The 72,089-nt window shown below is 34.2% G+C and overlaps 1 protein-coding gene across 2 annotated transcripts; it reads right to left on the bottom strand.

Annotated features, from left to right (window-relative positions):
• Nucleotides 1-19,576: 19,576 nt before the first annotated feature.
• MED30 (mediator complex subunit 30) lies at nt 19,577-50,750 on the bottom strand. Of its 2 annotated transcripts, XM_003760339.4 has the most exons (4): nt 50,294-50,744; nt 41,583-41,741; nt 34,134-34,244; nt 19,577-19,998 (listed from the first exon to the last, which is right to left on the bottom strand). In XM_003760339.4, the coding sequence occupies exons 1-4, from the start codon at nt 50,465-50,467 to the stop codon at nt 19,903-19,905; spliced, it is 540 nt and encodes a 179-aa protein (XP_003760387.1). In that variant the 5' UTR covers nt 50,468-50,744; the 3' UTR covers nt 19,577-19,902. The 2 variants fall into 2 exon arrangements, with proteins under 2 accessions (XP_003760387.1, XP_031802996.1); XM_031947136.1 differs by lacking the exon at nt 41,583-41,741 and having other exon boundaries at nt 50,294-50,750.
• Between the last annotated feature and the right edge of the window lie 21,339 nt (nt 50,751-72,089).

Genomic DNA, 72,089 nt, shown 5'->3' with positions numbered 1-72,089 from the left:
AAATTTCTGTTTTGAGATTAAGTGGTAAGGAAAAAGAACTCCAATCTAATTAAGCATAAATGACACAAAACAAATCCAAAAACTTAAAACATGAATCCAAGACACAGTGTAGCCAAACAGTTGGAAACCCACAATCTCCTTTAAACTGCCAGGAAAAACAGAAGATTAAGAGGAAGGCTGTAGCTCAGGAATCAGCTGGAAATCTTGATGCCTTCCTAGGCCATTTGCCATAAAGAAAGCTATGTAGCTATAGTTCTCCATAGGTTGGTAAAACAAAAAACAAAACAAACAAAAAAAAACTAGCCATATGTAGGAATCTATCAAGGTAAGCATCTTTGGAGAAAAGCTTGTTACCATTTAATTCAAACTCTACCATTAAGATTCTGTTTTCTGCTTTAGTAATTTCTCACCTGGACTATTGTTAGAGCTTGGCAAACCCTTTCAGTTAATCTATCATGCTTTTACAGTCTATTCAAAACACTGAAGCACATTTATTTTTCCCCCACCTGCTGTAATTCTCTTACTCCTCTCTTTTCATGCAATTAGATCAGTTTTCTGTTCATCAGAGAATTCAATTTAAAATTTTAGTGTCAGCTCTTAAGATACTTGCTCCATACATAACTTCGAACTTGTATGGGTTTAATTCACATTTATGTTTCTGTTCACACTTGGCATTCTTTAATTGATTTATTTGTTGGCTTGCCATCTGTAGATATGCAATATTGAGTGATCACAAATGGCTTCTTTCCTCTAAAGCTGTTTCAAAAACTATTTTCCTACCTTATTACAGTTAAAGCTGGGCTGCAATCACATCTCTCCTCACTAAACACTTAAAACTTGTCTTATAGCTCTATCACAAGTCAAGTTTTTTTTTTATTTTCCTTTTTTTAATTTTATTTTTTTACTAGACACAAGTAGTGACTTATTCTATTGGGAATTCATTGCTGTAGTGCTCCCTAAAGATTCAACAAAAGCTATGATCTGCCCTACAGCAAACTTCACGTATATGCGTCATTTGAATCAGTACATTTGAGTGTTAGTTTTTGGGACCTTTTCTATGGAGCTATTTCAGGAACCAGATGTTGGATGGCACAGTGGGTTGAGCACCAGGCCTGAAATGAGGAAAACATCTTCCTGAGTTCAAATCTGACTTCTGACACTTAATAGCTATGTTACTCTGGGCAAGTCACTTAACCCTGTTTACTTCAATTTCCTTATCTATTAAATGACCTGGAGAAGGAAATGACGAACCACTCCAATATCTTTGCCAAGAAAACTCCAAATGAGGTCACAAAGAGTCAGATATGATTGAAAAATGACTCAGAAACCACCATACTGTCTAATCTCCATCAGTCCTTCTTTCCTAACATTTTTGTTCCTTTAAATTCACCAGGAGCTGTTCATAAAACTACAATCCAAGATTTTTTGTGATTTTCTGGTAAACTTTCATTTGGGGCAATCTTTAAGATTTTTATCAATTTTATCAATTTAGATGGAATGTCTGTTTTGTTATTAATCCTGGTGAGGTGCACATAACCTTTCCATCTTTCTTTTCTTGCTTTGGCCATGGTAATCTAATCAATATACTTTTGTTCCTGAAAAAGGTATCTCAAAGAGATCTTCCTTTGGCTGTTTTCTGGTTCAAAACCCACTTCCTTGGCCAACAGTCCCCAAATGTGTTGTTTCCCCTTATCACAATGGAAACTCTTTGAGGGCAGAGAATTTCACATTTTGTATTTATATAGCCAACATTTAGTACAGTCCTTGGTATATAAGTGCTTAATCAATACCTATTCACTTATTAAAATTTTTTTAAGGATTTATTTGAATATATCAAACTGGAGTTCCTATATAGTTGATATTTATCTTTACCTTAACTAGTAAGTCCACTGATTATCTATAATAGACTTAGAAATTATTCACAGCTCAGCAGCATTTATTTGCATAGATATTCATAAGAGAAAGCATGCTGAAGTGAGAAAATATTGAATCTGAAGGTAGGGAAGCTGGATTTGAATTTTGAATGAATGAATTAACAAGTACTCATTAAACACTGATTATGGACCAAGCATGGTGCTAAAATACTGCACATACAAGTTTTTACATCAAGGTAATGCTGTTCTCAAGGAGTCCCAAACAGGGAAAATAATACATGAATGAATAAATGAACACTTATTAAAGTGCTTGTTATATATCAAGTACTGAGGATATAAGTATGAAAAAAAAAAAAAAAGACAATCCAGACTTTCATGGAGCAGCACACTCTAACTGGGGAAAGCAATACATAAAAGTAAGCTCAGTCTGGGCTGTTAAGGTTAACAAGTTAACAAGAATGCACTAAGTGCCTACTGTGTATTAGATGCTATACTCTGGGAATAAAACAAACAAAGAAACAAACAAACAAAAGCAAAAAACAAACAAGAAACAAAAATCCCTGCTCTCAAGGATCTCATAGTCTAATGGAAGAGAAAACACAAACAGCTATGTGCACATAAATACTGGACAAATAGGAAAAATCACAGAGGGAAGGCTATCGCATTAAAGATCTGAAAAGTCTTCCTTAGATGCATTTCTTATAAGGTTACTATGGGCCATGCACCATGCTAAGCTCTGGGGAGACTGTGAAGTCCTAAGGAACCAGTGACAAGGTAGATGGTAAAGCCCCAAAGACCATTAGGTTACACTACATTAGATGACAATTTCCCAGGAATCTGGAAGACAGAGGCAAAGCAGAGACGAAGGCAAGGAGGGCTTTAGGATGCCAAACTTGGTGATCTCCTATCTCACTGAAAGCAATAGAGGAGGTGAACTCCATCTCATCCACGGGGTAGGAGTGGTCAGATATAAGCAGTCAGAGCAAGGGAAGGGGCAAAGATAAGGATTACCCTGGTGCTGCCAGGTCTATCCACTGGCCAGATGAAAATTGGGCAATCTAGGGCCATGGCTTAGAGGAAGGGATAGGAAGAAGGTGTCACTGAAGTTGATGCCAGGTGCTCCCAAAGAGAAAATTCATAATTTCAAAGCCTAGTTTCCTCATCTGCAAAATGGGAATGGTATTTTACATTATCTACTTTATAGAGTTGCTATAAGGGAAACCTTATAAGATTGTTATTCTGTGTGTATACCTATGTGTTTGTGTGTAAGAGAGAGAGGGGAGGGAGAAAGAGAGAGAGAGAGAAAGAGAGAAAGAGAGAGAGAGAGAAAGAGAGAGAGAGAGAGAGAGAGAGAGAGAGAGAGAGAGAGAGAGAGAGAGAGAGAGAGAGAGAGAGAGAGAGAGAGAGAGAGAGATGGAGAGAGACAGAGACAGAGAGAGACAGAGAGAGAGAGAAAGAGAGGGAGAGACACGAGAGACACGAGAGAGACAGACAGAAAGAGACAGACAAAGACAGACAGAAAGACAGAGAGAGAGAGAGAGACACACACACATCGAGAGAGAGAGAGAGAGAGACAGAGAGAGACAGAGACAGAGACAGAGAGACAGAGAGAGACAGAAACAGAGAGAGAAGGAGGGAGAAAGAGAGAGACAGAGAGATACTGTATCTAGTGCCTTCCAACTCTCTTCTTGACAAAAAGAATCTCACATAAAGGCACCAGGTGTCTGAGTAGCCTATGAAATGTTGGACTTGTTAATTTTTTAATCCCTAACCATTTTCCCCAATATTCTTTTCACTATTGTTCCTTTGTACTAAAGTTCCCAAGTATCAAAGTTCAGGTTGACTTGGTGTGGGGGGAACCTAATCCAAATCTTCATAGATTTTCTTTCATACCTTTGTAACAAATGTTAGCATGTAAGCTACAATTAGTATGGTAGTCTTCTTACATATGTAAAAACAGGCTTGATGATTTATATTTTAACAAGACAAAGCCTCATAACAATAGTCCCTTAAAATGTGCCTTTCTATATTTCTTCTTTTTACTTTCTCCATCCTCAAAAAGCAGGGATGTTTTAAATAGGGGTTTTTAGCCCTGAGATAGTTTAATTAAAACAAGAGTTCTTAGACCTGAACTCCTCATATATAAACAGATTTCAAGGAGTACATAAATTTAGATAGAAAAAATACACTTTTATTCCAATATAATTGGTTTCATTTATAATCCTATGTGTTTATGCATTTAAAAACATTTCCCCCCTGAGGAGTCATAGATTTTACTGTACTACCAAAGAGATCTACTCCACAAACAAGGTTAAGAACCCCTATTTTAAAGATATGCTGGATAGAGAATTTAAAAAGGAAATAGGGATAGACAAGATGGTAAGAAGGGAGAGGCGCAAAAATCTCACTTGGCTTGTTTTCTCTATCCAGGAAAATGATTTTTAGCCTGGGAAGGATAAAATAAATGTGGTTAGCAAGAAATAGAAACTCAAAATATGTGAAGAGATGCTGAAGTAGCATTTAGCTGCTTTCAGCTGTTTCAATAATAATTCTTTAGCTCAAATTTCTAGTCTGCTTTAATGTTTATATGTCCTCCCCAAAACACATGTAAAAATATTATTGGTATTATCTCCATTCTAAAGACAGAGCCATTAGGGGTCAAAGCAGTTAAATCACTTGTCCATGGGCACACAACAAGTGCCAGGAGAAAGATACAAAACTAGGTCTTTTCTTGATTAGAATTGGTTCCAATGCTCTTTCCACTATACTGTACTTCTTCCCAGGCTACCAGCCCTAGAAAAATGAGTATCTATAGCATGAAAAGAATCTATAGATGTTAGTCAATAAGCATTTATTGAGTACCTGCTGTATGCCAGGCACTGTGCTGTGTGGTAGATGTGATTCATGTTCACTAGTAGAGCTCTGAAAAGTTCCATAAAATGAGAATTACTACAAGACTAGAGGTGAATAATTGTTGAGAAATTTTAAAATGAGAAGATAGATTCTTCTTACAATAGACAATCTACAATTTGTGGCAAATTTCAATAATATATTCATTACAGGTATGAATTGTAACAACAGTTATTTTAGGGTGTTTGATGACACAGAGTGTTGGGCTTGAAGTGAGGAAGACTCATCTTTAGAAGTTCAAAGTGGTCTCAGATGCTAGCTTGTATGGCACTAAGCAAGGTTGGTTCAGTTTTCTCATCTGTAAAATGAGCTGAAGAAATGACAAACCACTCGAGTAGTTTTGCTAACATAACTCTCAAATGAAGTCAGGAAGAATCAGAAATAACTGAACAAAAACAATAAGGGAGATGGTGATCATTGAGGATCCATGTTGGTTATTAATAATAGATCTGTCACATAAATAAACATTTCCATACATACATATATGTACATTTATATGCATATATGTGTATTATATATGAGAATAATATATATGTGTATGTATTAATATATGTGTATATACACTGTTATTTTACAGGTAAATAAGAAGAATGCTACAAGCACAGTGTATCTGGATTTCACAAAGGTATTTTTGAGAATGTTTCTCATGTTATATCTTTGTGGACTAGAAGAAAAAAAAATGTGGGTTGGATAACAGTGGATGCAGGACTAATTGAATGAGTAACCATACCCCGCCACCTTTGAATTTTAAAAAGACATGTACAAAAAATAGAAGGGTATGAATATAAAAGGATGGTAAAGTCCTACAAAAATAGTGTCAGAAGTGCTAAAGCTCAGAATGACTGGTGTAGAAAGTTAAGGAAAACACAACTGGAGTTTTTTTTAAGCTATATTTATAGGGTGAAAGAAGAAAGAAAAGACCACAGAATAGGCAGTGACATTCAGGAAGGATAAGAATAGTGACACTGAACAGTGCAAAGAGATATAACTGCTATTCAGTCCATGAAACGACAATGGAGATAGGGCAGAACCCCTCCATTTTTGTTTAGGCTCCTTTTTTTTCCTATTAAGTAGAATGATTGGCTGGAAAACAGAACAAAAATATCTAATAATTGAAGATAGAAACTTAAAACAAATAAAGAGATAGGAAGAAAGCATTTACTGTTCATGATTCAGTTCAATTAAATTATGAAGTAGCTAGTATGTGCTAGGAACTGATAATAAAGGGAAAAACAAATTTTCTTGTTAAATATCAATAAAATAGTCCCTACCCTGAAAGGGTTTACATTCTTGGAGGGGGATTGAGGCAGGATGGGGAAAAGAGAGGTGGGAATTTTTCTATTTTTGTGTTGTTGGTCCTTTGTATACATTATTTTCTTTGTTCTTTAAAATGCCTTTGTATTAACAAAATGAATGCAGACAAGATTAGAAGGAAAGCAATAAACTGGGAAAATATTTTTACAGTCAAAGGTTCTGATAAAGGCCTCATTTCCAAAATATACAGAGAATTAACTCTAATTTATTAAAAATCAAGCCATTCTCCAATTGAAAAATGGTCAAAGGATATGAACAGACAATTCTCAGATGAAGAAATTGAAACTATTTCTAGTCATATGAAAAGATGCTCCAAGTCATTATTAATCAGAGAAATGCAAATTAAGATAACTCTAAGATACCACCACACACCTGTCAGATTGGCTAAGATGACAGGAAAAAATAATGATGATTGTTGGAGGGGATGCGGGAAAACTGGGACATTGATGCATTGTTGGTGGAGTTGTGAACAAACCCAACCATTCTGGAGAGTAGTTTGGAACTATGCTCAAAAAGTTATCAAACTGTGCATACCCTTTGATCCAGCAGTGTTACTACTGGGCTTATATCCCAAAGAGATCATAAAGAAGGGAAAGGGACCTGTATGTGCACGAATGTTTGTGGCAGCCCTTTTTGTAGTGGCTAGAAACTGGAAACTGAATGGATGTCCATCAGTTGGAGAATGGCTGAATAAATTGTGGTATATGAAAATTATGGAATATTACTGTTCTGTAAGAAATGACCAACAGGATGATTTCAGAAAGGCCTGGAGAGACTTACACGAACTGATGCTGAGTGAAATGAGCAGGACCAGGAGATCATTATATACTTCAACAACAATACTATATGATGACCAGTTCTGATGGACCTGGCCATCCTCAGCAACGAGATCAACCAAATCATTTCTAATGGAGCAGTAATGAACTGAACTAGCTATACCCAGAAAAAGAACTCTGGGTGATGACTAAAAACCATTACATTGAACTCCCAATCCCTATATTTATGCCCACCTGCATTTTTGATTTCCTTCAAAGCTAATTGTACAATATTTCAGAGTCTGATTCTTTTTGTATAGCAAAATAACGGTTTGGTCATATATACTTACTGTATATCTAATTTATATTTTAATATGTTTAACATCTACTGGTCATCCTGCCATCCGGGGGAAGGGGGTGGGGGGTAAGAGGTGAAAAATTGGAACAAGAGGTTTGGCAATTGTTAATGCTGTAAAGTTACCCATGCATATAACCTGTAAATAAAAGGCTATTAAATTAAAAAAAAAATGCCTTTGTATTAAAATGGCCCTACCTCAACATTCAGCCTAAACTGATCTTTCTAAAGTTGATACTGGCCTCTTAATTGCCAAACTAAATGGCTTCTTCTTCTCTTCTCACCCTTTTTGATCTCTGTGCAGGTTTTTTTTTTTATTGTATTGATCACCCTCTTTTTGGTACACTCTTCTCCCTAGGTTTTTGTAACCTCTGTTCTCTTATCTGACTACTTCTTTCCAGTCTCCTTTGTTTAATCTTCATCCACATCAGCCTTCTCAGTTTTATCTTTATAGCACCTTTAGTATATGTTTCCATTCTCTCTGACACCAGAATCATCTTAGGACAGGTCCTTATCACCTCATGTCTGGATTATTGCAATAGAGTGCTGGTTAAGTTCTCTGACTCACATTTCTTCCTATTCCAATCTAACTTCTACTCACTCTGAATCACCTCAAGTTCAAATATAAATTCTTCTGGCACTCTAAGCCCTTCACAACTAGGCTCCTCTTATCTTTCCAGTCTTTTTTATAAAGTATATTAACCTACATTGTTGATGGAGTTGTGAAATGCTCCAGTCATTCTGGAGAGCAATTTGGAACTATGCTCAAAGGGCTATCAAAATGTGCATACTCTTTGATCCAGCTAATTATCTATTAGGAAAGGGTTTTTTTTAAAAATAATATTATTTTTTAATTTTTAATTTTTATTATTTTTTAATAATAGCTTTTTATTTTAAAAACTTCAAGCTCCTCTGCTTTCTAGGATATCATATTCCAGGCCTTTTGATCCTTCACTGTAGAAGTTGCTACATCTTGTGTAATCATGCTGTGGCTCCTTGATATTGAATCGTTTCTTCCTGGCTTCTTGCAGTATTTTCTCCTTGATAAGTTCTGGAATTTGGCTACAACATTCCTTGGAGTTTTCAGTTTGAGATCTCTTTGAGGAGGACGATCAGTAGATTCTTTCAATGATTATTTTACCCTTTGGTTCTGGTATATCAGAGCAGTTTTCCTTCATAATTTCTTGAAAGATGCTGTCCAGGCACTTTTTTCACCATGGATTTCAAGTGATCTAATAATTTTTAAAGTAATTCTCCTGAATCTATTGTCCATGTCAGTTTTTTTTTCCAATGAAAATTTTACATTTTCTGTTTTCTCATTTTAATTTTGTTTGACTAATTCTTGATGTCTAATAGGATTATTAGTTTCTACTTGCCCAATTCTAATTTTAAAGGAATTATTTTCTTCAGCTAGCTTTATCTCTTTTTCCACTTGGTCAATTCTGCTTTCTTCAGTGAATTTTTTCCCATTTGGCCAATTCTAATTTTTTAGGTTGTTTTCTTCAATTAATATTTGTGCTTTGTTTTCCAAATTATTGAATCTTTTTTTCATAATTCTCTCACATAACTCATTTATTTTTCAAAATTTTCTTCTACTTTTCTTGATTTTCTTTACTTTTCTTCCTTTTTGAGCTCTTCCAAGAGGACTTTTTGGACTTGAAACCAATTTGTTTTTCCCTTTGAGACTTTTCATGTAGGTATTTGACTGTAGATGGTCAGAGACAGTGGGGAACCCTGGGCAAGGTATAAAATCCTTTAGTCCAGTAAAAGGAACCCTTCTGAGATGTCTGGTTTGGCTCTCCATCTCCTTAGGGGCATCTAGACCTTCCTGAGAAGTCAGGGGACTTGACAGCCGGTGTGTAACATAACAATGTTAGCACATGCACAGTGAGCTATAGTTATATAAATGTATTAGGGTAAATAAGGCTGAAAAATTTTTGAATAAACAGACTCCTGTTTGACCATCTTTGTGAGTTCTGCCTCTTCACTACTCACTCATGATCAGGATTCGGGCTGGTACCGAAATCTTCCAATGAACAGGTCCAGATATCCTTGTCTTAATTTATGTTCGCATTTTCTCTGTCACCATATCTTTCTTTGGTCAAGCTCTTTTTTGTTTTTGGCTTATTTTTCAAAGCTGAATTCTGCTCATGGGGAACAATGGATATTGTCCCAAGTTTCTTGCACTGGAGTCAGGGGCTTGGTCACTGGCTTTCTATTCTGGGGCTTCTGAAGCTGATGGCTTTCCCACTGTGCTGTAGTGGCCAGGATTCTAAGTTGTTGCCTAGTTGTTCCTGTTGTGCCTTGGATTCTAAGGCTGGAAGTTAATCTATGCCTCAAACTGCAGGACTCACAGTTGACCTGCTGTCCCACTGGCCTGCTGAATCAGGACTGATTGCCTCAAGTCTATGTTGTGGTTAAGAACCTCCAGTTGGCTTGCCCAGACATTGCTTGTGCTCCCCTTTTACCCAAGACAGATCTTTCCTGAAATCCTTCTAATTTATCTTAGACTAAAAAATTGTTTCATTCTATATTTTTGTGCATTCTGTCACTCCAGAATCCTTTCAGAGGTTTGATTTAATGTTTCTGAGGAAAAATGGGGAGAGTTCAGGCAATTTCCTAGCTTGGCGTTACAACCCAAAAGTATTGGTTTTCATTTCAAATTGCTTTTTGCATTATCTTCCAAAAATTATCAGGTGATCTTTAGGTGGGTAGGTGGTACAGTGGACAGATTGTTTGCCTTGGCCTCAGGAAGGACCTGAATTCAAATCAGGCTTTAGACCCTAGCTATGTGTAAGTCCTTTAACACTTTTTTTCTCAGTTTCCTTACCTGTAAATGAGTTTGGGAAGGAAATAGCAACCCACTCCAATACCTCTGCTGAGAAAACCTCAAATGGGATCATGAAGTGTTAAACATAACTTAATAACTTAACACGAACAACAGATCCTTTAAAATCAGACTGAACTTTGATTGTGCCTTAGAAATAAAGTTCTGAAAGGCATCCCTTCCAGAAATGGTTTCTTATTGATCAGTGTCTCCACCTTCTTTGGTTATTTTCTTCAAGACATTTAGATATTTAACTGTTCTGTTTTCATCTGCAGTTGAACTTAATTATTAAAGCCATCAGACCAGTCCCAAGTTTGCAGCAATTTTTTTTCCTATTCAATTCATTCCTATTTGCATTCACTACCTTCAACTTGAAGCTTTTGTCTAAATGGATGCTCTGCTTAAGAGTAATGTGTTTTTTATTGTAATCTTTAATACATAAAGCTAAAAGGTAGGCCATTTCACAGTAATACCTTTATGCCTTGAAGTTGTTTTTAAACCACAAAACTAATGAAACTTTTTTATTTTGCATATAGATTTTACAACCATAGATTAAAGCATTCTAAAATCTTGTCTTGTTTTAGTTACTATGACTAATAGAAACAACAATAATGATAGTTAGCACTTATATTGAGCCTACTATGTTCTAGGCATTGTGCTCATTTTACAACATTATTTCATTTGATCCTTAAAGCAACCCTAGGAGCTGTTATTATTATCCTTACTTTTACAGTTGAGGAAACTTAGAGTGTATATCATTACTGTCTGTGACAAAATTTGAACATAGGTCTTCTGGATTCTAGGCCTAGCACTCAGTCCCCACTGTGCCACATAATTGCTCCTGAGATTGTAAACTCCTTGAAAACAGATTGTCTTTTGACTCTTTTTGTATCTTCAGTACTTACCACATTGCCCGGCACATAGTAGGTATTAATAGATATTTAAGATATAATTATCATTATGATAAATAATGTAAACATAACAAGTTATATTGATGTTAATATATTCTATTAATAATTTAAATAATACTTTATGTAGTTATTATATTATTGTTCTAGATTTTTATTATTTGAACTTATACTAATCATCTTTCTGTATTTGCAGTCCAATTTAAAAAATAGCAAATAGTTAAATATTAAATAAATATTTATTGATAGCCAGATTGCAGTTATTATTTCCATTTTATAGATAAGAAAACTGGGGCTTGAACTAAGTTACAATTTAATGTCATATATATATATATATATATATATAAACCTAGGTCTTGCCATATTCCAAACCCAGTACTCTGCAGTATATCACAGTACAATATACTCACATTTCTGAGGAATCAAATCACCAGGTTCAGGTGAACTACATACACTAAAGAACTTGATGGATGAAGCAATGGAGTTTGATTTGTATGAAATCATTGATAGCATGTTTAACCTAAGAGTTGAGGGAGTGAAAAGAAGAGGTGTGTGGTGATACAAACATGGGATAAATGATTAAGAAACTGACCCACACTAATCCTCAAATATTTCTACTTCTGAAAGTAATTATTAAAAAAATTTAAAAGGCAACTTAATTGGAATAAAGGTTAAATTTTAAACATATGGATTTAACATATCCTATGCACAAAAAAAGTGAAAGACATGGCTACAAAATAGTTTATGTGAAAAATATTTAGAGATTTTATTGAACTGCAAGGTCATTATCATCAACAGAATATTATGACAGCCACAAATGCTAATTATAATCTTACACTGCATTAATATAAAGCAGGTAATAGTCTTGGTGTATGCTGTCTAGGACAAACAACATATGAAATATTATTTTCAGTTCTAGGAAATAGGTTTAAAGCACAACACTCACAACTTGGAACTTATCCTAAAGAAGATACCAGTATGGTGAAGGAACTGGAAACCATGTCATATAGGGACTGGGTGAAGGATGTGAAGATAGTTAGCTTGGAAAGTGGATTGAAAACAAATATTTTCAAGTTGTTGAAGAACTGTTATTTGGAAGAGCTTAAACTTAATCTCCTTGGCTCCAACAGGAAGACTTACACGCCCAGAGGAATAGAGGGTACATATATTAAAAACTCTATATGTATAAATGAAAAAAAAATTAAGCATTGGGGAGACAAATACAAAAGCAAAGGCAGTTTTTGTCCTTGCATTCTAATGGGGAGAAAACAACCCATATATGAAGTGATGGTTGGGATGATGAGTAGGGGTCGTAGGGAAGTAGACTGATATGTACTATCCAGGAACAATGACAAAAGTGGATTTGATCATAGTTTATGATACCAGAATTGGGTGGGAGTGATGGAGTTGGGCAACAGAGAAAAAAATCAGGAAGAGACAATTGGTGAAAAGATTGGGAAGGAGGTCTCTGAAAAGAAAGAAGTGAAGTGAAGTATGGCTAGCTGATGTTTTTCTGAAAGTTTCAGGGATGGTCACTCATTAATAGGAAAATTGTGTCATAGGTTATTTATTCATAAGTCACATAGCACCATGATATCTATTGTCATTATTAATTTATAGAGTAGGATACATTCACCCAATAATAGGTTAAAAAATAACAAAAAACAACTCTCTAAAGATTAAAACTATTCAAATGTTGAATGAACTGCCTTAATGACTTTCTTCATCTCCAAAAAATTTTTCGAATAGTAGCTGGATGGCATCTTGTTGAAAATATTGTGGAAGGCAGTCCTATTTAGGGACGTATCAGACAAATACTTCTGAGGTTCTTTTCAAAGTTAAATATAAGTGCTCTGAAATTATTTAACTAAACAATGTGCATGAAATGAGAGAAACCTACTATCATGTTTAAACTTAAATTCCAAGAATACAAAATAGTTTTAAAATTATTCTTTTATTTAATTCAAGAACTGACAATTTCTTGAAAATCACTCTATTGTGTTTTTAGAAACTTGAGAAAATTAAGATAGCAAACTATATAGCCAATATAATTTAGTGTCAAATTTCAGATCACATATAATTTAACTTAGGATCTAAAACATTCCTCTAACAAATGTTAAGCTCTATAGCACTTCATCAACTATTAAGCATTAGTGGAAATTTTGGGGAAAAAATTGAATTATTCAAATTGAAAAAAGATTAACTTATTTTGGTTTGTTAAAATGTTAAAGGATCTAGTGATTGAATACTAAATAACTCAATTTACAAATAATCTAAAAGACAACATTATTGCTAGACCATTAGGTTTAAATCAACTTTGGAAAGTTTACCATCAAAAAACCTAGGTCCTTCAATTGATAATTTATAAGCATGGATGAAAGGCCCTTCAAGATACTAACTGCCATAGGTGTTTTTTAACTTTCAAACATTAGGACTCAACTTAAAAATTGGATGAACCAAATAAACACAATATTCCAGATGTGGTTTCACCAGGACAAGTTATAGAAGTACTGGTATTCCCTTATTCACGGAAGCTATGCTTCTCTTAATAAAGCCTAAGATCACATTTACTTTTTGGTTGCCAGATCATAATATTTATTTTTAACATTTAAAAATGTTTTCAGTTCCAAGTTATTTCCGTTTCTCCCTCCCACCCATTAAGAAAGCAAGAAAAGTGCTATCAATTATACATATGAAATAAAGCAAAACATTTGCATTTTAGCCATGTTGCAGAAAAAAGAGGATTAAAAAAAAGTTTCATTTTGCATCCAGACTCCACCAATTCTTTATTTATAGATGGACAATATTTTTCATTATGAGCCCTCCAGAATAATCTTGGATTGTTGTATTGATCATAATAGTCATCAATTATAGTTGATCATTATAGATTTTCCTGCTATGTAGATTTTCCTATTGGTACTACTGACTTCACTTTATATCAGTACATAAAAGTCTTCATAGATTTTTGTCATCATTTTTTATAATACTCCATGACAATATTGGGACATACTATATGGAAGACTAGTGCCTAAGTAAGGAGTAGCAAGCTTTTTTTTTTTTTTTTTTTTTTTTTTTTTTTTTTTTTTCTGAGGCAATTGGGGTTAAGTGACTTGCCCAGGGTCACACAGCTAGGAAATGTTAAGTGTCTGAGGTCAGATTTGAACTCAGGTCCTCCTGATTACAGGGCTGGTGTTCTATCCACTGCACCACCTAGCTACCCCACCAAGTTCTTTTTTAAGGACTACATTTGGTGCTCACTTGCTATCCAATTTTCAACTTTGGCTCCAAGAATATATAGCATGCACAGCAGCCACAGCCCAGTAAACCATTTTGACAGACAGGATATACCAGAATGAGAGGAACCTAGGGGCTTCAAAATCATTGGTGAGTTAGAGCAGTGTCTACTCCAAGCATGTCAATAATTTCTTGGCCAAATAGATGTGAATAATTTGTTCCAATAGGCCAAAAAAGCAATGGAAGCAAGCATCATAGACTGTGTAGAGGACGGTTAAACATCTAAGATGGCAAGGTCATCAAATCATCACCTGTTGATTTGATTTTTGTCTCGTCATTGGACTCTGATAACCATGGAACAGAGAAAGTGAAGCCTAAGGATGTCAACTATCCCTCATTTAAACCCAATTTATGCACAAATCAAAAGACATCATTTATCTTTTTATCATTTTTACCTACTTAAAGTCATGATAAAGTGATAAAGAAGCAGATGAACTGAGAGCACACAAGTGGACCAGAATACAGGGATCATCTTACTAAACTAAAGCAGTTGTGGAATTTGGCAGCTCCCTGTCTAAGCAGTTTTTTTGGGGGGGGAGGGGTTGGCAGGGGATCTTTCTTTTTTTGTTTTTAAGACAACACTGCTCACTTCCTGGGACTAGAAGACAAAATTTTTCTACTTCACCTAAACTAACCCTATCCTGCTTACTCCTATTCTACAGTTGAAATACATACTCAAAAAAAAAAAAAAAAATTGAACAAAAACTTTTGCAAATATGATTCCACTCCCACTTTATTCACAGAACGAGTGCATATCTATGGACAAAACAAAATCCAGTAGATTAAAAGACAAACAGCTCTTGTGAGAGAACTCAGGAGATTCTCCATTTCATCCAAATAGCAGCCCTGAATGAAACAAGGCTGGCAGATGAAGTCCAACTTATTGAAGTCAAAGAAGGATACACAGTTTTCTGGAGTTATTTTCATGATGAGGAGTGCATGAAGACTGCATGTATTTTACATTCAAATCTAATCTAGTCAAAAAGCTTGTGTGCCTTGGGGGAAAAAAAAGCAAAACAATGATAATTAAGACTGCTGCTTGCAAGAAAGTGTCATACCACCATTAGTGTATATGTTCCCACAAAGATGAAACTTGATGATGTCAAAGAAAAATTTTATGAAGACCTGGAGATCCTTATCAATGTGCCAAAAGATGACAACTTTATAGTTCATCGTGTCTTTAATATCATAGACTATGACACAGCGGGGAATTCTTGGGAAAAATGGACTTGAAAATGGTAACAGCAAAGATCATTTACTACTGAAAATTTGTGTATCATTACCATCACTGTCTTTTTGTCGTTATTCAGTTGTTCTTCAGTGATGTCCAACCCTTAGTAAGTCCATTTGGAGTTTTCTTGGCAAAGATAGTGGAATGGTTTGTCATTTCCTTCTCAAGCTCATTTTACAACTGAGGAACTTAGGCAAACAGGGTAAAGTGGCTTGCCTTAGAATCACAAAGCTAGAAAATATTTGAAGCCAGATTTGAACTCAGAAAAATGAGTCTTCCTGATTCCAGGTTCAACATTATCAATTACACCACCTAGCTACTTACTATCTTTCATTTACTTACAATAAAACTTTGTGGATACACCCTCACAGCAAATATTGGCATTTAATAAACTATGCTATTATAAGAAGAGATTGATGGGATGTGAAAGTGATAAACACAATATGTGGTACACAAGGCTGGATCAATCATAAACTTATCCTCTCCAAATTAAGTATTTGCATTCAACTAAAGTGGTGGCCCCAAGGAAGACAATTACCAGAGAACTTAATGTCAACAGATTAGAGCATTCTTCCATTTGTGAAGTCTGTTACTAACTTGGAGGGAAAGCTGAGCAAATAAATCAGCAAACACTGGAGCTGAATAGGAGTAGACAGCTTTCAGAGAGTTGATATATAGCACTTAATTTGCTCATCTAGGCCAGAATACTCACAGACATCAAGATTAATTTGATGAAAATGATGGGGAAATTCAGAAACTGCTAAATGAAAAACAAGAATTCCACAGGATTTTCCAGCAGAATAGTTTATCTATTTCTATGAAGACAACATTTGACTCCATCAAAAATAAAGTACAAGTGAAGCATGGAAAGATGCAAGATTCTTGACTCACAAAGAAAGCAGATGGAATTAAGTTTTAAACTGGTAGCAATAATCCAAAGCACTTTTATGATGGCCTGAAGGATGCCCCAAAGACTAGTAGTACTGTATCAACTACTCAACATTGATAGAGCCACACTGATATAAGGACATGATCCTGGAAAAATGGGTTAAACACTTGGATAGCATCGTCAACAGACCATCATTAACCACTACTGAAGCCATTGACCATATGTCCTTAGTTGAATCTACAAATGAATTTTGAATACTTTTCTTGTGTTGTAAAGTGCTGATTCTATTCCAATTGAAATTTACAAGGCAGAGAGTCCACTACTCTTTGTAAAACTGATTAAAATATTACAAATTATATAGCAAGGGGATCCACTATCTATCACCAAGGTAAAGATAAAAGGTAATTCCAGTGACAATCATGGGGGTCAATTCTCTTAGTCTTTCCCAGAAAGATTCTTGATAGTTTTCCTTAATTAGGTTCTGGATAATGAATAATCCTCTTAGGCTTTTCCAGTTACCAATGGAGTGAAGCAGGGCTATGTGCTTGCTCCCATCTTTTTAGCATGATGTTTTCAGCAATGCTGTCAGACACTTTTAATGAGGATGAAAATGGAGTTAAGGTTAGCTATGGCATTGATGATAAATTATTCAACTTGAAAAGGTTACAAACTAAGAATAAAGCGGAGGGAGAATTGGTGTGCATTTTTTTTTTTTTTTTGTTTGTATATGATTGAGCAGCCCCTAAGGATGAAATGCAAGAGTATAGATTGATTCTCTTATTAGTTGCTAATTCTGGCCTGACAATTAACACCAAGAAAATGCAGGTGTCCCACCAGCCCACACCGCCCCATCCATATATGAAACCATTAGCAACAGAAGATGAAGAAATCTTTGTCTTGTTCAATTTCTTTTTCTAAGATAGGGTTACGTATTCCCTTCTGTTAATCTGGTATTTTATATTTTTGTAAATATTCATCCATTTCACTTATATTGTCAGATATATTAGCATTTAATTGAGTAAAATAATTCCTAACAATTGCTAATTTTATATTCATCGATGTTGTACTCACCATTTTTAATTTTTATATTGGTAATATTTTTAAGTCAAATTAACCAATGATTATCTATTTTTTTCATTAAACTAGTCCTTAATTAGTTCAAATTTTTGTTTTTATGTTTATTAAACTCCTCTGATTTTCAGGATTTCCAATTTGGTGCTTAACTGATTTAAAATTTGATCATTTTTTAAATACTGAATGTTCAATTCATTGATATGCTCTTTATTGTTTAGAGATAGTAATTTCCCCTTATTGCTTTGATTACATCCCATTAGTTTTATGTTTCACATTGTCATTCTTTTTAACGAATACTATTTCTATGATTTGTTCATTGGCTCACTCATTCTTTAGGATTATATTGTTTCTTTTCTTACTACTTTTATTTTCATGACCCTTTATTAAACATAATTTTTATTGCATTATGGTCTGAAAAGGATACATTTAATGCTTCTGCTTTTTTGCATTTGGTAGAGATATTTATGCCCTAATGTATAGTTAATTTGTGCTGTTTTCAGAGGTACTTTTTGAGGATCTCCTCAGTTTTCTATTCTTTCAAGATTGTGTGCCAAGGTGAGGTGTGGTCACCACTCTTTTGCAGTGTGTTCTAGACATTAAGCAGTAAAGATTTTGCTGCCTTGCAGCTTGGAATGCTTATCTTTTTCTTGGACCTGGAACTGAGTAGGGCCCCCGCTACAGCCAGAAGCACTAATGTTCCTTTTTACCTTGGAACTGAACCAGGGGCCCTATTCCCTTGTCAGTGTACCCTTCTCTGCTCTGGAATTATAACCAGGGTCCATGCTTTCCCGTAGTTACAAGCACTAATGCTCCTTTTTGCTCTGGAACTGTGTATAGACAATACAACAGGATCCTTCATCCAGTCCCAGGGAAGGGTCTCTCGCAATCTTTTTCTGACCAGTTGTCTAATCCTCTTAATTGTCTGTGGGCTAAGAATTCTCAAAGCTGCTATTGCTATTGCAATCACTTCCAAGGCCTGCTGTTGCCATTGCTACTATGTATATTCTTTGCTCTGGACTGGCTTCTACCCTGTGTTACAGAGCTCTTCTGTCACCCCTTAAGTTGTTTTAGAGTGGAAAAAATGTCTCACTCCATCTTTTATTGGCTCTTCCACTCCAGAATTCAATTTGAGGAGTTATTTTATAATTGTTTAGAGGGAAACACTATGAAAGTTCAACTAAGTTGCTTCATGTACTATATCCATCTTGGCTCTGCCCTCTTCCTGCTCATTCATAACTCTGCAATCCACTAAAAAACACCCAACTCTTTTTCGGATAAATTGTTATCTAACCAATCCTCTTCCATCTTGCACTTTGTAGACTGATTTTTAAGTGCAAGTTCAAGACTTTAAGTTTAAGTTTAGGTTTATTATCCCTATTAAACTTTACTACATTCCATCTAAATGTATATCCACCAGGCTATCTTTTTGAGAGTCTATGAGCCAATATGTTAATTATCCTTTCTAGTCTTTTGTCATCTGCAGAATGTAATTTATGCTTCTAACCAAGTCATTAACAAAAGTATTTAACAATTCTGAGTCAAATAAAGATCCTGGAGGCACTTCATTTCCTGTTACATCTCCTAAAGTTACCTTTAGACCACTATACCATTAACATTGACTAAATAACACTGACTGTAACACTGAAATAAGATTAGTTTGGTATAACCTATTCTTTATGAAGTCATTCATATTCTTTGCAATCATTTTCTTTTCTTGCTTCACCAAGCCATATAAAGTTCACAAAAAAACAGAAAATTTCTTTGATACAAGAAAACGTAAATCAGCCTTACAGGTTTAGATATTTAAAGATGTTCTAAAATGTAGACTAACATCCCCTTCAACCCTTTTCTGCTCAATAAAAGACCAACTAAATATCCAAACCCTCATATAATGATAGTTCTGAATAAACCGTTTGGATACATAAGCAAGTTTCCAACAGAAATTACTACATATTTACATTTATATTAATTTTCAAGATTCAGTGTACACACACACACACACACACACACACAAACAAACAATATGGCTTAATTGATTTTTTTTCAATTTAGAAATAAGGGATTAACATTTTAAGTTATTTGAATACAGATTAACAAATGTTTAGCAAATTCATCTTTGCAATATAAAATAACAAAATCAAGAAAAACAATTCAAGAAAAATAAATTTAATGATAAAAATGGATTCATATCTTTTTACATAATTGCTGAATCAGAAAACTAACAAAAGTTAAGAGCTGCCAACAAGTTTTTTTTTACTTAACAGAGAGATGTTACAGTGATATCTTACCTATAAAGCAAATATTTAATGCATAGCTGAGATGATACAATAATTTAAATTAATTTTTGCAATAGTGGGATGAAGTTGTAAATAAGCTACTGTTTAAAAAAAAAAGAAAGAAATTAAAACCAAAGAGAACAAAATAGTTATGTAAGTCATAAATATGTAACTCATACAAATTTAAGAATCAGTTCAATTCCTCATTGCCAACATGGCATTTATGTCCCAGATGAGATTCCGTAATTGGTCCATAATTTGTTTCAGCTGTTGATTCTTCTGTTTGAGTTTCTATAGAAAAGAAAGATAAAATTCATCAGAAATGTTTAATGAAATATGCATCATTTACTTTTGACATTAATTTAATTAGAGTGATATGGATGAGTGATAACAACTAGGTGAAATGATATTTACTTGTTTATGGAGAAAAATGAAACAGAACCTGATATAATTAAAGTAAAAATTATAAATGATGACACTATAAGTAACTAAGTGTGGCACAATGTATTTCCTTATACAACTAAGCATATTCTACCAACAGCAACTTAAAATTGAAACAAATGATACAATGTTCTTTATCAATTAAGAGTTACTGAATGCCCTAAGTGTATAAAACATGGCAAATATCTTGAGTCACACTTTTCCCCTCTAGAGAATCGAATAAAACTAGTAGTCTTGTTTTTTTACTAGGCCAATAACTTACCTCTGGGGCACTAAAATCACTGGATTACTTATATCTAATCAATTAAAGATTAAACATTTATTAGGTGGGAGTACTATCACTGTAAGGGTCAAGCAAATTTTTGCCCCGTTTTTTGTGTAGACTGTTATTTTTTTCATTGGGCAGTCAACTCCTGATGTGGACATTCTACCAACTGCAGATCAGCAATTATCTTACTTCTGGCTCACTTGTAGCTCTTCAAGGTGAAGGAATTTGTGCTTGACCATGGAACCAGTCAGAGGTCTGAGTCAGAACTGGTACTTCCTGACTTTAACACCAGTCCTCTTATATCAAACTGATATTCACACTTTTCATATTTAAAAAAGTTTATACAAAAAATACATACACACTTAAATAGCACAAATATGAGTGACATCAATCTTTCCTAACACTTCACTTTTAAAATACTTAGATCTATGGTTTCATTTGTGTGGATATACCCTGCTTTGATGTTGAATCCTGTGCTATTCTTGTCTATCTTCTCATCTATATATCCTTCCTCTTTTCCTCCCTATCTTCTACCCTCCAAACATCCCTTCAACCCTCTGGGAGTCTTCTTGCCAAAAGTACTAATGGAACACAAGGGTTATTCATTCGCTATCCCTCATTCACACCAACTATTCAATCCATTCTCTTTTCTAACGAAATATTTCCTCTATGGTATCCCTTACACGACTTTCTGAATATAGGTCATCATTGGAAATAGACTAGAGCTTAATCTATAACTATCATATGTCTCTTTTGGGTTGTCTACAACTTTAATTCCTCAAAGATTGAGGCACTGCCACAATTTCAAAGGTTATGGAAAATATTTTAAAGTATGCGTATGCATATGATAGGAAACAGTTCAGAACCATGAAATTCTCTATGTATTATCAATCCACTCTCTTCCATCTACTTGATTTTAAGCCTAATTCACGATCCACATGGACTGCCTATCCCTAAGAGACACATATACTGATACAAATTCAATGGACTGACCATTGCCAACATATTATAATATGAGCAACAGACATTTTTTTCTAATTTTATTTTTCCTATTTAGATTATTAGGTTGATTCTCTTTAATTCATCAATCTCAGTGCACAGGCCCTATGAAATTCTGGAATCTGAGGCAATTGACACATTATCACCTACAAACAAGATATCATGGAGGATCTAATGGTGATAAACATTTCTGGTAAAAACATGCCTATTTTAGGCTTCATTTGATATTAACAGAGTCACTGAACAGTTATTTTTGTGATTGCATTTGTTGAGGAATGTTAACATAAAAATGAGATACTTCTTGTGGGAGAAGACCTTTTAATGTTAGTTGTTACCAAATACTTTTTCATCATCACTAAACCATAAAACTAAGAGTTTTATTTCTTTCTGGACCTTTTAGTAAAATGTTTGATTGTAAAAAGCTCATCTGCTGTAGCTAATCAATTACAAAAAATGTTTTTTCTCTTTGAATATTTTTATCAACTATATTCTTGGTACACCTATAACTGATTCTCAAAAAAAAGATGATCTCTCCTTGTATAAAGCTGAGAAAGCAGAAGGAAATATAAACCTGACAAAGTGGAGAAGCAGAAGAACTGGTGTGACACATGGGTTTGAGAAGGATGGGTTGACAATGATCTCTTGAATAATCATCCCTGTACAACTTATTTATATTATTCCAGGTATGAGAACTGCATCTTTTAAGATCGATTCCCTTGGGCAAAATTGTGAAAATCTGAATGTGTTTCTTTCTTATAAAGAAATATTTCTACAACTCTTGAAATAAAATCATTTTTATTTATAACCTGGACAAAAATTTAGGCTAGCGGCATCCAGATATATGATATCAAACATATAAATCCATCATGTCAAGCAACTATTCTTTAAGATATGTGTCCATCCTGCAGTTTAGATCAAAGCTTCTTATACTGTGGGTCATGACTCCATATAAAGTCATGTACCTGAATATGTGTATGTGTGTGAAATCACAAAATTATGATTTATTATCAGTGTTTGACTTGTATACCTATACTTTTATACTCAGAATAAATAAAAATTTCTCAGATGAAAAAGGGTTGCAAATGGAAACAATTTAAGAAGCCCTGCTCTATATGCTTAAAATTTTTAAGGTGCAGTTTAAAAACTGCTCCAAACAAATTTTTTTGATAGAGTGATAATATCAGTAGTCATAGAAAGTGACCAGTCAAATGCTAGAAAAGCAAAAAGAAATACCCACATGGTGATAAAATGTTAGGGTTGGCTTCAATATAACTTATACTATGCCCAGAATATGACTCAGAACAAAGATTTTCAGTCCATATTATATTCTATTGATGAGTTTTTAAACATGCATAATAAAAACTATCTGTTACAAAGTATAAACTGACATTTTGCTCATTCCCAAAGAAAAAGGTACTTAGGTTACATTGAAAAAGATATTTTAATAAATGGTTCATCTAAAAGAATCTCATCTATAAAATAAGAATAATAATATTTGCACTGCTTACTTCAGAGCTGTGAAGGAAGGCACCTGGAAAAATACCAAGTACTAAATACATAAATATTATTACTGGCTGCGAATACTGACATATGTCCTACTAACTGTCCCACTCATGAATTTCTAAATTCTAAATAGATTCTACCTAGTAAAAAAGAATCAAAAGCAAAGACTTATACTCTTATATAAAAGAAGGTCTGGACACGTAATGTCACTAGTATGAGGAACTTCCTGGTGAAGATGATCCCTGTACCAATTCAGATAGTCCTAGAGTCCTAGAGAGTTGCCAGATGCATTGAGAATTAAAGTCACCTGCTCAGGAATACACATTAAATACGTGTCAGAAGCAGGACCTTTGACCCATGGCTTTCCTGGCTTTGAGGCCAATGATGTCTACTAAGCCAACCTGCCTCTTCCTACATAAGACATATAAAGACAAAATTTTAATATAACATGGCAAAAAGACACTATCCTAGAAATATTTTAATTTATTCCTTAGTTATTAACACATTTTAAAGCATATATCTTGACGGCTTAGTTACATTTTAGACTTGTCAGCCATACTGACAGAAATAAAACTAAAATACTAGCATGTAGAAATATGTCTTAGAATGACAGACAGAAAAATGTAAATTTAAAATCAGATAACATGAAAGGAATCCATGAGAAAATATTAGATTATTTTATGTTACTGTAATGTAATAGCTTCTATTATTATGAATAAAGTTTCTCTTAGAAATATTATTCTAAAGAGTTTATTTGACAACTATTGTACAACAGCCAAAAGCTTCCTCACTTGTGCCTAATCCCCATAAGCTGTGAAACTTCTTCCCTCTGCACCTTAATCTCTACTCTTCACGTTTTGCTCCTATTATATCTTAAAGGAAGCTCACTCCAATAAGAGAGGTCTTCCATTGTGGACAGAGGGAGAACCACTGTAAATTCATATTCCCTATGCCAAAGAGAAACTCAATAAATGAGAACCCCTTGAATTTCCCTTTCACAAACCTCTAGAAAAGTCTCTAGGGCACACAACTTCATGATTTCTATACTTTCAAGCTTAATCATCTTGGAAATTCTGGCCCTACATAATGTACTTTATAAATGTGTATGAAATGAACAAGAGAGAAAAACATTTTTTAAACCCAAATAAGACTACTGTTTTAAAAAGTTTACTTAAAATGTGGGACCCCGTAATATTTCCTGAAAACCAGAACTGCTTATACTTGTACAATTATAGGCAGATATATTTTAAATAAACAGACATCTCCCTAATTCTAATGAAGGATTCTATTAATCAGATGATTGTAGAAGAGCAATTTTAAAAATTGTCTTGGACATTTTTCTACCCTAAACTAAGCATTATCCTATGAGCAGTCTTTTCAAATCTATAGTAAATTATATCTAAAACTCTCCAGAATAATTCAAATAATCTTGACTGGTAGCTCCATTAGATGACATTGAATAAGAACCTTTCAAAGACACTATGAATGAAATGAACAAGAGAACTTTCTTCTTAGCCAAGGATATTCCAGATGTCAATTTAATGTAAAAACAAAGAAACAAACAAACCCTTTCAAAAAAAAAAAAAAAAAAAAAAAAAAAAAAAAAAAAAAAAAAGCCTTTTGGGGTGAATGAAAGCAGATGATACATCCTCAATGCTACATACATGACAAATGCTTATTCAGCTTCTGCTAAAAGACCTCTACTGAAAGAAAACCTACTACTTCTCAGAGGAATTTTTTTTTTTAATTTTTAATAGCTTTTTATCTACAAGTTATATGCATGGGTAATTTTACAGCATTGACAATTGCCAAACCTTTTGTTCCAATTTTTCCCCTTCTTCCCCCCACCCCCTCCCTTAGATGGTAGAATGACTAATACATGTTAAATATATTAAAGTATAAATTAAATACAAAATAAGTATACATGTCCAAACTGTTATTTTGCTGTACAAAAAGAATCAGACTCTGAAATAGTGTACAATTAACCTGTGAAGGAAATAAAAAATGCAGGTGGGCAAAAATATAGGGATTGGGAATTCTATGTAATGATTCTTAGTCATCTCAGAAGAATCTTTTTCAGCTAAATGTTTAAAAAATTTTTTTCTGACATCAAATCTAAATTTTTCCTGCCACAACTTCATACATTGCTCCCAATTATGACTTTTGGAATGATGTAGTCTCCCTTTCATATTTTGTCATATTTGAAAGACAACTAAAATAACCTCACCTCAGTTTTTTCTTCTCCAGGATTTTCCAGTTAAAAGATTTGGATTTCAACTATGACTTAACTACTAACTATATTCTCCCTAAATCTGTAATAAATTAAATATGAAACTCTTCAGAAGAATCCAATTATATATGATTATCATCACAGCTCAATGTCTCACATCAAACTGGCTTGCACTGAGCATGCTATGGTCCTTAGTTTTTTCATTTGCAAAATGAGGAAGTTTAAAGTCCATTTCAACTCACAATCCTAGACCCAACCCCATTCCAGTTTTGTTTATCTTTTTTTTTTTTTTTTTTTTTAAGTGAAAAGAAGTACAGTGAAATTTTAGTATATCTTATAATTTTTACACCTATCATACCGATCTTGTTATGTTTTAACTGTATATAAAGTAGGCTGAGTGCATGAATTTCTGTCTATATTAGAATTTTTGATAAGGATGGTAACTAAAAATTGAACCTTAAATCCATGAAGCCTCTTATAATAGAAACCAATAAACCAGCAATTCCTTCAGTTATTAAGCATGACAATGAGCTTTTCAATGGGTTTAATACACCCAGGTAAAAACCATTAGGAAGTGCTAATTTTTCTATCTGCTTTTTCTATGTTATCAAACTACTTCAGAGTTGGTTGCTCCCTGCCCATAAATACGTATTTTACCACTGACAGATCATTCCCTGAGAAATGGATCATTTCAACTACTGATATTCTCTTCATTTTGTAATAATTTTTATAAACTGGTAGAGTTGAAGAAAAGGGAGTAAAGGAAAGTAAAGAAGGAACATAGCAACACAAGGGAGAAAGAAGAGATAGGTGGCTACAGACAAAATACAGATCACAGATTTCAAGGCAGAAAGGACCCTGCCAGTCTTCTTCTAATATATAGTAACAATTCCCCTCATTTTGCAATATGAGGAGGCTTGAGGTCCAGAGAAGTTAATTGACTTGTCCAATATTACAAAATTTAGTGTCAGAGATAAGACCTGGGAACTAGACCCATGGGCTTCAAGTGGAGCATCCCTTTCACTGTACCATGCCTAAACATTCTGAAAACTCCAAAGAAACAAAAATAACATTTGATCAAAGAATGATAGTTTTAAAGGACTGCACAGACCATATAAAAAATAAAAATAACATGCAAAAATATTAAAAATTAATTGTCATTTTAAAATTTTATCTCATTTGAGGAAAACCAGATCAGCATACTCAAATAAGAATCCCATCTACAACATTCCCAAAGAATTCCCAAAATTCACTTTTTCTTTAATGAACTCAAGTTCAGTAGACCTACTATCTTTCAAAGCAGACCTTTTTATTTGTAGATAATTCTAATAGCTAGGGGAAAAATGTCATTATGCTGAGCTTAGATTAACTCCTGCAATTTGCACAAAACTATGGGATTTATGGAAGGAGATGGATTCGGACCCATATATTAGGAAAAAAAACTTTTATACAGGGCCTACCATGGTGAGGTGCTACATACTTTACAAATATTTAATTTTCACAAAAACCTTTTGACACAAGTACATTTATTATCCCATTTTTATAACTGAGGACTCTGAGGCAATCAGGGATTTTTTTTAAGTGACTTGCCTAGGACCACACAGCTAGTAAGTGTTTGAGGTGGGATTTGAATTCAGGACTTCCTGACTCCAAGCTAAGTGTGCTATCAAGGGAACAACCCAGTTACTATTAAATGAAAAGGATGAAAAAGAAAAGAAAAAAAAAGTGCTATTTAAAAATTGTGTATGTTAGGCCAAGCTGCAAAAGCTTAGCACTAAACAGAGTGAAATCTTAAAATAAATTAGTATTTATATTTTAATGTTGTTATCTTTATCCCTAAATCCTTCCTTGCTCCTACCTTCTCTATTATTTGAGAGGACAACATTATCCTCTCAGTCCCTCAGAGTCCCAAAGTACGAGTCATCCTGAATTCTTCATTATTTCTCTTTTCACATATCCAAGCTGTTGCCAAAGTCTGATGTTTTCACCTTTCTAACACTGTTCAAACATTTTCACCTCCACCTGACACTGCCATCAATGTAGTATTTGTAAATCCTCATCAACTCACACCTTGATTATTACAATAGTCTAATGGTAGATCTACCTGCTTCAACTCTCTTTCCACTTGAATCCATTCTTTAATCAGACATTAAATGGGATTTTCCTAAAGCACAGGTCTGATCATGTCACTTTACTATTCAATAAACTCCAGTGGCTTCCTATTGCCTCCTGAAGCAAATACAAAATGCTCTTTTTCAAAGCCCTTTATAATCTAGACCCTTCCTGCTTTTTCCAGTCTTTTTACATTTTAATCCTCAACACATACTCTTTGATCCAGTGCCACTGACCTGCTGGCTACCCAACAATACTCCATCTTTAGGATTCCAGAATTCTCTCTGGCTATCCTCCATGCCTGTAATGCTCTCCTTTCTATGCTCCATCTACTCCCTAGTATCCTCTAACTCTTAAAACCTTACTTTTTACAAAAAGCTTTCCCTAACTCCTCTTAATTCCAGCGTTTTCCTTCAGTTAATTATTTATTTATTTTGTATGTAGGGTATTTTGGATATATTTCCTTGCATGCTATCTCTCTCATTAGATTGTTATTTTCTTGTGGGTGGGGACTGTCTTTTGCCTTTTTTCTGTGTTCCCAGTGCTTAGCACAGAGCCTGGCACATGGTAAGCATTTAACAAATGTTGATTAACTGAACTTATGGCCATAAATTATGCACTTTCTTTATCTTTGACTTAGGAATAGATAAATTTGTAAACAGTTTCTCATGAACAATCTTTTGACTTTTCTTACTCTTCTCTAAAATTTTTTTCTTCCTTCATTTGCCAAAAAAATTATTTGGAAACTCTTGCTCTCCTTAGTATCTTATGAACATGGAACAATCTGAGCAACACTCTACACAATGTATAACTAAATGAAAGGCATAATGATTCACAGTAAAGGCACACCAAAGTGTTATATTTTTATTCTGGTGCTGTTTCTACTACTTTTGGTATAAAAATATGCTGAGTATCTAATAAAAGGCTTTCTATACTGTCAGGAAGAATGAAATTCTTTTAACATGAGTTTATTACCTTGTTTCCAATCTTTTCCAAGTTAGGTGAAACATCAAGAACCTTTCAAAATAAAACCTTTTTCCTAAAATTAGAATTCCTTTTCCATTCTTTTAAAAAAAAAAAAGTTAAACTCAAGTTCTAAGTAAGAAATATAATCATAAAATCATGGAGCCCTTAAATGGTCATGAAAAGCAGGGGTTGGCACACAATAAAATTTTACATAAAAAAATGTAAAAAACATTCTGAGTTTGTGAACTCTATAATAACAGGCAATAAAGAGAGCAATCATGTGGGATGGATACTGATTTTGGACTGAAATGAAGTATGAGCTTTAAAGTAAAAAGACAATTTCTTGTGTAGCATAAACTAATTCTAAAAGCAGTTCACAAAGACTATTCCAAAGACGTTTTAATAGTGGCAGTACTGTCACAATAAATAATACAGTCTTCGAAGGACATGGAATCAAAGTCAAAGAATCAAACTTTTGAGCGAAAAAGGGACCTTAAAAATTGTCTACTTTGAAAAACAGGAATAGTTAGTTGAGTACAGTGGATAGAGCACCAGTCCTGGAGTCAAGAGTAGTTCAAATGTGGCCTCAGACACTTGACAATTATTAGCTATGAGACTGTGAGCAAGTCACTTACACTATTGATGTGACAAAAAACAAAAACAAAATGCTCACTTAGAGGAAAAACACTCATGATTTTATATATATATATGTTAGAAAATGTGGAATGCTCTAAGCGTAGGCTTAACAATTTACTCTCTTGACTAAGTTCCAGTGGTTCCCAATAGTGTTTGGACTATAGGGATTCAGATGAACTTCTCTGTGGCTTTTATAATACTTCATATAGTCTGGTCTCTTCCTACCTTCAAGTCTTCTTACACATTATTCCCTTCTTGCTTTTCCTCAAACAGGATACTCCATATCTTTTTACTGGGAATCCTAATGCCTGAAAAGCTCCCTTTCCTCTTCTGTCTCCTGGCACAAATACTCAGCACAAGTCTCACCTTTTCAAGAGGCTTTTCTTTCCTGCTCCCTCCAAATACTAATTCCTTTCCCTTGATATTACCTACAATTTATTCTGTGTGTGTGTGTGTGTGTGTGTGTGTGTGTATGCTATAAACAAATATATCTGTGTATGTGTCTGTCCATCCATCCACCCTTGCTTTCCCCCGTTACAAATGAGAATTCTTTAGGAGCAAGTTTCCCCTTAATATCTTTTGCACACTTCACAAAGTAAGTGTTTAATAAGTGCTTGTTATCTGATGTTATAAGACAAAGTTTTAATAATACATTGCCGATGATCAATTTTGCATCTCACATTGACTTATTTTTCAGGATAACACTTAACTTCAGTCATATTACACCTTGTTTTTTAAAAAGAGGCTCATATTATCATACATTCAAAGTGTGATTCTCAAAATATGATTATGGCAAAGAGTGTCAAGAAACAAATTAGCATACAAGTAAAATATTAAGAGCCAAAACATGTCACAGAACTATCAAAAATGAAACTGACAGCTATGCTTATTAGTGGTTAGAAAATGTAAATACATTTTCATGACTATCTATGATTTAAATATACAATTTTGCCATTGATTGACTTAACAGAGCTTGACAGTTGCTATTTTCAAAATTCATCAGCTGTGCTTAATTTGATACTTTCACAGGTGAATGTGTAAGTATAGAAGATACTTTAAAATATATGTATGCAAAATCACAGCAAGCTACTTGATATTTATGCCAAATGTGACACTCTATCCAAATGCTTTAATTCTTAAACATATATTTTCAATTATACCTCAACAAAATAAAAACTACTCACAAACCTTTTCCATCACAAATAGAAATTTAAAAGAATTTGTAAAATAAAAACTGCCTCTATCTATGTGATTAAGATTAGCTTCATTTCAACCTAGTGAAGAATATGGAATAGGAAAAAGAAAGTTAATATAGATTAATAGCCAATATCTTTACCTATTTATTAAATGGTGGATTACATGTAGGCTCTATTAGATTATGAGCTCCTCAAGAGCTGTGAATCCTTTTTCCTTTTGCTTTCCTTATATCTCCAGCACTCAGTATAGTGCCTGGCACACAAAGGTGCTTAATAAGTGTTAATGACTGAAATACCTAACCTTTAAAATTCACATCTTTATATTTTATTTAGTAAAGAACAAGGTTAAAATAATTTAACATTGAGGTTATTATGTAGCAGTTTGTTTCAAACTTTATTTTCCCCTAATTTTAAATATTTAATAAGCATTTAATCTAGAGGTTTAAACACAATCAAATCAACAAGCATTTATTAAAAGCATTTAACATGTGACAAGCACTTTGTTAAGCCTCAAGGATACAAGAACAAATGAAACAATCCCTATTCACAAGGAGAATATTCTAATGTACATACGTGTATTTTTATATACTATTCATTTTATATATGTTTAAAAAAAGGAGAAAATAAATATTTACATAGGAAAAAGAGGCAACCAACATATATATATGCAATATGTTTTGAGGATTAAAAACAAATTAGCAGAAACTCATAGTTTAATTAGAAAAAATTCTTCTAAGAACTTGACAAGACCCACCAAATTTTCATATACTTTCCTACTTGGTGAAAAACTGGATTTAGAAAGGAGGCATAAGAGGCCAATGTTGGAAACTATACAGAAACCCTACACCTCTATATCCTACATGCTTTTTTCAAGAAGAGTCAAGAGGTACTAGATACTATGAATACCAAATAATACCACAAAAAATGAAAATAATAAACAGGTAACATGTTAGTAACAAAGGAATCTTTTCCAAACTAGACATTTGTAATCAGATCACAGACACAATAGAAAAAAAGAAAAAAACCAGTATCAAATTAGAAAATGAAAAGGTATGGAAAACATATGAAGCAATTCTAACATGTGACATTCTTGAAGGTAAGTTTGCGAGAGGGAAAAATGAGAATTGGATAAAATAACAAATTTTGATATAATCTATCATGACTTCTGAAGTCTGATTTGTTGTGATAAGGAGGAAAAATAAAAAGCTTAGATGCTACCTCTATCAACCCACATTTAATCCCTTTGACAATGAAGGGATTTAGCAGACCAAGAGCAACACAGGCTTACAGATTAAAATCTTAAAAGAGTAGTATGGTGGAAGAGTATGAGCAGCAGTGCCTCATAATGGAGAGAAAAACAAGTTCAGGAAAATATAGTGAGAGATTTAAGTCAAATAATTCCAGGGAATTTAAAGATGAAACTGCAAAAAGGATAAATAATAAATGAAAAAAAAAATAAAGAGATATGTAATGAATGTGAATAGACTTCAACATAATACAAATTAAGGGTAGTATCAGAGATGGCAGGTGTGCTTCCTGGTTTCCACAATGGGAAAAAAAAAAAAGTCTAGCCCAAGCTGTCAACCACAAGGAGGAATTTCAATGAAAAGTTTGATGACAGAACAAGATTGAATGAATGAGCATTAATTAAGCGCTTACCATATGCTAAGCACTGTATAAGACCAGAGAATACAATGTAAAAGTAAAGATAATCCTTGCATATAAGAAATTTATTAGGAGAATGGGTAGTCAAGGAAGAGCACTTTAGCCCAGAAAGTTTACAGGAGTGTGAGTGTGGCCTAGAGAGTGTCAAGTGGAACACTCCTTCCCAATGAAATGGCAGTTTATTTGAATATAATTCCATAAAAGGAATAAAACAGGGGGGGGAGAGGGTTATGGAGATACATATTTGGCAGTGAGGAAGATAGACTTTTGAGAAGATGCTGGGAGAGTAAGTAGTGAAGGGGCCCACCTGAAATACTGGGTCAGGTGAGGTACTTATCAATTAAGTATGGTATACAGGGAACTTATAGTCTGTCTTGAAATGTAACAGTACTAACAATAGCAATGATAATAAATAATTAAATGAATGATGGGCAAAATAAAGGCTATAGTAATTCAGAAGAGCTAGAGAGGATAATAGGTTGAAACAGAATAACATAATTCCCTCATTTTTTTATAGATATAGATCATATAAAGAATTTAAGGCTCAGCATGATTTGCCCATTTGCTTACACAAATGTCAGAATTAATACTAGAACCGAGATCTTTCTCATTCTAAGTCACTTACTCTATCCATTCAAATAGTGAGATCTGAACCAGTCTTTGAAAGATAAATAATTGGGCTGCCTGGAGAAAAGGGTGAAGGGAGTGAGCAATGTGAACATCATGGAAAGAAGAATATTTAAAATCTATTCTGAATATAGGAGAACAGCTAAACCAGAGCAGCAGACTCCTTTTAGTCAGAGTAGCAGGAGACAAAGTCTAAAATGTAGGTTAGGGACAGACTGAGAAGTGCTGAGTTCAAATCTTGCCTTGGACTAATGTGTGATCCTGATCAAGCCTCTCCATTTAAAGGAAATATTTGATCAACAAGGTCTATATCTAGCAGGTACTCAAGAGTTTCTTTGCCTGTAAAATGGGGAGTGTGGAAGAGGGGATGGTGTTAGAAGAAAAAAATTTATATGATAATTATATATTTAAAAGGAATAACATATGCAATCATGTTTTTTTAAAATTCTATTATGTTATGAAAAGACTTGTTTTATTTCATAAACCAAAACCAAAAGAAATTTAAAAAAAGAAATTTAACAGCAATAAAAAATATAACTGGCTTGACAAGTCTTTGTAAAGAGAAACAGACTTCAAAAACAGCAATACAATTAGATGAAAGGCACAATTTTAAAACAAAAATGAAATCTAGATGAGATCACTAAATAGATTCTGGTGTGAGCCGATTTAGAATGATTGAGTTAAATTTGAAATAGAAATGGATCCCTAAAGCTTGCACACTGACTTAAATAAGTGAAAATTGTTAAACTTTTCCCAAGTATATTTTAATCAGGTTCAAGTAGCACTGGGAAGTTTTGCAGGCCAGGAAATTCTAAACCTCTTTTCTTTTAGAACTTTAGTTTATTAAAGGCACTTTGACTTATGGCCTCAAGATTCTATTCCAATTTTATCAACAAAACAGATTCACAAATATTTACTCAACATATAATGTAATGTGGTTGATAGTCATGGTGGCAGATACACGATAACTGTAATTCAGGCAAACTAACTGTTCATATAACTGAGTTTCCTAGATGGCTTATTCTCTCAAATACTCAAACATATTTTTTAAAAAGCTTTTAACCATTTTGTTAGCTGTTAAAAAAAAAAAAAAACGTTCTACTCAATTAAAACCTTTTAATTTTCCCACTGCAAAAAAGAAGTAAAATATTTTATGTTGCTTGTTCCAAATGTTTTTGATGTTTTAAAAAATTACTGAATAAATAATCAAGGAAGAAATAAATAAAATGCATGTTTCCCTGACATCTGAAATATTATATGGTATAACTCATAATCTTTTCTAAATAACTGAAGGTCATTATTATAAACATCAACTATTATAATGTGTTAACAATAGTTTTTTTTGTCTCCTTTCCATTTTCAGGAATTTTCTTACAGCTATCCACCACCTCTAAAAGATATTTTCTATTTTTTACTTCTATTCTCCTGTAAAACCAAACAATTAAGACTTTAGGCTTTAAAAAATACTTGTGGATGGCCTGACAAAGCTTCTAAAACAAATAGGAAAAGAAGTTTTACATGTGTTTCTGTGCTAATTTCTTGACCTATGAGAATTATTTATTTTGATTAATTATTATCTATTTTGGTCAATTTAAGGACTGTTTTTGCAAATTTCTTGTTTTCTACTATGACAAAGATAAAGTAGGTGGTAAATGATTTTTGGATAAATAAGATATTCCTTTCAATGACTCCATAATAAGATTTTTGAGCCATCTTGAAACCACTTAAATATTTTACTAATAATTCCAAAATACAAAAAAGAAAATGTAAAATAATCACTCACTTTATTTACTTCTGCTATTTCTGTTCTTTCTTCACTAGCAAAACGAAGTTGGCCAGAAGCACCCCGGTCATCATTCTTTGAGCCATCTTCTTCCACATAAGGAATAAGTTGCTAGATATGGGAGGGAGAGAAAGGAAGGAGGAATTTAAAATGTATATAATGCCAATAAAACTCAAAGCTTAGAATAATGTTGCTATTTTGCAGTATGTAAAGTAATATATTTATTTAAAATAACACAGAAAAAATTTACTTTCACGAATTTAAAAATATCAAATTTGTTTAAAAATTATTTTATTTTATTTTATTTTTTTTGCTGAGGCAATTGGGATTAAGTGATTTCGCCCAGGGTCACACAGTTAGGAAGTATTAAGTGTCTGAGACCAAATTTGAACTAGGCCCTCCTGACTTCAGAGCTGGTGGTCTATCCACTGCACCATCTAGCTCCTCCCAAAATTATTTTAAAAAACCACTTTTAGGATCATAAAACTAGAGCTGGCTAAAAGATACCTTGAGAAGTCATTCTAGTCCAATTCCTTTGGTCACACAGTAGCTGACAGAACTGAAACTCTAGTCTTGACTCCAAAGTCGAAGACTCTTTCCACCAAAAAAATCAATGTCTTGTTTTTGTCAAACTCTGTTACGGACAATTTGAAGTTAAAGCTTAGTTGAACCAGTTATAATCAAATTGCAAAATTAGGATTTTCCAAGAAAAGCTTTAAATGTTTTCAATAAATTTCAGAACAGAATACATCTGAAAATAAATTTAGTTTCCATTATGAATTTTATAAATCTCCATTTAAATAAAATCAATCAATTTAATAAATATAATCATACTTTTAGGTATTAAATAAATTTTTACTGAAGAAGAATAAGGTATTGAGAAATTTATTTCCTTACCTTTGAAAACAAAAGTATAAATTAATATGAAGGGCTACCAAAGAGAAGTATATACTCAATGTAATTGAAATATATCTCTATTACTCAATTATATCATATATTTAAACAACTATTTTGCACTATAAAAAAGAGAAATAACACAAATTTTAAATCTGAATTAGTATTAATAAAAATCTCGAGGAGGAAAATAACTACATTTACATGACACTTTAAAAATTAAAAAAAACTTCTATGAAAAGTAGCATTTTTAAACATTTCTAAAAACATTTGCAATTCTATTGTTGACTGTGGATAAAGTGATTTAAAAAATTACTGAAAATCTATAGATATGAGAGATGAAATTAGATTTGGCTCAAGTTCAAAATTCAGAGTTCTTATATATAGGTCACATGATATAAGTTGTTTGACTAATGCATTGCAACATTCTTATTAGAAATAAGTGCTTACATGCTCCCAGAGGAGTACTCATTGCTATCCACAGGTTTATTATAGTGATATAGCTACCTGAGTGAGGGGGGGTTGGATGAGGAAGGAAAAGAGATGCTGAATGATTAGCGTTCCAGAAATTAACAGGGGAAGAAAAAAATTGTACAAATTAATAAGCTATCACTTGAATTTTTTTTGGTCACAGTTTTATAGAACATGAAGAATTAAAAATATAAATGCTTATAATTAAAAAAAAAAATATATATATATATATAGATATATACTGGGGTGTAGCCAAGATGGTGGGAGAGAAGACCCATTTTTGTCTGTACTCTTCCTGACATCCCTCACCAACACCAAATAAAACCTCTGAATTCATTTTGGAGTGACAGAACCTACATTGACTAGAAACATTTGCAACGTAACAAATTTCCAGCAAAGTATATTTTGAAAAAATTTCAGAAAAGATCTGGTTCAATTGGGCTGGGGGGTGGGAGGGGCAAGATAGAGGTGGTCAAGTGTATGCAGTGCAGAGATCCAGGAGAGCTGGGAAATCTATCCAGACACTTAGCCAAAATATAACAGTCCTCTGTCATGGTTACAAGCCAGTGGATCAGCAGATTCTCTGTGATACAAATACAAATACAAAAAAACAATGGGAACCTCTGAAACCTAGAATAATGCAGGACTCGGTCAAACTCATCTAGCACCATAAGTCAGCATCAATGACCAGTGCAGCCACTGTCCCTGTAGAGGAAACTTGGGACAATCTCTCTTTTGTCTTAAGAACAGACCTCTACTGTGAATGCCCACAAGGCATTCACTACTCTTGTGAATACCCATGTTAATACCACTCTGCATTCACTACTGCCAGTCTCTCCTAATATCCAGGCCCTCAGAGAAATCTCCAGTCACTGTTTTTTTTTTTTTTTTTTTTGCAGTGCTTAAACCAACTTTAGCTTACCTCTGTCTGAAGTCTTCAGAGATCTCTGGCCATCATTTCATGGAACAATGGTTTAAATGCACGGTAGAATGCTTGAGAACAGCCATGTGCAAGCTCAAGATCTTTTATTCACGTGTTCCCATCCTGCCCCTAGCTGACCTCCTGCTGACTCCCAATGAACTACTGATGAACTCCCGGTCAAAGAGAGCTACTTCCTTGTCCCCATATCTTAAATAGGGTCTATGATGTCACACGCATAGTCAATGAGAGGAGACACTCCCATTAATGATGCAGATCTCAATGCCACCAGCGTTCCCACCCACAAGGTGGTCCCTGTTTATTCACAGAAACCACTTACAGGGTCTCAGACTTCGAAGCCTCTTTTACTTCCTGATTGTGCAATGCCTGACTCCTCCTCTGACCCTTACACTCAACCTTTTTAAAACAATGGACCAAAAACCAAAAAGAAGTCATTTTTATGGAGAAAAAGAACAGGCCTCAAACCCCAAGGACACTAAAAGCAAATCACCTCCACATGAAGCCCTAAAGAGTGATATGAGTTGGTTTGCATCTCACATGGCTCTTTTGGAAGAATTAAAAAAGAATCTTAAAAGAGATAGGAAAAAAATGGGAAAAGGAAATAAGAACACTGTAGGAGAATTTGGAAAAGAAAACATACAAATTATCTAAAGAAAACTCCTTACAAAATAGATTTAGTGAAATGGAAAAAGAAAATAATTACTTGAAAAACACAATTTGTGAAATAGAAAAAAAAATCCATTGAACAAGCAACACATTTAAAAATCCAATTGGCTAAATGCAAAAAGAGCTAAAAAGGGTAACTGAAGAAAATAATTCACTAAAAATTAGAATTGAACAAATGGAAGTGAATGACTCAATGAGACATCAAGCATCAGTCAAACAAAACAAAAAAAAATGGAAAAAAGAAGAAAATGTAAAATACCTTATTGGAAAAAATAACCAATCCAGAAAACAGATCTAAGAGAGACAATCTAAGAATTATTGGGCTTCCTAAAAACATAATGGGAAAAAAGAGCCTAGACATCATCTTTCAGGAAATTATAAAAGAAAACTGCCCTGATGTCCTAGAACCAAGAAGGTAAAAACCATTGAAAAAATTTACTGATCACCTCCTGAGACTCTAAAATTAAAACTTAAGAGTAATATCGTGGCTAAATATCAGAACTATCAGATCAAGGAAAAAATGTTGCAATCAGACAGAAAGAAACAATTCAAATATCACAGAGCCATAATCAGAATTACCCAAGACCTAGCAGCTCTCACTTTAAAGTACTGAAGGGCCTGGAATCTGATATTGCAAGGCAAAGGAACTTGGATTGCAGCCAAAAATCAACTACCCAGCAAAATTGAGTATTATCTTTCAGGGAAGAAGATGGACATTCCATAGTACAGATGAATTTCATCTATTTACGATGAAAAGACCAGAGCTAAACAGAAAATTTGATCTCCAAAAACAGAAGTCAAGAGAAGTGTAAAAAGGAAAGAACTCTTGAGAACTGCATTTGTGTTTTGGGTATATTTAAAGGGTGCAGGTTTAATTTAATTTTATTGTGATCATATATGGAAGCAAAATGAGGTAAATTACATCTCATGAACAAAAGACCTATTATAACTGAGGGAAAGGAGGGGGATGAATGTTGTGTGCATTTTACTCTCATCATTAGAAGAGAGAATATCAGAAATATTGGGTCTACAGGGAAACTTGTCTCACCCTAGGGAAGTAGGAGGGGAAAGGGGAAAGAAAAGGAGGAGAGGCTAATAGAAGGGAAAAACAGAAGCAGTAGGGGAAAGGTACAAGAAAAAGTGAGGGTCTGTAAAAGGGGAGGGCTGTTTGAGGGAGGTAGTGGTCAGAAGCAAAATACTAGGGAGGAGGGAAAGGGAGAAAGGAAAGAGAAAAACATAATTTGGGGAAAATAAAATGGCAGGAAATATAGAATTAGTAATTTTAACTGTGAATATGAATGGGATGAATTTTCCCATAAAATGGAAGCAGAGATCTGGCTGGATTAAAAGTCAGAATTCTACAGTATGTTGTTTATAAGAAACACATTTAAAGCACAGTGATATAGAGTAAAGGTAAAAGGTTAAAGCAGAATCTATTATGCTTCAGCTGAAATGAAAAAATCAGGAGTAGCAATTCTGATCTCAGATCAAGCAAAAGCCAAAATTGATCTAATTAAAAGAGATAAGGAAAGAAACTACATCCTACTAAAAGGTACCATAGATAATGAAGTAATATCAATACTAAACATATATGCACCAAGTGGCATAGCATTCAAATTCCTAGAGAAGTTAAAAGAACTGCAAGAATAAATAGACAGCAAAACTATATCAATGGGGGATCTCAATCTTGCTCTTTCAGAAGTAGTTAAATCAAACCACACAATAAATAAGAAGTTGAGGAAGTAAACAGAATTTTAGAAAAGTTAGGTATGATAGATCTTTGGAGAAAATTGAATGGAGACAGAAAGGAACATACATTTTTCTCAGCAGGACAGGACAGCAAAATTATGATTATCTCAACAGATGCAGAAAAAGCATTTGACAAAATCCAAAACTCATTCCTATTAAAAACACTGGAAAGTATAGGAATAAATGGAGTTTTCCTTAAAATGATCAATGGCATCTATTTAAAACAATCAGCAAGTGTCAGATGTAGTGGGGATAAACTAAAAGCATTTTAAATAACATCAAGGGTGAAACAAGGTTGCCCATTATCATATTACTATTCAATATTTTAATAGAAATGCTAGATTGGCAATAAGAGAAGAAAAAGAGAGGAAAGAAATTAGAATAGATAATGAAGAAATCAAATTATCACTCTTTGTAGAAGATGATATACTTAGAAAACTCTAGAAAATCAACTAAACAACTACTAGAAACAATTCACAACTTCAGCAAAGTTGTAGTATACAAAATAAATTCGCATAAATCATCAGCATTTTTATATATTACCAACAAAGTCCAGCAGTAAGAAATACAAAGAGAAATTCCATTTAAAATAACTGTAGATAATATAAAATATTTGTGAGTCTCCCTGTTAGAGCAAAGTCAGGAAGTATATGAACACAATTCCACACAAATAAAGTCAGACCTAATCTCGTGGAAAAATATCAAAGTGCTCATGGGTAGGCTGAGCTAAGATAATAAAAATGACAATACTACCTAAATTAATCTACTCATTCAGAGTCATATCAATCAAACTCCCAAGAATTTATTTTACAGAGCTAGAAAAATATAACAAAAGTCATCTGGAAGAATAAAAGGTCAAGAATTTTAAGGGAATTAATGAAAAAAAAAATGCAAATGAAGGTGGCCTAGCAGTACCAGACCTAAAACTATATTATAAAGCAGTAGTCATCAAAACCACTTGGTACTAGTTAAGAAATAAGTAGTCAATCAGTGGAATAGATTAGGTTTCCAGGACAAAATAGTCAATGACCATAGTTATCTAGTGTCTGACACATCCAAAGACCCCAGCTTTTGGGATAAGAACTCACTATTTGACAAAAAGTGCTGGGAAAATTGGAAATTAGTATGGCAGAAACTAGGTATTGACTAACATTGTATCCAAGATAAGGCTAAAATGGGCTCATGATTTACACATAAAGAGTGAAATGATAAGCAAATTATCAGAACAAAGGATTGTTTACTTCTCAGATTTGTGGAGAAAGAAGGAACTTGTGGCCAAAGAAGAATTGGAATACATTACTGAATACAAAGTAAATAATTTTGACTATATTAAGTTAAAAAGTGTCTGTACAAACAAAACCAATGCAGAAAAGATTAGAAGGGAAGCAATATACTAGTAAAAAAATTTTACATTCAAGGGTTCTGATAAAGGTCTCATTTCTTTAAAAAAGCTAATTAGAAGGGAAGAAATATACAAAAAAAAAGGGGGGTGGGGTGGGGAGAATTGATTAAAATTTAAAAGAATTCAAGCCATTCTCCAATTGATAGATGGTCAAAGGATATGGTCAAACTATTTTCAAATGAAGAAATTGAAATTATTTCTATTCATATGAAAAAGTGCTCTAAATCACTATTAGAGAAATGCAAATTAAGAGAACTCTGAGGTATTACTACACACCTCTCAGATTGGCTAAGATGACAGGAAAAGATAATGACAAATGTTGGAGGGGGTGCAGGAAAACTGGGACACTAATACATTGTTGGTAGAGTTGTGAATGGATCCAACCATTTTGGAGAGCAATTTGGAACTATGCCCAAAAGACAATCAAACTCTGCATACCCTTTAACCCAGCAGTGTTTCTACTGGGCTTATATCCTAAAGAGATCATAAAGGAGGGAAAGGGTCCCACATGGTTAAAAAAATGTTTATGGCAGCTCTTTTTACAGTGGCAAGAAATTGGAAACTGAATGGATGCCCATCAATTGGAGAATGGCTGAATAAGTTATGGTATATGAATATTATAGAATATTAGCAGGATGATTTCAGGGAGGCTTGGAGAAACTTACATGAACTGATGCTAAGTGAAGTGAGCAGAACCAGGAGATCACTGTACAAGGCAACAAGATATATGCTGATCAATTCTGATAGACATGGTTCTTCTCAAGAAGGAGATGATTTGGACCAGTTGCAATGATCTTATGATGAAGAGAGCCATTTGCACCCAGAGAGGACTATGGGAACTGAATGTGGACCACAACATAGCATTTTCACTTTTTTGTTGTTGTTTCCTTTCATTTTGTTTTCTCTCATTTATTTTTCCTTTTTGATCTGGTATTTCTTGTGCAACACAACAATTATGGAAATATGTACAGTCATGCTTAGCATATATTGAATTACTTGCCATCTAGGGGAAGGAGTGGGAGGAAGAGAAGGAAAAAATTTGGAACACAAGGTTTTGCAAGGGTGAATATTGAGAATTATCCATCCATATGTTTTGAAAATAAGCTTTAATTAAAAAAATATATCTATATATATAATATGTACACACATATGCCACAAATAGCAACCATGTTAAATATTAATCTTCTTTCGATAAAGATGAAAATCAGCATATTTCAATAATTTATACTGAAATAATAGAGAAATAATTACTCCAATTAACATTTAAGTCATAAACATCTTTTTTTTTTTCTGATAAATGCCCCCATTCTATACCACAAAAACTTACCTCTATTGGGATAGGATCCAATCCTGCACAGTTTTCATTGCATTTATCATAAACTAATCTTAGTTTCCGAAAGAGGATGGAGAGTTGACGGAGATGATCTTGAAGTTTGCCTAACCTGTCCTGATATGTTCCAGTGTGATAAGTGACACCATTTGGTAACTGGTTAATTAGAAAAAAACAAAAATAACAGAACACTTAATGCATTGAAATTCCAAATTTTTCTTCAAAAAAGCCATTAGATAAAAATAGAACCACTCTGACAATTATCATTTAAGATAAAAGGACATGGAGAAATTACCATTTGCATTTATGAAGGGAATAACCACCCTAAAGAAATGATGGCTCCTTGAAAACTTAAAAGTCAACTTGCTCCTATAAATAAAATAGGGAGATTTTTCACTAGCCCTTTGAACTGACACAAAACTTTTGTTACAGCATATTTTTATTTCTATAAATTAGCCATAGAAGCAACTCATTTATCTGGCATACATTCTTGTTCTTAATGCGTTTATTTAGTTCTGGAAGAATATAAGAAAATAAATATAGTTGCTGCTCTTAAGGAACTTACAGCCTAATAAAACATATTGATATAAAATGTTATTATAACGTCAACTCTAAAATCAATGAGCTTCAAATGATAAACATTTGTCATGAAGTACAAATTTGCAGTAAAACTCCTGGGTAATACAACATTTTTTTTTTTTTTGGAAACTGGTCATGCATGTGCTTGATGCTACTGCTAGTTGGCATGGAAGTTTTGATTTTCTCTATTTCTGACTTCAGCTATTTTTTTGCCTACCTCAGGCAACCTAGTGGTCCTTCAGTCCTGAGGGATTCATTGTATTGGTGCTGGCCTTACTGAAAACACTTACTTGGCTTTAACTCTCCTACAACTCAGAATACCCAAACTCTAGTCCACCATCTTTGATCTCCCCAATGGGGGGCCTCCTACTGTGATCATGCACCACCATACCCAGCAGTAAGATGATATTCTACAATCAAATGCACTGTATTTTGTAATTTCTGAAGTAAATCACAGTTTGAAAAAGTACTACTTTAACATTAAATAGAGTTCTCCATATACATGTAGCTGTTCTACCCAGTTAATTAAAATTGGAAATGCTGAAAAATACTTGGCTCTATTTAAAAGTTAAATATGTAGCTAAAAATACCAATTCACAAATATCCAGACAAAACTAATGAGACAATTAAGATGCTCAAGGAAGACAATAAAATGTAGTTCTTACCTTAACATTTTGTTCAACTTTATTTTTAAAATATACCCAAAAAAAGTCTGCTACTTAAAACTTTATATCAATTTTAAGTACCCAAAAGCTATGTTATATATTTATCTTAAATATTCACTTCTAGCAAAAGAAATAAAAGGAAAAATAAAACACAGATATGGACATTTAATGGAATTCTTACTATGAACAAATGGGGGGTGGGGAAATATCTCAAGAGGAATGATGAAAAAAGAAAAGGAATTAAAGAGAAAAGAACTTTGTTACCTCAAATTACTTAAGAAAATATGACCATCAAAGTTACTTGGTACTTGTTTGTCCTTAGTTCTCAAAGACAACCAAGGACATCATAGAGATGATGCCTTGACATGCAAATCAACTTGATTTAGTTGAGGGAAGGCTGTTCACGATCACTACCTCATTTTCTTCTTTAGAGCCACCTGGGTTTAGTGGACAGATATAGATCAGGAAGAAGGGAGATGGTATTGGATGCAGTGGGAGACTTTGGCCTTTTTAAGCTAAAGTCTTAACTTAGTTTGACTGAGGCAATCACCTAATTCAGCGATTAAGGCTGGGGAAGAAATTAGTTTAAAAAGACAAAAGTAGATATATGCAAAAGACTAGCTAGTCAAAAACTAAATAATTCTGTATTTAATAAATCTTATAACACAAAATCCTTGGAGAAAAACTCACTATGTGACAAGAAATTTATGTTTGGAAAAAAATAAGCATCTTATCTCAAGTTGCAAATGGATATAAAAAATGGATGGCAATATCATTAGTAACTATGGTCATGGGAATTATTAACTAAATAAATGTTGGAAGTGATCTTAAAAACAAAATGGAAATATATATATATATATATATATATATATATATATATATACACACACACACATACACACACATATATATAATTATATGAAACAAAGCATTTGCAGATCTAAAACAAATATAACTAAGATAAAGGGAAAATTCTAGTTAAAAATATCTTAAATAAACATCTAATATTCTACATATATAGAGTATTCAACAATCAATCAAGAAGACAACTTATCACATTCCTCCTACATGTGAGATATTGTGTTGACCAGAGGATATATGAAAAAAAAAAAAAATAAAACAATCCCTACTTTCAAGATGCTGACTGATATTCTATTGTAAGAGATACTATGTACATATATGTCTACAAAGAACTTATATAAAATAAATGCAAGGAAATTTATGGTGAGATGTGGCACACCATGCTAGCACCCAGGACACCCCAGAATCAGCCAGAGTCAGGATAAGCAAAAGTCCTTAGTCTTTATTCTTGGTCATTAGACACAGGATTGAACAGGATGGAAGCAGAATCTCTGCGACCACCTTCTGTCTACCGCCAAGAGTGACCCTGGCTAGTCTTACTCCACCCCCTAATCCCTCCTACAATCCTCTGTATACACCAATCACTGAGCCAGCACAGGATAGTGGGACCATTTTCCAAGCATATGCCCCTAGAGTATTGTCCAATCGGTAGTTAGCCTCAAGTGCTCGGCAGTCCTGACCTCAATGCATCGACTCAATAGTTTCAGCCCTCTACAGTGAGAAAAAAAATTAACACAAAAATGTGACCAAGAACATGCTCAAATATAGAGGTTCTCAAAGACCCCCTTTGCCTTTTATAATTTATTGAGAATCCACTCACCCAAGGAAGTTTTATGTATATCACACTAGAAATGTAAATATCTAAGTATTACTATGAAAATAGTCTGACTTCATAGAACTTCTAAAGAGGTCATAAGGACCCCCAGAGGTCTACAGACCACACTTTGAGAATGAGTAAGTGATCAAAAGACATGAAAAAATAAATTCATGGATGGTTCTCAAAAGAACTGCAAACTCCAAACACAAGAAGACTGATCCATTACTATTAGTAATGAAATTCAAATTTTTAAACAACCACTATCAAGAGGCTTTCATCTCACATTTAGCAAAAAATAAAAATTACTTTGAAGGAAGATAAGTTCACTCTCCTCCTGCTGGTGAAGCTGTGGATTAGTCTGATCAATTTTTAAAAGCAAACGAATGAATGAATGTTAATTTTTTATTGTCTACATTTCTCAACATATCTCTCTCTCTGGCTATTCTTTGCAGAGTAAATGAAAAACAAGACCTTTAAAGCAAAACTAAACACATGAAAAAGTCTGACACATGGAGTATTCTACAGTCTCCTTTGGGGCCAAACAATCATTCAGTTTTAACTTCTATTATTGTTTTTTGTTCTAATTATAGTGTATGAGAAGCTAGATAGCTCAGTGGAGAGAACACTGTACTGAAGACCCAAGTTCAAATCTAGTCTCAAGACACTCTAGCTTTGCCCACCCTGGACAAGTCATTTAATCTCGATTTATCCTAATCCACTGGAAAATGAAATGGCAAACCCATGTTTGCCAAGAAAACCCCATATAGGATGATGGAAAGTTAAATATGATTGAAGAACAAGACAGTTACAATATATACTGTTTCCTGGATGTGCTTACATCTTTATATTTATTCTTTCTTAGATTATAATAATATTCCATTATATTCATCCCTCAATTAAAGATTATCTACTTTGTATCCAATTCTTTGCTACTATCAAAATATACATACATACATGTATGTATATATGTATGTATACATACATATATACATATGTCTATTTTGGTATATTCTAAGAACATTTCTATTCTTGACCTCCTTGGGATATATACTTAAGGATATGGACGTTTTAATCACTTTTACAGCACAATTCTGGATGACTTTCCATTGTGGTTGAACAAATTCAGTACTTTATCATGAGCATATTAATGTGTCTCCCTTTCCATAGTTTCTCAAACATGACATATCCCTTTCTCCTATTGTCTTTTCCAATATCACCATTCTAGAGGTGAAAGTGATTTTAAAAACCTGAACTTTACTTGGAACACTGAACCTATGTTTTGTACTTAAACACTTTTTTATAATTCTTCTTTTGTGAAAAGTTTGTTCATATCTTTTGTTCACTTATTCATTTGAGGATTAGTTTTTATTATGTAGGTATATGTGTATGTAAGTGTATATACACACATACATTTACATGTCAATGCTAGTTCCCAATTACCTTGAATATCAGAAACTTAATAAATACAAATTCTTCCCCCCAAAATATACTATTTTCTTGTTTGTTAATGGTGCGCTTACTTGATCAGCTTCAAAAGCTTTTTAATTGTACATAACTGCAGTTGTTTACATTATCTTTTGTGGTTGACTCCATCCTAAACTTAATTAAAAAGCCATATTCTTGTCAGATTTTTGAAAAATATCTGCTCTGTCTTTTTAAATAAATTTTAAATACTACTGTCATTATTAATATGCAGGCTACATTTTAAGTTTATTACAGTATGAGGTGTACAATGTTGGCTTTAACCCAATTTTTGCCAAAAGTCTTTTCCAACAGTTCTGTTCAAATAAGGAGTTCTTATCCCAAATATATTATGTTCTTAGCTTGATCAAACACTGGTATACTGAGCCATCATTATCTAGGCTGTTCCATTAATCTACTTTACTATTTTCTAAAAGAGGAGCAAATCATTTTGATTATTGGTGACACCTAAAAACAGAAATCTCAAAGTGCCATTTTCCCTGCAGTGCTATTTTCAAGTCAGCAAACATTTATTAAGCATTATGTACTCTAGGCATCTTGCTAAATAACGGAAATTTAAAAAAAAAAAAAAAAAAGGTAAAAACAAATCATTGTTCTCAAAGAACCCAGTCTGATGGGGGAGACAATATAAAATAGTTTTGAATAAACTAGAAATAATCAGAGGGAAGACACTAGCATTAAGTAGGATTAGGAAAGAATTATTATAGAAAGTGAGATTTTTAAGCTGGGATTTAAAGGAAGCTTGGAGATGAGGGAGAGAATCACAGGTATGAAAATATCCAGTGAAAATGCAGTCCGAAGAAGGGTCACTGCACAGAACATCAAGGGAACAAATGTCATTGAAGTGCTGAGTACATAAAAAGGATTAAGGTGTAAGAAGACTGGATATGTAAGAAGAGGTCTAGTAATGAATGATTTTAAAAGTCAAACAAACAATAAGGGTGTTTTGGTCATGGAGGTAAAAAGGAGGCATTGAAGTTAATTGAATAAGGAAATGATATCAGAAAGATCAATTTGACAGGTGAGTGAAAGATAGACTCGAGTTGGGAGTGATTTACAAGAAGGGAGAGCAAAAAAACCCCAAAAAACAAACAACCCCCCCCCAAAAAAAACAAAACAAAACAAAACAGTAAGCTATTTCAATAGTTCAGACCTGAGGTGCTGAGGGTTTGCACCAAGACTGAAGTGGGGAGGAGAGTAGAGGTTGAAAGAGAATGGTTGAAGATGACACTTAAGCTGAAAACCTGAGTGACTGGGAAGAGGGTGCTGTTTGATAGTAATAGGAAAGTTAGGAAAATGATGGGGCTTAAGGGGAAATATGAGTTCAAGTTTGAACATGTTGAGTTTAAAGTATCTATTGAACACTGAATTTAAGATGTCTGGTTGGAAAAGGTCAAGAGAGAGATTAGGGTTGGATAAATACATCTGAGAATTATTTGCATAAAGATAATTGAATCCATGGGAAATGAGCTCAAGAAACAAAGCAGTATATCGTGAGAAAAGAAGGCAGGATAAAGCCTTAGGGAACAGTTACAATTAATAGATGTGACCTGGATGAAGATTCAGAAGAGAAGTGAGAAAGGTAGAAAGAGAACTAAGAAATAACAGTTTAAGTGTCAAAAAGAGGGATAGTGTAATAAAAAAGACAAGGATTAAGACCATTGGTACTGGTAACTTTGGAGAAGGTTGCTGCTGTTTCACAGGGTGATGTCTTGACTTGTGTGTGAATTGGATTTAAGTGAGGCAGAGTTGCATTCATTCTCCTTGGAGTCACCAAAATCCAGTGGCAAGAAAAAAGTCAAGATGACTTTAGCCCCAGATGTAGTAGATGATTTTGGCGTCTTCATTATCTACCAAGCTCTAAGCACTCCACAATGCCTGCTTTAGCTGTCTACATGGCTATCGGAACAAACTGTTCTCCCACTTTGCTGGGGGAAATCTTCACATGCTTGGGTAGATAGCCCCTAATTCAGCAAGGGAATTGAGGCTTGTTAGTTACCTTCAATCTGGTTTACATCTGCTGAGATGATTTACTCAGGGTGTGGCTTGGGACCACAAGTGACAGCTGGGGGCCTGGTGGGCACCAAAAAGTTAGATAAGCACCCTGAAAAAGGCTTAGCAATCTTTCATAGCAGAGGGGCTAGTCTTCCTTGAACAGCAAATATACTGTCATGAAGGAGCAACAAAATAATAAATATTTGCAGGATAAACAAAAAATACTAGAAGATTCTTGGAATTAAACTGGATGACAGACAGTAACAGACACAAGAAAATAAAAACAAAGCACGGGGAAAAATGAAATGTCATTTGAAAGCTTTATGGATGAAACAAGATGTCAGATTTTGAAGTTTTTTCATATGTAAAATGCTTTGGTAGAATATTAAATTAATAATTTACATAAACTTTAAAGCTAGTACCAGTATCACAGGGAAACAACATATAATATTACAACTAAAACATTTTTTTCCACTATCCCCCATGACTAGAATGCTTTCCCTGACTCCTGACTTCTCTAGTTTTCTTCAAATCCCAGCTAAAATCTTACCTTCTTAAAACTTTTCCTGGACTCCCTCCATGCCAGTACTTCTAAGCTTACCACCAAATTCCTCTGTATATATGCCATATGTATATGGTTTGAACATATTGCTTACTAGACTGTGAGTTCCTGAAGTGTGTCCAGCATTTAAGAGCCTATCACATGATAAACATTAGGTAACTAAGTAGATGGCACAGGGATTAGAATGCTGTTTTAGTTACTTGCCCAGCTGTGTCTGTGACAGGATTTTGAACTCAAATCTTCTTGGCTCCAGGTCTGATTCTCTGTCCAATTAGCCAGGAAGCTCCTTATTGGGATGTATGAGAATTGGATTTGAGTAAGTAACCCCTGCTTCTGATTGGAGAGTGGGTCCATCAACTACAAACTTGCGGAGAAGGAGTAACCTCAGACCATCAAATATCTTTTTTTTTTTTTTTTCTCACCGTGCTATGCTGACTTTTCCACCATATACAGCGGTTCAGCTTCCTTTTGTGCTTTGGCTTTTAAATTTTAAACTTCTTTGTTGGAATCTTTACAAAGTGTTAAGCCATTGGAGTTGATTTGATCTTAGAAAGAGATATTTTGGGCCAGAATTTGAAACAAGATACTAAGTGGAACTGATAGAAACAATGTTTGTGTTCACACCTTTAGAGAGCTCATGAGTATCTAAGTACTCAATGGAGCTCAGGGAGAATGCAGGGTTTAGTATGGCTTAGTCCGAATTCACACCTCCCTTAGGGCCAGAGAGCACTCTGGAAGATAACCCAGAATCCCTCTCCCTCCTTTGGGAGATCACATATATAGGGAGCTCTTGGAGCTTGAGTTTAGTTCTTCTTATGGGACAGTCTTGAGTTAGTTACTTGAGGGAGTTTCTTGGAGAGTTTTCTTGTGAACATCAACTGGGGTCGGAGACAGAGCACTCTGGAAGAAAGCCTACAAGCCCTATCTTCGAGGCAAGAGAGATCCATTGCATCTTTTACCTTGGTGCTGGCTGGAGGCTGAAGAAAGCAGAGGCAGAAGCCAAGGACAAAGCTGCAAGAGCTCAAGCAGAGAGAGAAGTCTCTGAACTAACCGAGCTAATTTGGAAGGAGAAATAAACGTTGCATTTTTACCAGCTGGCAGCGATCTTGGAGTAATTATTGATTATAACTGAAACTAAGGCTGCCTCCAGAAAACCTTCACACTTCTTTAATTGCACCTGTGGCATTTAGCACTGGAATACAGCAGGCCCTTAATCAATGTTAAATATCCATGAGGAATAGGGAAAAATGTTTACAAGAATTGCACACCTTTAATTAAGCTGCATCAGACTGCTCCGTCCCGGAAGAGGGAGAAAAATTTGCAACACAAGACTTTGCAAAAGTGAATACTGAAAACTAACTCTGCGGGTATTGGGGGGAAAATATATTAAATTAAAAAAAAATAAATGAAGTCGTTAATTAGAACCAAGTTTCTTAAGAGCGTTGGGTTTCGACTCTTTTTATAAGGTCCTATAACTGCACACGGGGGTCGCGAAATTGCGATTTATTATCCATAAATGTTTGATTTGTACTCCGATTTTACATATCTACATATGGAAGTCTAACAATTTCTCGGAGAAAGGGGGATGGCAAGTAGAAAAAGTTTAAGAAATCCTGGACTAGAGTAACGCCTCCCCCCCACCTGCGCTGGCAAAGGATCACACTCTGTAAAGCGTTTTGGTAGCCTTGAAACGCTCCACAGAGAGTGGGTTCCCTTCCGCATGCGCGGGCCTGCCCGCCTCCCTCACCTGCATGTTCCTGAGCAGCTGGAAGATCTCCATGGTGCGATACACGATGTCCTGCACGGTTTCCTGGCCGATGCGGCAGAGGGACGCCGTGTTCACCTCGCGGGCAGCCTGCGCCTGGGGGCCCGTGAAGGCTCCGGGAGGCATCCCGGCCCCGGCTAAGGGCGGGGTGGACATGCCGGCCCCGGCGGGCGGGGGTCCCCTTATAAAGAGGAAGGACGGAAAGCGGCGGGGCCCGCGCCTGGCAGCTTTCTCAAACCGGGGCCCGCCTAACCTCGGGGCCTTCCTGCCCTAAGCGAAGCCCATTAGAAGGGTTAAGCAAAATTGCGCGGAGAAGCGCGGAGGGGCTGGAGTTAGAGATGGCGGGAGAGTCAAAAGCAGCTCGTGAACAACTTCCAAACAATTAGCACGGCTTCCGCTCTTCCGGGACGCTAACGTCCGGGTGACGTCATCACGTCGTAGGCAGCGTCGCACGTGGGTGAAGAGAAACTGACTCGTAGTGGAGCAAAGGATGCAGAGGGTGGCGACTGCATTGGATGAGCGTGAGAGGGCGTTGCCCGGACTACGCTCCGGGGCTGGCTCTGATTGGCGCGTTGGGGACCAGTCCTTGGGAGGAGTAAATCGATGAGCATCAAGAAGGCGATAGGAAAAGTTGAGGAAACAGAAGACGGAGGCCAGATTTAACTTCAGCCTCCTCAATTAATCCACTGTGCTACCACCTTATTCGTGTCTAAAAACGCCGCTCAATCTGAGCTTTTTGTTAGAAGGTGGGCAGTAGGGATCATGATCTGTCCTTTGGAATCTATCATTGCCTTGACTTAAACGTTGTTTTTCAAAGTTTTTCTTTGCAGTGTAGTTATTGTATAAATTGTTTTCCTGATCTTGCTCACTGCACTCCGCTGTGGTCCCCATTCAAAGCTTCTCAAGTTTATCTGAAACTGTCCCCCTCATCATTTCTTATATCACAGTGGAATTGCATATGTCCATAATTTTTCAATTATTCCGCAATTAATGAGCACCTTCTTAATTTTCACTTCTTTGTCACTACAAACGTGCTATTATAAATATTTTTGACCATGGGGTCTTTGATGTCTTTGAATACTACTAATAGTCCTTGTAGTATTGCTCGGTCAAAAGATATGTACAATTAAACGACTGTCTGTGCACTAACACGTTCTCTAACATTTATCATTTCCCTCCCTCCTTTTCTCTTTCAAACTTTGCCGAATATTCTGATGCCAGCACCATTTTACATTTACATAAACTGAATCATGGAGAAGTTGTGACTTGTCTAATGTCACACACTTAGTAAATGGCAGAGATGGGATATGAAGCAAAATCTAGTGACTCTAAAGCAACCTTAAATTCACAGAGTAATCATCCAGCAACAGCTCTGTGCATTTTTAAAATAGTTTTTTTAACCCTGTTTTATAGATAAAAATATTAAATCTTGAGAACTGAAATTAATGACCCAAAACCATGGAGTAATAATAGCACTTATGTAATATTTTTCAAGTTTGGAAAGTGCTTCGTTAATATTATTTCATTTTCTCCTCAATGACCTTGGGAGGTAGATGCTATTATTACACACCTCTACCCCCCACTTAACAGAGGGGGAAGCTGAATCAGTTAAGTGATTTTTCCAGGACTACACAGTTAAATGGCAGAGGCAGAATGTAAACTCAAGTCCCTGACTACAGGAATTAACCACACTAAACCATTTCACTGACTACAGTAGTTTCACTTTTTTCCCCAGGGTGTTTGATTTGTGAAGTGCTTTCTCATGAGGGTGAACTCTATATTGATGATAGTACATTTTCACAAGTATATAAACATACTGTTTGAATATAAAGGCAGGAATTGACCCCTAAGGATTACTATATCTAATTCCAGTTTGTAGATAATTCTCTTTCTCCTCCTGCTCTTCCTTCTCTTCCTTTTCCTTCTTTTTCCCAAAAAGAAAAGGATCTTACAACCCCAGCAATTTTCTCTAACACATGTAGACACTCAAGATTGTGCTTGTTTGAAAGCTGTTATTTATTTTGTACTTAAGTTGTATAATTGTACTTTCTAACAAGAGATGTGCACATCTATAATCATGGAAGAAGCTTAAAAGTTGATCTAGTCCAATCCCCTCATTTTACAGACAATAACTTGCTTAATATTTACATAGTGATTCACAGTTTGCAAAGTGCTTTACCTACAACAATCCTGTGAGGTAATGAAAGTATTAACTCACATTTTACAGATGAGGAATAAAGTCAATTATACTTACAGGAAAATTGAAACCCAGAGAGGTGGAAATGAGTTAACTAAATATGGTATTGATCTGTTAACTCTCCATGGAAGCTGTTTCATATCTTTCCTCAAGCTTGCTTCACCATCCCTTTCCCCTCTCTCTTAGCAGAAGAATTTACATCTTTCAATGAGAAAATAAAGAATACCTGTTCTATTACTTAGTATCCCTCTTCATCAAACTCCATACTCTATTTTACTCTAGAATGAAATGGTCCTTTTCTTTTTCTACTTGTACTTTTATATCTTTCCATCTTTTGGAAGGCTTTATCCTTTAATAACCCTGTCTTTTCATTTTCAGTCTCCCGTCTTTGATATCTCCTTATTGATTGGCTCCTTCCTTGTTGCCTTCAAATATTACCAGGTCTCTGCCCTCCTTAAGAAAACATTCAGTTGATCCTTTTGCTCCCTAAGCTATCACATCTTTCTCTCTCATTTCTATGTCTGTCCCTTAATTATCAGTCTCTTTTATTCTGGCTTCCATCCTCACCAAATGACTGAAACTACTCTCTTCAAAGTTATCAAATGCTCTCTTAACTCCTAAATCACATGACCTTCTCAATTCTAATTCCTCTAACCTTTTCAGCTTTTGACATCATTGTCCCAATTTATTCTCCCTAACTCAAAGCCAATGCTCCCTTCTGACTACCTGCTGCTAGATATTTGCTTTCCTTTGGAACATTCCTCTCTTTGTCTCTCTAGTTGTCTATCTGACTATGTACGAGTCCCATTTTCTAAATTATCCTTCATCTTCCCTCTTCCAATGTAACCATGAGTGTCTTCAAAACCTGTTCCTTCTTCTCTTCTTCTCTTTTCTTCCTCCTCCTCGTCCTTCCTCTTTTTTTCTCTTTCATCATCTCTCATTAATTATCATCTCTGAAGATATTCCCAAACATACAGGGCCAGTCTTTATCTCTCTTATGATTTTCATTGTCACATAATGATCTAGGGTCTAGAGGGTTGCTTGGATATTTCCCAGCTCTCAAGTTCTGTAACTCTACAATTAAAGCTTGGAATAAGATAGATCATCTCTTAATATTATCATTGCTATTTTTTAAAAAAGCAAATTGATAGGGGAAAACTAAAAGTTAACCTTTAATTTGATGTTTAATTTGTCTTTGTTTTCTTGTTCTTATGAAATTCAAGAGAATGTTGGTTATAAGAGAGAATTTCAATAACAGCATTCTGTCCTTTGATTCTTTAAGTAGCAATCATTGAAGATAATAAAAAGGTCTCTGCTGAATTTGTCTTTTAAAATTGAAGAGTATGAAGTTTTTCTTTTGTGAGATGGTTATAAATGAGAGAGAGAAAGCAAAGCTATTTGATTTATTATTTGTGTATACATATATAGTTAATAGAGTATATGTAGAATATGTGTATATGTATACACATGTGTGTATATGTATATATGTGTATATATTTGAAAACACAAATACATAAATAAAATTATTGAACTTGGAAGAACAGAGGAAAATAGTTAACAGGACATTGAATCTCAAGATGAGTAAGATAGGAGCATCTAGCTGTCCTCAATAAGAGCAAATCAACATATTTAAAAGAACTATATCTTATTGTGCTGACATAATAATTGTAAAGTGCTTAACCTAAACCAGAACATAACTCTTAATACACTAATGCTTGTTTCTTATCTTTCCTTTAAATTCTGATAACATAAACAGAAACAATTCCAGTAAGGAAAAAATGGGAAAGCTATTTAAAAGGTGAAGTATAACTTAATTGATGTGTGTGTGCTGGCCCGTGTCTTTTGGGGCAAAAGAGAAAGAGGGAGGTGGTTTAAAATTAAAGGAATAGTGAGATGTCTTGAGTTTTCAAAATTACACCCCATTTTCTTTGAACCAGGAAATGTGAAATTTATAATGTAAATAAAAAGATGGTGTGGGCCTTTAAAAAGGAAAGAAAATAAACCATGATCCCAAAAAACCAGAATTGTTTATTTAAAACAGGTAATAACAGTCTAATTTTATTACTTTTTTTTTTTTTACAGTTACCAGATAAAATGAATTCCATGGGAAGAATATACAATATCCCTAGATTGCAAAAGGCATTTTGCAATGTTAAGTGATTTACAAATTTTATGTAGTAGTGCCTTTTTTTTCAGTACTTAAAATTGTCATTTTATTTTCCTAAGAAAATATATAAAAATAACTTTCTTCATATACATTGTATTTAAATAAAATAAATTTGTTAGTTTTATAACAACACAAAAATATCTAGAGCATAGTAAAATAATGCAATACATAACTATTTATTAAGATTAATATGCTTTATATATACAAATGCAATGATTGTACAGACTGGATTTAATTTGGGGTTTAGTTTCTCAAAATGTGGTGTAATTGATTACAATGCTAGTTGTAATTCTCTTTCAACCACTACTCAAGATGGATATTTTGTTTTTATAATAGTTACATCAGAAAACCATGTCCCACAAAACAAACGATATTAAAAATTAAATAAAAATTTGTTTCACTTTGCTTCCTAAACCAGAAAACTTTTTATTTGCCTACAAGTGATATAAGATTTTCAGGTTCAAACACTTAGCATTTCTGTTTAGATGATCTAAAATGACTAATGTTGTTTGACCATACAAACCAGTTTTAGAAATATCTAGATACCTGAAATAAAAACAAGATTGCTTCTGTAAATCAGCCAAATGGTTAATAATTAAAAAAAATTATTCTACTTTATTTTCAGGGAAAATATTTTCTAAATTGGGAAAGTTAATTATTTTTTGAAATCCAGCTTTTTCATATATAGTCACTTTACATTTTTTATCCAACTATGAATTTTAAGAACTTAAAGTGATCTATGCAGAATATAGTGCTCATCTTTTCAAAAATTTTCACCATATACAGAAGTTTTAAGAGGAAATTTTTGTTTTAAAATGTATTTGAATCATTGTTATTATTGTCAACAAAATGATTTCTCTTTTAACTCAAACATTCTTTGAAGTACTTTGATGTGATAGTTAGTATATTCCCTCCAATATAGAAATAGCCCATGTTCTATCCTCATGTCATTGTTAAAATGTACAAGGAGTTTTCCTTTTAATAGACTAATTAAAACAAGAAAAAGTTTATTACTGTTGTAAGAACTTGAACTATATATATATATATATTTTTTAAACAGATGATTATCTCTGAGTCATGCAGTGATTCCAGATTAAATGAAGAACCACGTTTTAAAGCACTGCTATAGACTTGCATTTCTTCCTGACATTGATTGAGTTCTGTCAGTGCAAGTTTAATCTATTATGTCATTTTGATTTTTTAAAAATCTGTCAATCTTATAGAAAATTTCTCTTCACATGTCATTGTCAACAATAGATTTGCCAAGTAACAGATCTCTAAACATTGATTTCAGCAACATGTCATACATATGTAATCAGATGAGAAATTTTACCCACCTGTGTCTTTCATCCTTTTGCTACACAAAATAAGATTTTAGTTTCTCAGTTGATTAATAGCATTTTTAGACATTTAAGCCATTCTCCTTTCTATTCTATTGTCTGCAAAAAGAATCACTTGAAGTTACTTTGTAAATGATTTGTCGAGCATTATTTCAATTAGGTTACAGAGGTTGTAGTTAGCACTAACATTTCTTTGATCTAATGAAGCTTTTACACTTAACAATTCTGCAACCAATGACTCAAGTCATCCTTTTGATGGCACAGATATGCTTCCTGAAAAAGTTTGTTTTTGCTTGTTAAAAACATTTAATTTTCTCTGGAAAAGTTCTCCTCTTGCCAACATCTTCTGAATATCCACTTTCAAAATTCCATTTTAATGTATTAAGTTTCATGTTATCTACAGATAGTAGCACAGCTGAATCACTCCCCACTAAAGGAGCACTAATTCAAATTGGACTTATTTGATTTTATAGGATTTTTCTGAAAAAGAAAAGAAAAAAAGATCAAGTTTTCTCATACCCACATTTAACACCAAATACTTCTTCAAATGAGTAATTTATAAGAATTTAGCATTCCTGTTAAGTGAAAAGAAAAAATATATATAGATACATAAATATGTCCAAATGAGAATTATTAAAGGATATTCTTTATATAGAGATGGATTTAGGTGGAAAAATGAATAGATACTGCAAATCTCCAAATTATTGTCAAGGACAATTTCTATGACTATGTGGAGGAAGTGAATAGTAAGATGGAATAGTAGTATCAATAATTTTACTAAAGTTGGTTTCCCAATTATCTCCTTTTCTTCAGTATAAGTCCTATCTCTGTCTGTGATAGTCAATTTTCGTCATTTATAAGAGGTTCTAGGGCAATGATTGGTGGGGAATAAGATGTTATTTGTTATATCTTCTCAGAAATCTACACTACAGCTTTGTAATTAATTTAAGAAGTGAAAGAGGAACAGCAGAAAATGTGGTGGTGGGAAAGGGGACAAAAGAAAGTATGACATGCCATGATTAAATTTGAATGTGTCTTCATAAAGATAGATGCCATCTTCGTGGCCTTGATTGGACTATGGAAACATCCCTAAAGCCTAAGAGCTCATCCCTCAAAAAACTAGTCATTAAAAAGGTCTAATGGCAATACAAACAAAACTGGCATTAAGTTTCTTCCTAACTTAAATGAGCCATCTTCTGGTTTCTGAAACAGAGTGGTGAGAACAAGATAAGATTGACTCTCTGACTTATTTTTAAAAATATTTTATAGTAAATACTCTGGGCTCACTTACTGAGCAAGATTAACTAATCTCTCACTCAAAATTTTAGAAATACATCTCAGTGGTTACAGTGTTTCTAATAGTATCAGCTTAAGCACTAATTCCAGTATGTTCCCCAGCAGTGGCAGTTGCCATTTATCTAGGTGTCTAGTTCCATTTAACCAATTAACATCAATTAGTTATTACAAAAAGTCATTTACTCCCAAGGTACAGAAAAAGCAGAAGTTAGCCTTCTCTTCTCCTTTGCAACCCCCAGTCTTATTGTGCTTCAGTTCATGGGGAGTAGCAGTCAGACACAGCAGTTTTTTACAGAGCATTGATCCCATCAAGGGAACACCTAAATATAGTATCATTGCTAGGTGAGTCTTTGTCTCAGATACTACTGGGCTGAATCCCAAAGGCCAAAGACTTGCTCCTCAGATCCTCAGTGAATTGCAAACACTGCACTGAGAAAGACTCCAGGGTCAGAACAGACCAGTCCCCCATTATAACTTCATACCTTGGAATGTATTGCATATATTATTTGGGCCAGAAAACAATTGCCAAGGGTTAGAATATTCTGTTGTGCAGTTGTGCTCATTGTCAGTTGAAGCTCATAGGCCATGTTAGACTCACTTTTGTTGACTTTGATTTGAACTCTGTATTCACTAAAAAGGTAATTCATTTACACAAGTTTTGTATTAGAAAATGCCTAATAATTTGTGTCCCACAAGATGGTCTCATACATCTTGGATGTGTGAGATAGAGAAGATAGAGCACTTCACAATTCAAAAAACTATAGCTTGTGTTATTATTGTAGATAGAATGGAAGATATGGGGTCATGAACAGGTTGTATGACCAGACATAAGAATCAGCCATTTACTTTGCCCTCCCTGATCCATATTCCTTATAGTTGCAAAATTAATATTCCTAAAACAGAGGTCTGGCCACATCAGTCTTCCATTCAATAAACTCCATTGCTTCCTTATTGCTTAAAGAATAGAGTATAAATCCTCCTTTTGTCATGTAAAACCCTTCAAAATTTGGCTCCAACCTATCTTTCTAAGTGCATTACCCATTATTCCCCTTAAATATACTCTAAAATCTAGCCAAACTTTCTTGCTTTTTGGACATAATACTTTTATCACTTTTGTGCTTCTGAAGAGGTTTAGAAAACACTTGGCTTTGCCTCTTAAAAATCCTACCTTCTTTCAAAGTTCAGCTCAAGTTCCCACCCTCACCCCCCACCTTCCAGATGAGACACTTTCTGAGTTCAGATTCTGCTTTAGACACCTCCTAATTATGCATCTTTTATAAGTAAGTCACTTAACCTCATTTCCCTCATATATAAAATGGGAATAAAAATATCACTTACATAACTGGATTATTTGAGGACCAAATGAAATACTATATAAAAAGCTTTTTGAAAACCTTAAAGTGACATATAAATATTAGCTAATATTAACTACAAACCCAGTGCAAGATTCAAGACATTAACCTTTTGGTGTGCATTAATGAAGACACAGACATCAAATAAACAAAACCACTCATCTGGAACAAAATGTCAATTTGGAAACAATCTTTCAATTTCCTGATTGTTAGATCAGGTTAGATCAATTGTTAGATAATGGTTTATAGGTATAAGCCCTAGAAAAGATAATAGGACTATTCCAGGACTGGACATTTCAATACTACATCTTTCTCTTTCAGAAATTAATTAATCACAAGAGGCATCCATAAAGGTGACAGAATTGATTTGGATATAACTTTTAAAGTGTTAATGAAAAAAAAATAGAGATTGCTGTCTTTACTGTGGGGACAATAAAACATCATAGTAATCTGATTATCACTAAATTAATTAACACTCTCCCCTTTTTAACAGAAAAACATTTCTAAAATTGAGTATTTTAAGGAGATTATTCTCTATTAACATTTTAATTTATACTAATTTTGCAGTGTTTGAAGCACATTGGTTTAAAGGTTATATGAAATAGTTGTTAATATGCTAAGAATTACAATAAATAGAATTCAGTAGCTAAGCATGACTCACTAAATGAAAATCCAATATACAGCATCTTTGATATTTGAAGTCCTTCACAATCTGGATTCAACCCAGATACCAGAAATAATCTTTTGCAAGTTTATTTCACATAACTTTCTTTCATACATTTCATGTTCCAGCCAAATCAGCCTACTTGCTGCTGCCCCAAGTCAGCATTCTATCTCCTATGTCTGAAATGCTTTCCCTTTTTGGTTTTCCTTCAGAGAACCTTGGGATTACATCACAGAAAACTCACATGCTACCTTCTATGGAATCCTTTTCTATCTGCAGATTTGTTAATAATCTCTGACTTCTCAAATAATCAGTTGTGTAATCACAATAATAATAGCAAATGCATTTAACTTTTATATTGCAACTCATTATTTCATATGAACTTAGCATTTTCTGTGTTTTATTTAGCTTATTTTCTCTACCCAGAAAAATAAAAGTAATACATAAAGTACTGGGCCTTCAGTGAGAAATTCAAATCCAGCTCAGATACTTACTAGTTGTATGACCATGGGCAAGTCATTTACCTTCTATCTGTCTTAGTTTCCTTGTCTTTAAAACAGAGAGAATAATAGCACCTCTTTCCCAGGATTATTATAAAGATCAAATACAATAATGCTTGCAAAGCATTTTGCAAACCTTGGATAGGTAGGTGGTATAGAGGATAGAGCACCAAACCGGAGTAAAGAAAACTCATTTTCCAAAGTTCAAATCTGGCCTTAGACACTAGCTATGTAACTCTGACAAATCACTTAACACTGTTTATCTTCATTTTCTCATCTGTAAAATGAGTTGGAAAAGAAAATGGCAAATCACAAATGCCAAAAAAACCTCAAATGGGGTCATGAAGAGTTGGATACAACTTAATAACTGAACAAATTGCAAGTCTTAAAATGCATTATATAAATGCTTGTGATGAAGATGATGATGACAGACCTTGATAAAGTAGAGAGGGTTCAGAAAATGATCAGGATGGTGAAAGGCTTCATACTTTTCCTTACAAGGATCATTGAAAGAAGATGCTTAGTCTGCAAATGAAAAGACATGACATGTGGGTGACATGAGAGGTGTCTTAAAATATGTCAAGCACTATCAGAAATGTGGAAGAGGAATTAGTCTTCTAATTACTTCACAGAGGCTAGAAGTAGGAAAAATCAGAAGAAATCACAAAATGTTAATTGATTCAAACAATTTCAGAAAATGAATGGAGTGGGCTGACTTTAGAAGCTGGCAAATACCTTTTTCTTTACTAGAAATCTTCTGATAAAAGCTGAATAAATATGATATGTTCAATATAGGAGCATAGACTTTAAGGCTGTAAGGGATCAGAGAAACCATCAAAACCAAACCCTTCATTTTACAGATAAGGAAAGTGAGTCCCAAAGAAGTTAAATAATTTGCTGAGGGTTATGTTGCTAGTGAGGGTCTGATGCAGGATTTGAACCCAGATCCTCCTGCTTCAAGTCCAGTACTTTATCTACTACACCCTGTCACCTCTTTACATAGGAGAGAAATACATTGATTAGATCAGATGAGATTACAACTCTGCTATTCTATAATACTGTGATTTAACTTGCTTTTGTCTGGGGTAAGATAGAAAGTAGATTGAAAGGTCCTTGAGGGGAAGGATTGTGGGAATCCTTTCTTTTCCCTAAGCCAAGTTTTCACCTAGAGATTTTCCTACCTCTAGATTCTTCCCCACACACAATATTAATCATATTATGACTGACTATGGTCATGTCACCCACTCTCACTGCCCTAGCTCAGAATCTTTAATGCTTCCTCATGTTTTATAGGATAGAGTCCACATCTCTTAGCCCCATAAATATTCCTCTCCAGAACTTTTCTCATGGCCCATCTGTATGCAAAAATAGATTTCCCACATTTTCTTCTATGTCTTTTGCTTCCTTCAAGATGCAGTTAAGTACCTAACTTTTCATGAAACATTACCCAACATCCTAAGAGATGTCTTTGGTATTATAGCATTGACTATCTGTGCCATTCATTAGATGTATATGTCATATTTTATTAAGTACATGATAGAATATTGAATAGAGAACTGTCTTCAAAGCCAGGAAGTCATAGTTTTGAATCTTGCTACTGACACATACTGTGTCATCCTGGGTAATTTACAACCTCATAGGGTACTTTTAGACAATCCTTTGAGAATATGTATTGTAGAGAACATGGCAACCTGCATTAGTGGAGAGTGTTTACTCATCTGGGATTTCTAATAAAATCACAGATCTAGTCCCTCTATCCCTAGGTACAAGCTACTCTGTAGCCCTAGATTTTAAACTTCTTAAAAGAAGAGATTATATCTTTGTATCTTCAGCACCTAACATGATGCTTGCAATAATATTGTGCTTTAAAGTTTGCAAAGTACTTTATAGATTTTTTTTCCTTTATCACAGTAGCCCAGGGAGGTCATTCCTCCAAGAATTATTAACTCCCATTTTGGGGATTAAGGCATAGAGAGACTAAATAAAATGCCCACTGAGGTCACACTAGCCAAGTGTCAGCAGTATCCATTATACTCATCCACTTTCTTCTCCCTTTTTTAACTTCCTTTTGTGTTTTGCTTTTGTCCATTAGAATGTAAGCTTGTCTTTCTTTTTTGTATGAGTTCCCAACACTTAGCATAGTGCCTAGTATATAATAGGTACTTAATAAATGTTTATAAATTTATTATATCATATGGCCTCTTGTACAGGAAATGCTGAATAGATATTTGTAATTAGTACTACTACTATAACTAATAGTGACTTTGGGAACCATTTGGGTTGTAGAATCATTCTCATAACATCTGTCCCTAAAGCATACTCACAATCTTTTCAACTGATAGAGAAGACTGAGAGTAACTAGGGTAAACAAAAAGAAATTCACGTCAACAAATAATTCAATAATAAATGCTTGGTGAATCGAATGATATAGGACTTGATAGATTATTTAACACTTTAAATTGTGCCTCCTGGGAGACATTGTAATAGCCTGAAACTAATTACTGGCTTGTTTTCTGCCCATTGATTTGCATTATCTTACAAGCATTTTTCTTTGTTTCTTTTGCAATATTTCTTGCAAACAGAGATTCTCTTCAATCCAGTTCAACAAACATTTGTTATTTATCTACTGGCATTGTATTAGAGAAACAGAGGTGGAAAAATAACTATGCATTGAGGTGGCAGATGGATAGAATCATAGATCTGAAATCAGGAAGACCTGAGTTTAAATCATGCCTTAGACACTTAATAGCTATATTACCTTGAATAAGGCACTAAGCCTCAAGTTCCACACCATAAAATAGGGAAAATAATAAGACTTATATGCCAGAGTGCTGGGAGAGTCAAACGACATAACATAAAAACCTTCTCAAACTTTAAAGCCCTATATTAATTATTGGTTATTGGTTCATAGGCCTTCCTCTTAAGAAACATAATATAGTACAAGGATAAAACATAACATTTAAAGATATAAGACATGTTAAAATGTAATAAAATTATAGGAAAAAGAAGACAGAAGACACAAGATATTGGGGAAAGATTGGTCATTTTGGTCTTGCGGGGACTCAGAGAAGACTTTGTAGAGGTAAGTGTTAGTTAAACTGTTTCTTAAGGAAAAAGAGGATTACAAGCAGTAATATCAAAGAGGGAGTCAGTTCTAGGCCTGGGGAAACAATATATATAAACGCACAAAGGCCAGAAATAACAAGACAAGACTGAGGGACAACTAGTAATTCAATTTGTCTAGAAAATAGAGATCTTAAATGCTAGTATTCAAAGAAAGAAGGGCAGAATTAATTATATATAGTGTTTCTCATCTTACAGATGAAGAAACTGAGGCTAAGAGAAAGTGACTTTTCCCAGATCACAGAGAATAAGTAGCAGAATCTAGTTAGAGGTAGTGAAGAAAAATAAGTAATTTTTAGGTTCTTTAATCAATCTTCAAATGACATGAATTTGAGGTTCTTAAGTGTCCTAGATGTCCTACTCTGGATGTTTCCCAGCTAATTAATATCAATTTAAAATTGTGCTATCCAGAACTGTTCATAATACTTCAAATATATTTGACCAGGAAAAAGCACAGAGATAATCATCTCTCTAGCTATGGCCATCAATTGTTTCTCCCTTAAGCCACTCAAAGATTACATTAAATTTCTTGACTGTCATGTCATACTATGTACTCATATTGAACTTGCTATTAAGAAAAACCTGATTTTCCTCCCACAAGCTACTTTTGTCTCCTTGTTCTGGTACTCATACAAATGACATTTTAAAAACTTACCTATGAGACTTTACATTTATTTCTACAAATTTTATCTTATTAGATTTGCCCCCCATAAGATTTTATTGACAACTGACTTTTCAAACGGCATTTTAGCTTTTGATTCCCAGATATGTATCATTAACATGTTGTATAAAGATGCTATTCTGCTGTTGTTCAGGTCATTGATAGACAAGTTAAACAGCATAGGAACAAACACAGATTCCTAGGGGTAGTTCCCTAAAGCATTCCATGCAAGTTGTCATCAAATCATAAATGACTATGCTTGGGATCTAGCTAATCAACAATTTTAAATCCTCCTACTTGCACAATTTTTCTAATAAAAGAGTTTACCAAATGCTTTACTAAAATTTAAACAAATTATATCTGCAACATTCTCCTGATCCTATTAGAGATCTCCTAGTCTTCATGAAATTGTAGTTGGGCATGGCCAGTTCAAAGGAAAAGAGTTTCCAGGTCAGTTCCAGGATAATCCTACTTGGCTGATGGTGATCTGAATTTGCTGGGGCCCAACCCAAGTGCTAGGAACTTTTCATTTTACAAAATGCAAGTGCATTTGCTAAAAGCTCTGTGGCACCTGGACCTACTCTTTCCCACATGGTTTATAGAAAAGCCCAGGTTTGAGGCACTAAAAACCAAACCAAAACAAACACGAAAACTCACAAGCCCCTACTGATGTATTTACTTATATCAACCCATTAGAAGACAATTTAAAAATTTTTAATTAAAAAGTAAAGCAAAGGTGATTATAAGAAAATATTTCTATACTATATGCACATGGGGCACATAATCTCAAGCTTCTAGACTTATAAGCAGGAAGAACTGACTTCAAATTCAGGCTCAGACACTTCCAAGCTTTGTAATACTAGACAAGTCACTTATTGCAAAATGAGGATAATGATAGCACCTAATCTTTCAGGATTGTGAGAATGAAGTAGGAAAAATATATTTGTAAAGCCCTCGTAAGGCATGGTGCCTATGGCTTACTAAGTACTTATTCTCTTCCTTTTCCCACAGTTTATATCAGTACCAGTGGAGAAGGGAGTATACACAGAGAACTGATAACTCTTGAATACTTGGAGTCACAGATTTCCAATATATTCCCTTGAAGCTAACAGAACATTGGTATGGGATTCTGACTCCTTATTGAATGCTGATTGGTTGATTGATTAGACTGCTTGCACCTGGAGGCAAAAGGCTGTGTAATAATTCTTCCTTATTAACTATATTATACTGAGTTGAACTTAGTTATCTTATCTGTAAAATGGGAATAATAACAGAATCTATATGCTGGAGTGAAGCAGTTAGGTAATACAGTGCTGGGCCTGGACTCAGGAAACTCTTCTTGCTGTGTTCAAATCTGGCCTCAGATATTTACTAGCAGTGTGATCTTGAGCAATTCACTTAAACCTGTTTGCCTCAGTTTCTTCACCTGTAAAATGAACTAGAGAAGGAAATGGCAAGCCATTCCAATTGAATATGATTGAAAACAACAAAAAACTTCCTAAGTCACTGTGAAGATCAAATGAGACAAAATGTAAAGCATTTTGCAAACCTTAAAGTGATCTAAAATGCTAGCTACTGTTATGATTATAATAATAATTATTGCTATTTTTATTATATACTACCCTGTTATTTGTAATGTGTTCATTCTCTTTTCTTCATCTGAAGGACTTATATATCATGCTTAAGAAGCATGATGAAAAATTTATATTTCAGAGTCACTTAAGAAATCCTATTTCACATGCAAATATAGATTCCTATGAAAATAACCAAAAAAAAAAAAGGAAAGACAAAGCAGTTCATTCAATATATTTTTAGGCACACTGATTTTTGAGATGCAGAACAAAGTAATATACTAATTTACATAGCTGATTTAGGTAGATTGGGACACAGGGAATCCTTTGAGTTAGAATACTTATAATTTGGAGCTAGTCCATTTATAGTGAATTAAAGGTTTTTTGTTTTCTTTGAAGAATGTTGATTTCCATATGGCTAAAGAAAAAAGCACTAGTGTCAATCTTGCCTTTCATTGCCTGTGAAGACAAAGTTCTGTATGTTTTGAGGATGCTTTAAAAAAAATCAAAGTTCTTGTTTTTCCAATTACTTTCATTACTAGGACTAAGCTTTCTATTTTTTGACAGTGCCTACACAGAAGCCCAGAAGCGGGGAAGAATTCCACGACATCAGTCCCTTTGTACTTGTTTAACATTGTTGGATCCAATTGTGTGCTTAAAAGGCATTGGCTACTTAAAATTAATGGCATATGACAGGTTTCATGTAAAATGTGTGATATTTCAAGATCCTAGTAAAAAAAAATAATCAAAGGCCTTGGGATATGTTATATTTCTGAAGAGTGTGAGAAAAAGCAATCAGGAAATATTCAGGGACAGGGAGACATATAAACCTGCCATCAAAACTAAGCTTGCAAAGCAGATAGCTTTTCCTCCTGAGCCCCAAGAATAAATTAATGAGAGAAAAAAAGAAGTTAGCAGTATTGTGGTAAATTTAAAAAAAACATTAAAAGCTCAGTGCCACTTGGATAAATAATAATTTTATTTATAAAAGACCCCCAACCATGGCACTACACAATTACAATGATTGCAAGTCACTGCAAACTTTAATTAACTAAACTGTGAAATGCAACATTTCTTTAGCTATACATATAAGTATTATGTGCTCAAAACTACTTAGGAATGGAGTCCCCTAACTTAATTCTAGTAATCAAATTAGTGCCTAAGAGATCCATGGAGTCTTATCTTTTCCTTCACTTTATTAATGGTTTGTGCAATAGCTCACCATGCAAAATCACTGAACAGCTTCTAAATTATAAGCTGCTCTCTTAATTGAATGAGATGAAAACAAATCACAAATGAAAGACTGATGTAAAGAAGGAATATAACTGGGGCATATATGGTCATCTGGAACAAGTTCAGGCTGAGTAATTCCTTCTCTCATGTTCATAACTATTTTAGCTTTAACCCTTCAGAAGTTGGGGAGGGAGCTAAATTGGGTATCTTTTGGATTTGACAACTTTTCCCAAAACTTGGGAATTAGGAGTAGGGACTAGTCCTCAGAGTTGCCTAGAGTGCTAAAGTCTAAGCCCAGGGTCCTAGATATTTTTCCCCTAGCTGACTCTTCCCAAAAACCACAATTGCTTTACATATATTGTGTTTGTTATGCTTTCTAGTCCTGAATCTGTGATCTCATGTTGCAGTCTTTACTTTGTTCATTATAGTCAAAGCCAAGAAATTTCTAGCTAAATTGTTGCTGAACCATAATTTTGTTGTAGAGAATTCTAGGTGAGAAAAAGTCAAGGTAAATCAACCAATCAGCATTTATTAAACCCCTAATATATGCCAAGCACTATGATAAGCCTGAAAATACAAAGAAAGGCAAAAATATGCCTTTATCTTTCATCTTACAGATGAATAGGGAAGATAGTATGTAAACAGTTATGGAATAAGAACTAGAAAGTTAGGTAGTACAATGAATAGAATACCTGGGCTGGAGTCAGAGATACCTGAGTTCAAATGTGGCCTCCAATTCTTACTAACTGTGTGACCCTGGGCAAGTCACTTAAATTTGTTTGCCTCAGTTTCCTCATTTATACATTGGTTTTATGATAGAAGAGGATTATAAATCAGAGGGAAAATGAAATGATTTTTTTTGTTATTTAATTTAGCATTTAATATTTTTCTTTTTAAAAGTATTTTATTTAAAAAAAACATTTAAAGATAATTTTCAACAAACTTTTTTTGTAAACTTTTGTGTTCCAGATTTTGCTCCCTCCCTCCCTTATCTCTCCCTTCTCCAAGAGAATGAACAATTTGATACAGATTAAATATACGCAATCATTTTAAACATTTTCCATATTTTTCAGGTTGGACAAGAAAATTTAGACCAACAGGAAAAAAATTATGAGAAAGAAAAAACCAAATTGGTTAAAATATCATGTATTTATCCACAGTCTCCACAGGTGAAATGATATCATGATCATATGAAACAATATTATGATCATATAAATGAATTTCAAAGTTCATGAACATGAAAGTGTGACACTTATGGTGGATGGCAAAATGAAAGGTATGACCATCAAGAGTATGAAGTATGTTAAAAGTCATAGGAAATGATTAAATTGAGGAATTGTGAAGTTAGGTGTTTGAGAAAATACAAGTATATGTGCTGACATCCCCTTTTATGAAGGCAGGTATTGTGAAGGGGAGAAAGACTGTGAACTCTTTGAGGATGGAAGGAAAATGTCCTAGTAGCTACCAAATAACTACCAAAATCTATATTGGGTGACAAAAATAGACTGAACCTCAGAGGAGGAGAGGTTACTGAATGATAGTGGTCAAGGGAGATTATGGAAATATTGATGTGGAGCAAGAACTTTTCTAAAATCATTTTAGCCACTGTGCTGGGGGTTATGAATGAAGGTCCAATTAGCACTAGAAAGGTCACCTAAGGAAGCTTTGTCAGGAGGAATTTAGGTCTCAGTAAGTACAAAAAGTAGGTAATTAAGAAAGGGAAAGATTTAAGATTAAATTTGATTTATAATCTATAGAGTAGACATGACAGAGACCATAATGGAATGGGAAGCTTTAGACTGGGGGGTTGGAAGGAAGGATGTTGTTGAATAGGAATAGGAATAGGGAATAGGAATAAGGGAAATAAATAATGGGGAATAGAAAACAGGTTTTTAAAAAAAAGAACTGGAGGTTCAAAATCACTGGTATTATGACAGAGTGAGATATACTAATCACTGAGAAATAATTTTAGGCTGCTTATTATTATTCCCAGAGTCAAGCAAATGGTATGTGGGTGGAGTAAGGCACTAGTGATGAGTGAACAATAAAGTTGGATTCTCTCATAATATAGATATTCCAGGTAGGGACTTCCTATCACTGAGTTGGCCTTATAGTGGAGTCATCCCAGAGCTTAGACACTGATGAGGAGAAGAAAAATAGGTCTGTGGTTGTGTTGGGGGCAGGAGATCTGAGGCAATTGCTATGAAATACTGTCAGAGCATGAAGTCTGGGGGCACTGAGAGGATGAATGACTTGCTTAAGGTCACATATTCAGGATATGTCAGAAGCAGGTTTTTCATTCAAGTCTTGTTTATAAGGTCAGCTCTGCATCCACTATGCCTACAGCCTATGCTTATTGTTATAATTTACTTTTCAGGAATTTAATGAAAAAATATTGCACCAACTAGCTGCCCCAACAAATATTCTTTAAAAAAATAATTTAACTATTAACTAGTTAAATAAACAGGAGTATAGGAAACCTCTTACTACTGGGAAAATGCTGTTGATGAAGGCTAGAATCAATGACAGAGAGCTCTGTCCCCCAAATCCTCCTACCCCACATAAAGAATCCTAGGGAAAGGGCAAGATATAAGAACTTGACCTTAAGGCAGTGGGAGCCAGAGTTGTCGTTGTTACACTTTGCAATAAATTTGAATCAGATATTTTTCTTATCATTTGTTGTTGTATTAAAAGAGCTTGACTTTATTTTTTAAAAATTCATTGTATTTTTCCATTAGGCTAGAATAAATTATCATCTTTTACTTATAATTATAATTTCAAATAGTATATTTTTAAATAATGGGACCATCTCATAGCATTCATTATTGAACTAATCAGGACCTAAGTAAATTTTAGATTTTCGTACTATTCTCCTTAATAGAATGTAAGCTCCTTGTAACACAAGGACCATTTTCACTTTTGTTTTTGAATCCTGACACATAGTAGATGCTTAACCAATTTATATGGATTATTTATGAAAGCACAGTAGGTGCTTAAATATTTGTTGAACTAAAATTCTATTTGTATCTGGCTCAGTAGTAGCATATCCACAGGCTTATCTTCCTGTATACAATTGTTAAGTAAACTCTGTCCTGTATACCCCTCCTCCATTCTCTATTTCTTTGAATATCCCTTCATTTTAACTTCAGATTCTTTCCCTTAAGCATCAAAACTTCATAATATTTTCACCTATCCTGTCATCCTTCTCCTCTGTTACAAGGACGAAATGACTCTCCCTCCCAAAGTTCACTCCATCTACTTGAATTCCCCGAGATCCTTGTTTCAAACTCTTTGTATTATATGCAATCTTTTTGCCTTCCACTGGCCTCTTCCCTGAGCTATAACTAACATGGAGAAAACAGAGCTTTTCAATTTAATGTAAATTTCAATTTCATGTACAAAGCAGTCAGGCGACACAGGAGGTAGAGCATTCGACCTGTACCCATGAGACAAACACTATAGTTACAGCTAAAGGGGAAAACCAATTCTATTTCTAAAACCAATGCTCTTTTACTACACCATGATACATCTATAATAGCTCATCTTTACACATTGATTTGCAGTTAAAGTACTTTCCTCACAAACATTTTGTGAAGTGGTTAAAAAAACTATTATTTCCATTTTATAGATGATATAAACCAATAGAATGATTAAAAATGCTTCAGTATCAAATCATATAAGCTAATAAGGATCTGGATTCAAACCAAGGTCTTCCCACCAAAAGTCCTATTATATTTTCACTACACAAAACTGCTCTTGAATATACACTAGTCAGTGTTAGTTGAAAAATACATAGTATTTTCCATAAATACATTATACAAACATTTGAATTATGCTGTTTGCTGAGAAGATTTAAAAAACCATAACAACAAAACAAAGCAGACTCTTTTAGTTTAAATTCATCTTTAGTAAAGAAGGAAAAATTTAGTAAATTTAGTAAAGGGGAAAAATCACATGACTAAATTTAGTTTCTGAAAAAATAAGTTTTTGTGAATTCTCTTTGATCCAGCAGGTTTTTCTGAGTCTGTGTCCCAAAGAGATCATGGGAGAGGGAAAGGGATCCACATGCGCAAAAAAAGCAGACCTCTTTGCTATGACAAGGAACTGGAAATTGAGTGGGTGTCCATCAGTTGAGGAACAGGTGAATAAGTTGTAGTATATGAATATAATGGAATATTATTTTTCTATAAGAAATGATGAACAGGCTGATTTCAGAAAAACCTGGAAAGATTTACATGAAGTGATGCTGAATAAAGTGAGCAGGACCAAAAGAACATTGTACACAGTAACAACAAAATTATGTGATTATCAACTATGATGAACTTGGCTCTTCTTGACAATAAGGTAATTTAAGACAATTCCAATAGACTTTTGATGGAAAGTTGTTGCAGCCAGCTTTTAAGAGCTTAGGGCATATGAGCCCATTGATCTTAGAGGTGAGATGAATGGGGCGGGAGACTCATAGAGTGTGGAAAGAACTCCAGTTTATGCTGTACAGCCTTGTTGATATACATTTTTGCAAGTGTGATCAGTGTGTGGACAGTAGGCAATCTCCAATCCCCATCCAGAGAAACAGCTCATGGGCATTGCATGTGCATGACATCTAGCAATGGGAGGAGAGGCAATCTAGCAATACAGCAGCTTGCTCACAGGCGACCGATCCTATTCAGTCATCCCTGTTCATGTTGCCACTGGCTGTGACCGTAGGCTTACACTTGTTCCCACAATCACAAATCAGTGCTCCTTACTCAACAAGGGTGTTTCTGCAATGTGGCAGAAAACTTATTGTGCATCAAAGTTCGAGATGGCTTCAGTACTCCCTCTCAGCAGAATCCCATATTCTTGCAATTCACCTTTTTATCTTTTAGATAAAAAGGTGCTTTCGTGAGCTGCAACCTCTGAAAGGATGGTGGAGAAAGATCTATAAAAGCATCCTAATATTACAGGGCAACAACAAAACAGTAACAACACCACACAAGACAATCCATGATTCTAACTTTAACCACCATGAAAAGGTATTATCAAACCAATGCATGATTTTTTCAGCAGTTTTATCTAAATTCACATTGTAATTGAGCCTGGAGTTTCAATAACTACTTCTGCTCCTATTTCCAAAGATACTTCTCTGTTTTCTAATGGGATTAAGATCTGTTTCTCACTTTTGATAGGAAACATTGATACATGAGCTCTATTGATCACAAATATTGTCTGATTTTCAATTTCAGTATACAATTCTAACAAGTAACATTGTAAAAACCCAATGTTTCTTTGTTAACAGTTATAGATTCTCCTGACATAAATGCATATTTCCCTCCCAGACAGGCTTTAGTATAAAACTGGTATTCAATTCTCATGCCATTTATCCAAAAAACAGGTCCCAAGATGTGTTTTCCATGTGCCAAACTGCAAGCCCAATTCTTGAGTGACAAGAATGTGTCCTATGGAGGCTTGTACTTACTAAGGGGTCAACCTGATGATCCTTTATGTAGACACACTCTTGCAACCCTCCCACGTGGACAAGAGTGTTGCTATGACAGGGCATCCCTTGCATGCCTAGCATGTGTCACATGAGACTCCCCCCAACCATGAGACAATCCTAGGCCATGATGGGTCCATCATGATAGCCCACATTTTGGTCTCTATTACCAGTCCTGACTGTGTGTAACACAAACTC

This window comes from Sarcophilus harrisii, chromosome 1, assembly GCF_902635505.1.
Source record: "Sarcophilus harrisii chromosome 1, mSarHar1.11, whole genome shotgun sequence".
Taxonomy (NCBI): domain Eukaryota; kingdom Metazoa; phylum Chordata; class Mammalia; order Dasyuromorphia; family Dasyuridae; genus Sarcophilus; species Sarcophilus harrisii.
This window is presented reverse-complemented; position numbering and strand designations above follow the sequence as displayed.

What these genes read in the sequence shown, in the direction of transcription:
- MED30 (XM_003760339.4), bottom strand. Translation starts at nt 50,467, where the DNA reads ATGTCCACCCCGCCCTTAGCCGGGGCCGGGATGCCTCCCGGAGCCTTC. An exon ending in TGGATCCTATCCCAATAGAG is followed by an intron (nt 34,245 to 41,582) that starts GTAAGTTTTTGT and finishes TCCCATATCTAG; the next exon opens with CAACTTATTCCTTATGTGGA. An exon ending in AAATAGCAGAAGTAAATAAA is followed by an intron (nt 19,999 to 34,133) that starts GTGAGTGATTAT and finishes TCTTTTCTATAG; the next exon opens with AAACTCAAACAGAAGAATCA.